This window comes from Schistocerca piceifrons, chromosome 1 (assembly GCF_021461385.2).
Source record: "Schistocerca piceifrons isolate TAMUIC-IGC-003096 chromosome 1, iqSchPice1.1, whole genome shotgun sequence".
NCBI classification, from domain to species: Eukaryota; Metazoa; Arthropoda; class Insecta; order Orthoptera; family Acrididae; genus Schistocerca; species Schistocerca piceifrons.
The window spans coordinates 341,397,192-341,469,280 of NC_060138.1; the positions used below are offsets into that span (position 1 = coordinate 341,397,192).

The following is a 72,089-nucleotide window of genomic DNA, read 5'->3' on the forward strand; positions in this document are numbered from 1 at the left end:
TTCTGGTTTTGTTTTCCTACTCCCAATTTCAGTTCCTGTCTTGTCCTTGAGTATCTGAACACTAACTTTGATGCCACTAACAGCCACTACATACAGACAAATCTTTCAATAATATTCTGCTATAGGAGTCGTTAAAGGCTTAACACAGTGCTCTCTTGACAGCTAAACACGTTTATTCAACATTTCTCTCTCTCTCTCTTGCCCTATGCTGTTTTACAGCCATTATGCAGTAGTCTCTGTGTCTTCAGAAGTTTCTTCCATGATGTAACTCTCCCATCCTGAAGTGTTTTACTGGGCACATTTTTATCCTCGAGCTATATTTCCTCCACACCAGGGCTGGCCATGGTGTGCCAACTTCACGAGTGCAGCGTGTGTAAGCCGCGTTTGGACCAAGGCACGGCCTGCCATTCAGATTTGCGGATTTGCTCGGTCCTTCTTGGAAGTACACAGAAGAGCACTCATTTCATTTAGCACTGCAGTGCGGCATTTTTCGGTCAGCACAACACTCTCAGTTTGGCAAAATCACGGTGTCAGCACTGTTTATTCTTCACTATTTGTTTGCGGTATAAAGAACATTTTTCCCGATGGCATGCAGCTTTACTGAATGGTTAAATGATGATGGCGTCCTCTTGGGTAAAATATTCCGGAGGTAAAATAGTCCCCCATTCGGATCTCTGGGTGGGGACTACTCAGGAGGACGTAGTTATCAGGGGAAAGAAAACTGGCATTCTAGGGATCGGAGTGTGGAATGTCAAATCCCTTAATCGGGCAGGTAGGTTAGAAAATTTAAAAAGGGAAATGGATAGGTTTAAGTTAGATATAGTGGGAAATAGTGAAGTTCGGTGGCAGGAGGAACAAGACTTCTGGTCAGGTGAATACAGGGTTATAAATACAAAATCAAATTGGGGTAATGCAGGAGTAGGATTAATAATGAAAAGGAAAATAGGAATGTGGGTAAGCTACTACAAACAGCATAGTGAACGCATTACTGTGGCCAAGATTGATATGAAGCCCACGCCTAGCACAGTAGTACAAGTTTATATGCCAACTAGCCCTGCAGATGACGAAGAGATTGATGAAATGTATGATGAGATAAAAGAAATTATTCAGATAGTGAAGGCAGACGAAAATTTAATAATCACGGCTGACTGGAATTCAATAGTAGGAAAAGGGAGAGAAGGAAATAGTAGGTGAATATGGATTGGGGGGAAGAAATGAAGAGGAAGTCGCCTGGTAGAATTTTGCACAGAGCATAACTTAACCGTAGCTAACACTTGGTTCAAAAATAATGAAAGAAGGTTGTATACATGGAAGAAGCCTGGAGATACTAGAAGGTATCAGATAGATTATATAATGGTAAGACAGAGATTCAGGAACAAGGTTTTAAATTGTAAGACATTTCCAGGGGCAGATGTGGACTCTGACCACAATCTATTGGTTATGAACTGTACATTAAAACTGAAGAAACTGCAAAAAGGTGGGAATTTAAGGAGATGGGACCTGGATAAACTGACTAAACCAGAGATTGTACAGAGTTTCAGGGAATTCATAAGGGAAAAATTGACAGGAATGGGGGAAAGGAGTACAGTAGAAGAAGGATGGGTAGATCTGAGGGATGAAGTAGTGAAGGCAGCCGAGGATCAAGTAGGTAAAAAGACGAGGGCTAACAGAACTCCTTGGGTAACAGAAGAGATATTGAATTTAATTGATGAAAGGCGAAAATATAAAAATGCAGTAAATGAAGCAGCCAAAAAGGAATACAAACGTCTCAAAAATGAGATCGACAGGAAGTGCAAAATGGCTAAGCAGGGATGGCTAGAGGACAAATGTAAGGATGTAGAGGCCTATCTCACTAGGGGTAAGATAGATACTGCCTACAGAAAAATTAAAGAGACCTTCAGAGAAAAGAGAACCACTTGCATGAATATCAAAAGCTCATCTCGAAGTCTGAGGGTATTTTGCCTGTCTCGTACATCTTGCTCACCAGATGGTAGAGTTTTGTTAGGCCTGGCTATCCCAAGGCTGTCAATAGTTCTAATGCAATGGTGTCTTCTCCCGGGGCCTTGTTTCAACTTAGGTCTTTCAATGCTCTGTCAAACTCTTCACACAGTATCATATCTTCTATTTCATCTTCATCTACATTCTCTTCCATTTCTATAATATTGTCCTGTTGTATAGACCCTCTATATACTTCTTCCACCTTTCTGCTTTCCCTTCTGTGCTTAGAACTGGGTTTTGTCAGACATGTCTGATAAAACAGATGCCACTCATATATATAATTCTATGAGCACAGCATAGCTGAGGCACAGTCAATGTCTGAACTCATACAAGAATCACAAATCTGTGAGTAGGGGTTAATGGGTGGGAAGTTGGGTCTGACAGAAAGCTTGTCCGGATAGCTGAGACAGTTAAGGCAACCTTTCTAAAGAAGCAGAGCATCTGAGTTAAAGTCTCAGCCTGGCACAAATTTTCAAGTCGCGCCGTTGCATTGCTGCAATGTCCTGTGCAGCTGGAAGTCATTATTTCCTTCTTATCTCTACCTATACTGTTTCCTTTCCATTGCTTCCATCTCAGTTATTCATGTTTATCGAAAATACCACAGATGTGGCCAGCATTATCCCCCCCCCCCCTTCCCCCTCCTCCAAATGGCTATGAAAGTTGTTTGCTATATTTCAATAACCTGGTTCCTACTAGAAACTTCCTAGCATTTCATAGCCATCTATATGCTCGTTCCATAGGCAGGGGATGAATAATCTTCCACTAGCACTTAATGCATTCCTGAAATGAAAGGAACACCTGGAAAAAAAAGACTAGTAGTACTTTAAGGGTGCCTGCACCTCTGAGTACGGTAATGTTTCGAGTAAGATTATGATTTAGCAATATCATCCTTCACAATGAGCCGTATGGACATGCTGATAAGCTGCGAGTACAAATGAATTACAGAAGTAGTACTGGCCAGATGTTCATCTTCCCTTTCTCTTTTGGAAAAGTGCTGTTTTATTTTTGCACAAGTAATAGTATACATCTGGAAATACTACAAAAAAGAAAGAAGACTGAGGCCATTAGGAGAAGACCACAAGCATAGGTTGGGGATGGAAGCCAGCCACATTCTTTTCAAAGGAACCATCTCAGTATTTGCCCTAATTAATGTAAGGAATGGAAATCTAAATTTAGATGCCCAGACTCAGATTTGAATCACCATCCTAGCAAATGTGAATCCAGTGTCTTAACCACCATACCAGATCACGTGGTGAAAATACTGTAGGCTACTTGTTAGTACTTTACGATAGTTAAGTACTGATGTGGCAATGAGACAACAAGCATGTCAGAACTGAGTTTAATTGTGTGTAACGTTGCTTGTATCAATTTTGAAACTGGTAAAATAGTAAATATTAAGTAGTTGTGTAATCACTCCTTAAACAGTTTCTTTTACATAACTAACATCTAAGTAAGTCATACCATTACACTATAATCTTCATAAGAAAAATACATAGCACCAAACAGTCCCAATTTTCAGCATTTAAAGTTCTTTCTCACTTAGTCATTGTAGTCTGAAGTGTCACTAACAAAGTTATGCATTCTCCGTTACAATATTATACTTTAAAATATGTCTGTAAATGAATCCTTAAGGCATGATTGCCATAGCGAGACATTTATCCATATTTATGAGGTATTTCTGAAAAATTGCATCCCTTTTCAAATTTTCTTACTACTCAAAAAACAAGAGAAAGACTGCTGTTAAAGTAATCATCATCATTGGGTTGTCTGCCTTGTGGGAGGTTTTGACTGCATGGCCCTCCATGCTTCTCTGTCTTCTGTGTTTCTCTTCATTCTTTGTTACCCTCCTTGTGGCCTGCTGACATCATCCAGCATCTGGAACCTTCTTCTGCCCTTCCCTCTCTTTCCTGCAATGAAACCTTCAATTGCCTCTACTAGAAGGCAATCTCTTCTTAGATTGTGGCCTATCCAGTTTAGTTTCCTGTTCTTCACCGTCAGCAGCATCCTCCATTCTTCTCCAATTCTCCTCAGTACTACTTCATTCCTGACTTTATCAGTCCAGCTGATCATCTCCATTCTCTGCCATATCCACATTTCACAAGCTTCAATTCTCTTCTCATCCTGCTTTCTCAAAGTCCATGTTTCTGCTCCAGACATGGTCATGCTCCATATTAAGCACTTAACCAGTTGGCTTCCTTAATCCCTTATTTAAACAACTAGTTAGGAGTCTTGTCTGATTTTGAAATGCCTCTTTTGCCAGAGCCATTCTCACTTCGATATCTTTCTGGCAATCCATGTCTTCTTTAATCCAACTTCCCAAATACCTGAATGCTCTTACCTGTTCTATGATTTCTGATCCCAACTTAATTTTCACTTTTCTTTTCTTTTCTTTAGGCCTATCACCATGCTTTTGGTTTTCTTTTTATTAATTTTCATGCCATATGCTGCACAGGCTCCATTCAGGTCATTTAGCATTTAATTCGGAGCCTCTTGATTTTCTGCGAGGTTCACCATGTCATTTGCAAATTGTATACATTCAATTTTCTGCCCACCTATCCTGACGCCTCTTATCCCATCCAAATAGCTTTCCAGTACTTCCTCGAGAATCGGTGAGACACAACACCCCTGTCTAACACCTCTTCCAATCTTGCTGTCTTCAGAGATCCCATTACCTATTCGTACCCAAGCTTTCTGATTCAGGTACAGATTTGCGATCAATCTTCTCTCCTTCCACTTTACTCCCTTCTTTTTCATGATATCTAACAGCTTATCCCACTGCACTCTATCAAAGGCCTTTTTGAGGTCTATGAAGACAGCATACACTTCTTTGCCCTTTTCTATGTATCTTTCGCCAATGGTTCTTAGAAGTCCAATGGCATCTCATGTTCCCTTTCCCCTTATGAAACCATATTGTTCTTCACCAAGTGTTTCTTCCAGCACACCTTATAGCCTCCTATTCATAATTCCAAGAACTACTTTTGCTGCCTGTGATATTAGGCTGATTGTCCTGTGGTCTTCACACTTTTTGGGATTATTAGTCTTTGAAATTGGGACTATTATACTTACGAGAAAGTCTTCTGGCCATTCCCCTTTGTCATAGATGTAGTTGCAAAGAGAGGTCAACTCATTTTCGGTTGTTTCTTTTAAACTTCATTTCTGCCGGAATGTCATCTACACCATGCTTTGTTGTTTGTAAGTTCTCCCAATGCCTTATTTACCTATGAAACTAGGATAAAATCTCCTTTATTCATTTTCATTTACTGATCCTTCCTTTTCTATCTGCAGATCGAAAGGTCTTTGATCCACTTCACAGAGTGTTTCAATGTATTATTTACATCTATTCTGAACAGCATGTGGTCACTTTCCCTTCTATCTCCTTATTTGTTTTGTTGTTCCTTCCCTGAAATACTATTTCCTTGGTTACTCTATACATTTTTTCGTACTTGCCCTCTGTAATGCAGTTTCAATAAATAGCCAGAAACGGAATTTTTTAAAAAATAATACAAAAATGTTTACAGTTATATTTCTCACAAACAAATGGCACTGTAGCTGTTTCTAAGCGAAGGCTCTGCATAGAGAAATTATTGTCTGCTTGCTGCCAGTTGTCATTTTGAGCCCATCGTACTGCTGCTCATACACTGACTACCATATTATATTGAACAGTTTCTATTAAAAGAACTTTAGCAACAAAATATGTATACAAATTGTATCAAAAATATTTTTTGTGATGGGAATAAACCCTAGAGTTTTGTATTGCTTTCATTTACTACAAGTGACAGCAACAACTTTTGCAGTTCCTTTTACAGCAGCAAGCTCAGTTACAGTTCACTTCATGTAGAAAGGTGTTCCAATTTTCAGCCATTCTGCGCATCCCTCTCCATTGACTGCAAGCAACCAGTAATATTCATTCTCTCTCTGAACTGCTAGCCATGATTTACAACCAGACTGCGAAAATCACTCTCCTGCATGCTGCACTGTCGCCATACTTTGGGAAAATACAGTTTCATTCACAGACCAACCGAATTATCCATTCAGTTGTCAATGTTACTTTATTGTATCAGTATAGAAGTAAATGTGTATCTGTAAATGTTTTGGAATGATTGCCAAATAAATATGTCAAATGAATATGCATTAGATGTGAAGTGCTTCACCAGCAGGCGAATAGGTTTGTTTACCACATTTACAAATTTTTCAAACGTGGATGTGAAAGTGGGACTCCTATTTTTGACATTTTGAAGATACAAGTGTGAATTGCAGAAGAACATGTTAGCAAAGAACTATACAGAGAATAGTAAATGAAAGAGTCAGGGTTATAGAAACCTCAGGAAAATTTGGTTTTGTGTCACGTTTGAATTGTACATAACTAGTGAATACCTGACATCACAAAAACTTGTTACAATTATTAATGAGAAAATTCGCTTCAGAGATAGCACTTCGTCAATGCAAATAATTTTAAAAGACATTGATTTCAAATAAGTTAAGAAAAGACTTTTTGATTGAAAGGAGTGACATACACCATATGATCAAAAGTATCCTGACACCTGGCTGAAAATGACTTACAAGTTCGTGGCGTCCTCCATCGGTAGTGCTGTAATTCAATATGGTGTTAGGCCACCCTTAGCCTTGATGACAGCTTCCACTATTGCAGGCATATGATCAGTCAGGTGTTGGAAGGTGCTAGGGGAATGGCTGCCCATTTTTAAGCCAGTGTTCCAAAATATCCAAAAGGTGTTCTATAAGATTCAGGTCAGGACTCTGTGCAGGCCAGACTATTACAGAGATGTTATTGTTATGTAACCACCCCGTCACAGGCCGTGCATTATGAACAAGCGCTCGATCGTCTTTAAAGGTGCAATCGCCATCCCTGATTTGCTCTTCAACAATGGGAAGCAAGAAGTTGCTTGAAACAATAATGTAGGCCTTTGCTTGATAGTGCCCCCTCCATGAAAAACATGACCACACCGTAACACCACTGCCTCCGAATTTTACTGTTGGCGCTACACATGCTGGCAGATGACATTCACTGGGCATCCGCCATACCCACACCCTGCCATTGGAGAGCCACAATGTGTACCGTGGTTTGTCACTCCACACAATGTTTTTCCACTGTTCAGTCACCCAATGTTTATGCTCCTTACACCAAGCGAGGCGTCGTTTGGCATTTACTGACGTGATGTGTGGCTTATGAGCAGCCGCTCGATCATGAAATCCAAGTTTTCTAACCTCCCGCGTAACTGTCATAGTACTTGCGGTGGATCCTTATGCAGTTTGGAATTTCTGTGTGATGGTCTGGATACAGGTTTGCCTATTACACATTACGACCTCTTCAACTGTCGGCAGACTCTGTTAGTCAACAAACGAGGTCGGCCTGTGCACTTTTGTGCTGTACGTGTCCCTTCATGTTTCTACTTCACTATCACATTGAAAACAGTGGACCTAGGGATATTTAGGAGTGTGGCAAGCTCATTTACAGACATATGATACAAGTGACACACATATGACACAAGTGACACCCAATCACCTGACCATGTTCAAAGTCTGTGAGTTCTGCGGAACAGCCCATTCTGCTCTCTCACGATGTCTAATAACTACTGAGGTCACCGATATGGAGTACCTGGCAGTAGATGGCTGCACAATGCACCTAGTATGAAAAACGTATTTTTTGGGGGTGTCCAGATACTTTTTGTCACATAGTGTAGATGCAGCATGAAGCACATCTCTTATAAAGGTGCATGATACAAGACAAGGAAGTAGTTAAAAAATGTATCACCTGTATGAAACATTCTTGGATAATATTCTGTATGGTGGCTCTTCATTTTGTTTCGTTCCAGAGAGTAAACTTATATATAGGTATAAGAATAACAGCAGTGACTATCATTTGGAAATGAATACTGTCAGTTTCAAGAAGTGGTTCACCAAACAATTCTTGCCATACCTTGCTTCAAAGTTGGTCATAGTAATTAAAATGCCTGATATCAGTCAGCTGTTACAGAGAAAACACTAAGTACAAACACCATGAAAGCGGATATAGTTCTCTGGCTTAAATAAAAATATTCTGCACATTATAAGCTAGGCTCATGCCAAATTTCTGTGGCTTGTTAATTTATATAAGTCACACAAAAGAACATGTGAATTTGACTTCCATATATATGAATGTGGTCACTTCCATATACATGAATGTGGTCACACAGTCAGTATAATCCGACAGAATTAATTTGGGCTTAGGTTAAAGGATATGTGGAGGAAAAAACAAAACATTCAACATAACAGAACCTGAATCACATGTGCGTGAAGCAATAGACAACATCTCCTTCAGCGTAAGCACACTGTGTGCGGCACACTGAAAAGCTTCAGAAAGAAGACTTTGATAAGGAGTTGAAGATGGACAGAAGCAGTGAACCTATTCTGAATCTACAATTAGGTGGTTCAGACATGAACTCAGATAGCAGTGATGATTGTATTACAATGTAGACTCTGGAAAAGAAGACTTTGATAGGGAGTTGAAGATGGACAGAAGCAGAGAACCTATCCTGAATCTACAATTAGGTGGTTCAGACATGGACTCAGAGAGCAGTGATGATTGTATTACAATGTAGACTTTGGAACATAGTCCACTATTATTATTTCTTCATTTTAAAGACTGATGGCTTAAAAAAAATGTATATCAACATATCAATTGCATACATGGTATACAAGAACTTCCTAGGCTTTATTTATTAGGAATTAGTATGTCATAAAGTATGTAGACTATAATGTTCAACATATTGTTCAAGGAGAAGCTAAGCTCTGCCCAGCGTGCTGTATGCCTAATTACTCGCAAGAATGCGGTTCGACAAATTCGTCAAGAACCTTGATATTGCGACAAGTACATCCCTATCATTATCAAGGCACGGACTGGAAAATGCCTCAAAATGACGGGAAGTGTTACCTGTCGAGATATCGGTGGTTTTTGATGTTATTGGTCAGCATTCCCTCGAATTATTCATAGAAGATGGTCAACTATTTGTCTCTGCAGTGGATCATAAATGCGTTCTCTCACTGTAGAGTCGAATGAGTTAGTTTCCACACACAATGGCCTTTGACAGCAAGAACTACGATAACATACTGACAATTTTTATGATAGTCTTTTGCATTAGTCTTTCATATCAGTAATACAGTTTTACTCACAAGAATTTACATTTAACTACAGTCGGACACACCCATACACATTCACAAATTATACACATTTTTAAAAAAATGCATGGAGTAAAAACAGCTGTCAAGCATATATAATGATTTTGATTTGAGTTTTAAGTTAATTTTCTTGTGTATTACATTTTTACTTATAATACAGTCCAAATTTAAAAAAATGCATGGAGTAAAAACAGCTGTCAAGCGTATATAATGATTTTGATTTGAGTTTTAAGTTAATTTTCTTGTGTATTACATTTTTACTTATAATACAGTCCAAATCGCAATAAATGACAAGTGTCACAACCAGTTTCGTTTATCTTGTCATTAGACAATCATCATTTTGAGAAAAATTGTACCTGATGTCTCCACAAAGTTGCACCAGCTGTTCTTGTTTTCTGACATCATGCAGGCTAATGTTGTGGAGTAGCAGACGCAAAGTCAAGACGTGAAGTAAGATTTCTCTCATGTAGACGACTGATCAAAATCGGTTTTAAAATGTATTGTTCCCTCTCATAGATTTGAACAGATAATACGATGCACCATAGGCAAGTGAACCTGATTATTGATGGCAGCAACACAGTTCAGCAACACGGACTTTTGTTTATCCGCTCTCTGCAGCCACGCACACACAGACCTCATAGCCTCCACGCTTACCTATGCTCTGCCTCTATGCATGGTAGTACCATCCTACGTGACGCGGGCTATAGCTAGTGTTGTCTTAAGTAGCTTTAAACTGATCATTGTGATCAGCAGAAAAAATCAGCAATAGCAGCAGAAAAAAAAAAGTACCGATATTACATTGAAAAACATCATTTTTACAAGGGAACATCCAAGCAGCAGAACGAACAGCAGAATTCTGGAGTAGTTTTTGTTAAATAAATTTGTACATCTTTCATGCTTTTCTTACCTTCTTTTTTATCACTTTGCTTCCTGTGACAATGCAATAAAAACATGTAAACAAATCCCATAAAATTTTCCACCCTCCAGGCCTCGAAAGGTGTAGCCAACAACATTGTTCCATTACTTCAAAGGAAACTACTGTAAATACACAACACATCCAACATGCTACATACGTAACGGGAGTATCCAGTATGGTCAGATGTGACTTGATGGCAGCATGCAAAGAGGAAAAGAATGGCCAATCTTTCCGTATACAGAGCTTCATCTTGCTAAGCTGGTGTTATTTAAAAAGACTTGTTGTCTGGTAGAAATGGATAATTTAGTGCAAACTTCCTGTAAAATGCCCAGTGGAAAAGTGACTTTTGCTTTTAAATTGTATGTGTAAATGTAAGCAACTGTGGGTTGTTTTACAGCTCTCCATACTCTACGAACTCAAGTGAAGAACCATCTGTTGATGAAAAATTCAACTCTTCTGGCAATAACATTACATTATTATTTTCATAAAAATGGAATCCCATGTCTTTTCACATCTTTTTTAAAAAGGAAAAACACACAGCTGACAATAACATTCCAATTTCCGTTTCCTGATGTGTTCTGCTGTCACTTTTTAATTCAACCAGTAAAACAACTATGTCCCTCACATTTGTGCTTATTCAGTTACATAAATTTCACAATTGCTTATCTATTAGCCAAATATATGTGTGTGTTCTCCTGCTGCCACTTGGTGAGTAAATTTTTTATCTATCCAATTACATTATGTTTTCAAATATGTTTTCTGTTTTTTAGCTGTGGTAATGACCTGATATTGACTATTGTAGTCTCCAATTTTCATATTCTAGTCTCCAATGTTCATATTCTTGAGTACGGGATAGCTTCTGTAATTTTTCTGTTTACTGTTTCTCACAAAAGATATTTTATATCACACATTTGCCAAAGAAAGTTATGATTCTGTAACAGCAACTGTACCATTTACATATTTCCCAGATACAATATTTTGCTATGTTGTCATCCAGTACACAACACACTGATTTACTAGTCAATTCTCTTCCTCCTCTTTCCAATACCATTCACCTGATATCAGTTAAATAATCATAAAAATACTTATTGATAAAGTCACTACATAGTGAAAAATTACACATTTTTCTCTCTGCTTCACATAACAGCAATGTAAGACAGTAATTATCATTTTTATTTATATAAATTGTATACAACTCTTAATTGATGAAAATCTGAATATAACATCCATCATCATCTTAGTTAACAAAAACTCTGCATGAACTTGACACTTACCAGCTGCCCTTTTCAGGACTTCCATACATTCTGTATGTTCACATTTCTCAGCAATATCCAGGGCTGTTAGGCCACTGCTGTCTGTTGCCACCACATCTGCGCCATGTGCTAGGAGATGTTTAATATTATTGACATACCCATGCTCAGCACTGATATGCAGAGGGACCTATAAACACATATATACAGTCTTTCAAAGCAAGGTAAGAAACTTGAAATCATTGAGTTTAAATAAAGTTATAATATTTATTCTGACTGCTGCAATTGGTAATATGCCGTGCCGATTTCTGGAAAAAAGTGAAGTGGTACTGGAGTGACCAGCTTCCAATGTCTAACATTTGGAAATTATTTCAGTAAGAAATTACATCATGCTTTTAACGTGTACCTTAATGTAAGCAAATAATTCAGATTCATGTACATTATCTAGAATTAAGGTGAAAAGAAATGCCTTGCAGATGAATCTGATTGTTTAAATCAGATCCCAAATCAGCATCGAAATATCTCTAACATATTTCTCCTGTTTCTGCTCCTTCCTTTTGTGCCTCTTATCAGATATCTTCCATTCAGGAACCATGTCTCCACAAAGAGTCAGGTTGAACAGTTGTGAAGGAGTTCCTGCATCGCAGTATTGACTGTGCCTTCAGCTGTCATGCATTCTGTTTCAACGACATCTAGGGAAATATCAACTGGTTCCAACATATCCAGGGAGCATTGCTCAAATATCAATAATCATTTAAGACAATTGGCTGATTGTTGAATTTGCATCAAGTATCACAGAAATTTTGCTATACAATTCAATTATTTTTTGAAGACTCTGGATTTCATGTCTGCAGCAGCATGACTTAGTATGTTGACACAGGTGAACTTGGAATGAAGAGCACGACCCATGTGCACTTCATTTAAATTCTGAACATCAATTTCTTACTCAAAATCATCTAACGGGTGATTTGCTTTGGCAACTTTTTAGACAGTTCTGAAAACATTAACTGCTTCTTATCTGTCTCTCTCCAATGCTTTAACACAAGTTCTAAAGACTTTTCACTTGCTATAGATAATATTTACAAAGCAGCTTTATGGGCTGAACTTTATGTTTAAAGATATTCTTTCACAGGGACATCATCTGGTTTATTTTCCTTTCTCCACAGCATGACACAAACTGTTGAACACTGCTATGAAATATTAATTCCTCATATACTCCTCCTGGACCCAGTGTCCCAAATTTCTTACAACTTTTGCAAGGTAGTTTCTTGTTTTTTGCTATCTACGACTCATTCTCATTAAAGAAACATTTCCTGTTCTACTCTCAAACAGCCAGGAGGATCACAAACAACACTATTTACAGAAGCAGGCCTGTAAGTGAATGGCAAATTTTCAGTACATGCACTTTCATTTACATTCTTTTCCTCTGTCATTTTCATCACCACCCTCAGAGAACTTCATCTTTTTATTTGTGCTTAATCTTACGATTTATTTCGACTCAAATTGTAACAGGATTCCACACTTTGCCTTAACTTCATCGACACTGAGTATGGAAGTGAACAAACATCACTGTATAACAATGAAAGAAGTGCCTTCTCAAGATGTATTTTAATATCTGATCATATAAGACTATAATTTATGTCCATGATTCTTAACATTCACATGTGGATCGATTTCAGTAATATTCTAGCCATGTTTGAAAAGGCCATGAGATTGGCTGCTGTTACCTAAAAGGAATTTAACATGTCCCAGGTACAGATTAAATCTGATATCACTAACTGATTTCACTAATAATGCCACTAATGTATGATTTTTTTGCTTTTTAATACAAATAAAATGTAGCTTGTTCTCCCCTCACAGGAAGCAAAAGCAAAAAGGTAGTGGTAATACATGTAGGCATACAACACTATTAGGGAACAATTTAGAAAAATCAAAGCTTCAAAAACTGAAAACTATTAACTTCAATAACAAGTATCAAAATCTTAGAATGACACAAGATATTAACGATTGAGACTGCATTAGTTACAATGTTCCAGACTCTACATTTATTACACAAGAGAAAAATAAAAGATGAAAGTAAACTGAAAAAAGAAGGACAAAAGATTAGCAATTAACAGCCTTTCAATGATGAAATTTCTAGAGCTGGAGCACAAGCTCAAATTGGAGAAGGGGAGCACAAGCTCAAATTGGAGAAGGCAGGGGTAGGAAAGTGCACTTGTGCTTTTCAAATGCACCACTCCTCTAAAATTTTACTTAAGCCATTTAGGGAAACCGTGGAAAACCTAAATCTGCAATGCCAGATCTGAATCTGGGCCCCAGTCCTCCTGAATATGAGACCAGTGTCTTAGCAATGTGCCAGCTTGGTATGCAACAGACAAGTCGCAGACTTGGAAACTAAATGTCAAGACTGGAAATAATGAAATCAGACACATCCAAAAGAACAGACACCTTGCATTCATATAATTGGTTCACCTAGATGGGCAATGGATGCACGTTCTTCAGTGCAGATGCAAAAGTACGTCTGACCTCCTGCGGGAATCTCAGAGTAGCGAACATGGGAGAAATGGACAGGGACTGTGGATAGATGGTGCTCGGTGGGAATGTGGGTCGGCAGTGAGGCATGCCAAGATAGTCCACGCAGTTGCGATGAACATTGTGTCTAGGTGGCACACTGGTTAATGCACCTGTCTAGTAAGGAGGAGACCCCTGGTTCGAATCCCAGTCCAGCACACATTTTCACTTGTTGCTGCTGATTCCAATTTTCCAATGCGTGTGACATTAGTAATCCCTTCCATTTCCCGTGCTTTCTGCCCCCTCCCCCTTCAATTTACATATAAAGTACTATTTGGCAAAGCAAAATGATTACACGGTCAGGTTTGCAGCACCATTGTGTTTATGTCCAAGAAGTGTGGAAGGGAGGGAGTAATGATGTACACTCCAGTAATATTAAAAGTGCAGCACTGTGACACGCTACATATCTGTATGTGCCACTGAATGAAGTATCTGTTTACAACATGAGCAGAAACAGAACATACAGTTTATCTCACCTTGGCTGCTCACAATGCTTCGGTGGCATTATCCGTAAAATTACCTTCTCCACTGACACTGCTATCTTCATCAGCCATATCTGTTCAATTCATCATATGCTGCTTCAGTCATGGATGATAACGCCGACCCTTTGTTCAAAGCTATGCCACCTGATTTTATTACATTTTCAGTTTTTTCTCCTCTCAAAGTACCTCTGCCCCAGAAGTCAGCACACACTATTTTGGTATGATACACAGCCTTTCAATTCTTATAATGTCACAAAATTAATTAAATGTTAATGTCACAGAAGTGTGAGCAAACTGCTGTGTGATGTAATGATTAGTGTTTTTAGTTATTAATGCCAAAGTCCTAGCTCAAATCCCTGTAATGAACTCAAATTTTTCTCTGGTTGAAAGATCTGGAAGGAGACCCACTCAGCATTGTGAGGCCAACTGAAAAGCCGCTTTTATATAAAAAGCAGCACAACTGATGCCCAAGTCGTTGAAGTACCGTTACATGAAACAGTTTACATCAGGCTAGATGGCACATGACATTTATTACGTAGCAGTAAAAGCATCAGCTGTTAGTCTCCCATGTATTGATGACTTATTGACTAATCCATTGTTAAGTATGGGACTGTTGGAAGCCAGTGAAGGCACTCCAAGACAGGAAAGAGAGACAAGATGCAGAGGGCAGGTGGAAATTGTAGCGTTTAGATTTCAGGAGGTAAACAGTAATGGGAGAGACATCTGGACTTGCAGAGACTCCAGGCAGCTGTTCCAGGACAGTAATTTCAGTTCAGAGAATTAATTGGTTAAGTGTCACAGTAAATGGCAATCTCAAAATGGCACATTTTAGCATACGCAGCAAGCTTGTACTTACTCCTGAGAACAGCAGTGCCAGTGGATTCACACAAGTGAGGCAGGAAATGAATTAAACTGCTGGAACTGTAGTGCCTACCCCTGAGAAACAGTCTTCGCTCGTAGGTGGGCCAAAGCAATGTAAAACACTGTTGTTGCTAGCATTTTAGGAAGAGTAGTGAGGTTTAGTTTCTAGTTTAACACTGTTTCTACAAAACATAAGAGTTTGTTAGCGTAGAGGCCAGGAACATTCCTACCCATAGAGTAGGAGAAGGGAAAGCATCTGAGGGTGGTTGGCCACAGCATCAGGGAGGTGCAGAGCCACATGTCAGACTGGTTGATGTTTATAAAGCGCCAGTGAATTTGCGCACTGATGATTGATAGAGAGAACTGTCTGTCATAATTATCCTTTAAAAACTCTTGTTTTTATTCAAAAGAATGCTTAGTCAGACTGTCAGGACATCAACTCTGTGTTCCTCAACAAGTCCGTTTTCTCACTTGGAGTGCCCCCTCAAATGTTTGTACCTTATGATGATTGTAATGACTACTGTTTCTGTTAGATCTCAACCCACGGATTCAGATACTGACATCTGTTGTGCCAAAAGTCAAATTATTTGCTTTTTCTAATGCTTAGACATAGCCTTCAGTGCACTAGTTAGTACGAATGCAATAAGTACGTATATTTCAGACCTTTGACTTATTTAAACTTGTGTAAAGTATTCTTATAATTACTTGCCATCATGGGAAGCTTTTTACCTTCCTGCTTTTACTCTAACTGCTCAGTAACTGCAGACTGACCTGCAATCCCCTTTAAGTTCTCAAAGTCTTCCTCTATCCTATGCCACAACAAGACATACCAGGGCAAGACATATGTAAACAATTTATGGAGCAAGGTGAGGGGTAGTTTATGTGATTTTTGAGATCGATGGGTAGTTCACATATATTCAGACCGAGCCCAATGTCATGACTGGACTGATATAATTGAAACTCTATTAAAAGCATCACATGCACTCCAGTGAGAACAGATGCAGCAAGAAGAGTAGAAGGAAGAATCAGATGTCCGGACAATGGAAAATGCGGCCAGGGCAGACCATCTTCACGACTGCACGACGTCATGGAAGGCATGGGAATGGCTGAGCAACAATGTACTGGAACAGGGGCCTTAGTCCTGAGAGGCCGCCACGGCAACAGCTCAGCTGTGATGGCAGCAGAGGCAGCGCAGTCCTGAGGGCGCAAGGCATCTTTGTGAGTTCCAGCAATGTCCACGCAAACTACATGCAGTGACCAGCAACTCAGCAGGCAATGGCCCTGCACAGGAGAGCAAAGCAACGCTGTGGGAGTTGTGCAGTCACGTCCCTCATAGCACAGCATACCCGCAATGACACACACTCAGTGGCTATGAAATTTCTGCTTGTCTCTGTACAACTCTTCAGTAGACAAAGTAAGTCACAGCCTCATCTGACATTACAAATGCCAGGGATGGAGCAGCAGATAACATTAACATCAGTGATGCCCTTAAACTTATTCTCCAGGATTTCAATGGTACAAAATCTGCATTCAATGAATTTATAAACACTTTGGACATTGCTTTTGAACTAGTGCATGAAGTGGACCATCCAATACATTAAAATTTGTAAATACCCATATTGGGGTCCTACATGGAGTAAAGTACTCACGGATAGAAGTAAAAAATTGTTCAAAAATTATGCATGTACCTTGGACTTCTATGCCTTTAAAAAGGGTTCCAGTAAACAATCAAAGAGAGAATCAATTGCAGACTGAGAAAGTAAAGTAGATTTGCTTCAACATCAATTTTGTGAGGCTGCCCATGGTGCAATGCCAGAGTAAGAAACTGGCAAGATTTTTGGCATAAGTGGGAGTATTAAGCAGAGCAGTAGTCATTCAGAGAATCTTTGATGAGCACATAAAGTATAATCGGCTCATGCGAGTAGAGAATCAGAGACTTCAAAAACAGTCAGAGTCCCTCTAAGAAAGTGAAGCCAATTGTGTGTTTCAAGTGCCACAGGCTAGGGCACATGGCTAGTGAGTGTACCAACAACATGTGTTATTCTGTGAAAAACAAGAAGCAGGGTAATGACAGCAAAGCATAAGATTAGTTGCCTTATGCTGAACTGGGAAAAATATTTGAAGTTGACAGTGAAAATAAAAATGAGTTTGCAGTGCTGACAGCTGTTTTAGATCTAGGAATAGCTCAGGCACTACAAGTGAAACACAAGTTTCACTGGCAGGAGAGGAACTGGATATTCCCTTTGCCAGTTCAACTGATAGACTTCTTCACGAAGTATTGCATAGTAATTAATTACGGCAAAGTAAAACCTGTGGTTCAGGGCCAAGCCAGTTAAACTATGTACAGGGATAAAAATGCTGGGTGCAAGTACACAGGGGTGGAGGCTTAGAAAGCCACAAACATGTTTTTAAACTGTGAAGTGTGTATGCACTAGAGTTAATATTTCTCTGAATCACACAGAGGTGACAGTAAACAAAAGTAAGCCAAAGAAATGGCTAAGTAAACAAGGTACTCGTATATCGGTAGGCAGACGTGTCACCAACAAGAAATGAAAGCTGCAGAGCCTAAGGAAGATCATATGGCTAAAATAAAAAGTTAGGTCCTCATGACGAGAGGATTTTGAGGATAAAGGGTGCGGATGTTGCAGGAAGGCACGCACCAACCAGAAATACTGGCGAGAGTATGAGAAAGCTCTCGTTTGATTGCTGTGTTAATACATGAGAGGAGGTGGTTTCTATTAAGATGCCTCAAATTAAAGTGGCAGAAGTTCCGCAATTTAACACAAGTCTAAAGCAGACTGTATGTAAGGTAAATTAACTCTGGAGTGAGAAAAAAGTCGAGTGACGCCAAGCAAGAGCACATGTTCCAAGTGCTAAAAGAGAAGTTTTTCAACCTCCCTGTATTACTGTACCCCGATTTTTGTAAAAAGTTTATAATCCTGACTGACACAAGCAATTGGCACTGTTCTTAGACAAGGGGAGGTAGGTAAAGACCTCGTTGCATACACATCCAGAACTCTGAACAATGCTGAATAAACTTATAGCACAACTGAAAAAGAGTTATCAGCCATAGTTTGGGCAGTCCAACATTTCAGCTTGTATGTGTTTGGCCATAAGTTTACCATGTGTACAGATCGTAAACCACTGCAGTGGCTCACAAATATTAGCAATCTGTCCTTACATTTAAAGTGGCTCACAAATATTAGCAATCTGTCCTTACATTTAAAGAAGTTCAGACTAAAATCAGAGGAGTGTGATTGCAAAATTGTACACAAAAAGAGCAAAAATGTGCAGGTAGCTGATGCACTGGTTAGAATAAGGGAGATACAGTCAGCTGATGCCAAAACTGGGGAAAATGAAAGGCAGGAAAAGTCAACAGTCAAGGAAAATGAATGGCAGGAGATTACTGCTGAAGAAAAAGTGGAAATTTTGCGGCAATTCCATGATGCACCCATAGATGGTCATCACGGAATCACAAGAACATAAATTTAAAAAAAAAATTTAAAAAAGATGACATAAATACCGTTGGTTGCACCACCAACATCAAGGGGTATTTAGTAAATGTGATATTGATATTGTCGGTCCATTGATGGTAAAACATAGAAATAATAAGTACATAGTAACACTAAAGGATGCTGCAACAAAGTCCATAGTAGCAGAACTGATATAAAAGCAGGGTTCAGGTACAGTGGCTCATATCCTTGAGGAAATAATCATTTTGAGATGTGGGAAACTGTCGGTAATACTGAGTGACACTACAGAAAGCGAGCAGATTGTAAAAGACTGGTAGGCTACACACTACTTCTTACAATCTCCAGTCAAATGGAGCATTGGAAAGAGTACATACAAATACAGTGGAATTTCTGAGTCATTGCATCAACAGGGTGCAATCAGATTGCAACCAACGGTTCCAATTTGTGGTATTTGTGTATAATACCACTCCCCAGAGCATAAAAAATTAAACATCACAAGTTGTTTTTCAGCACACAATGTAACATACTGTGTGCATTGCAAAGAGGTGCCACAGGTGTCAGTTATAATTACAACATTACGTACTTGAATTTAAAGAGATCAGACAGATGCGCCAATGTGCCATGGATTATCACAAACAGTGTAAAGAGAACAATTAGGAGTACTATGATAGAGATCAGAATTCAAAAGATTTTAAAACAGGTGATCAAGTTCTATTATACAATGAAAGAGTTAGAAGGGGCAGAAAGCATAAGCTAGATACACAGCGACACTGTGGTAAGGCCAAAAAAGCTGAAATGTGGTCATTAGTTGAAAGAGAAACAAATTTTTAATGGTGCATGCCAATAGATTAAAGGAGTTCTACTAAAATAGAAGTTTTATTTGAATGTCAGATGAAGAAACTGACGAGTGTGTTGCATCTGATGAACTGTATTGCAGCGGTGTAGACCATTGGACAATATCAGGGTTTTGGCAAAGATAAGTTTCCTTTGTCACCAGGCTTATGTTACAATAGTTACAGCAAAGTACAAATTTATAGTGTGAAATGGAAAATCTGTAGCTATGCTCACTTCAGGGAGCTTCATGGAAAATCTAATAAGGCAGAGAGACTGACACATTTATCTGTAGGTTATTTTTAAAAAAGTTAACAAGTCTGGGAATAAGTGAGCAAGAAAGTACAACCATAGAACAAACCTTAGAATGGCATGTGATAAATATCAAGACTTTGCAAGATCTAACTGGACTATTAACAAAACGTGAAACACAGAGGAAATGAGGTGTCTTAAATTTCATGGGGGAAATTAGTAAAATGTTGTCTGGGATATTAGGTACACAGGATGCCTTACATTTCAATTCAAATATTGATTTAATTGAAAATGAAAAGAGGTAACTGCTTAAGTTGACCAAAGAGCAAGTAACAGTCAAAGCAACTTTAAAAAGTTTGAGTCACACAGTAGCTAACCTTCATGGTAACAAGGAAATCACTGTCAAGACTGTGGAAAGGCTTCATGGATACTTGAATGAATTTGCTAATAGCACTGATCAGATGATACAGTTTTTAAGCTGTGATCACTACTTTCAATGAACAGTTAATACAATTGGTATCAATACATAATGAGTCAGAGCAAATGCACAGAAAGAAACACTGGGACCTCACTTAATAATTCAGTACAAATAGTTAAATACTTGCATTTTATTTGGAATGACATTACAGACAAGGAGTCCCAAATTGCTCTAACAGAACAGGGTGGACACCAGTTGTTATGCATAAGTGAGGTTGATAGGTGTTTATGTCTGGTCATATATTAAGCTGTGTACTGAATGTCCCATTAGTGGAAAATTAAGGGTTTCATTTGTACAGAGAACTACCCATACCTTCCAAAACTGAAGGAAGTCAAAATATATTCATGTACACACAACCACAGAGAGATTATATGTTAACAGACAAGCCAAAGCAGTATCATGAAAAACTGAGCAACAACTAACTGATGTGTAAAGAGATAGATCACAGTCACAAAATTTGCAAGCAAAAGTTTATTTTAATGTCCACTTATGATCATTAACCATGTGAAGCTACAATGGTTCAACTAGTATGAGAAATTCCCAAGGACTGCATTAAGAAGTTTGCAAAATTATATGATAGTATTTGGACTCCCCTGAGTCAGGAACAATGGTTATTCATTGCCCCGAAAGGGGTAGGCTTGACAATTCTGTGTAATAACGACAAGCCAAAAGATGTACAGGCTAAAGATATATGGAAACTTACATTTTATGGCAAATGTAAAGAATATGGAACACAAGTGTTCATATAGTCTAAACAAATAAAAATAATTAATGTGATCAATGAGGATATAGTTCTTGTTGTGGCAAGAGCGCCAATCCATTATGAGAGGAAGCCGAAAGGCACGCGTTTAAGCTCACGCAGGCTGGCGTGAGGTCTGGAAAATGACAAGGAATTGAGACTAGCAAAAAAAAGGTACGTAGCTTCTGGAATACTTAACTTTAATCCATAATTGGTGAACATCGGTCTGACGGTACATGCATCACAAGATAAATAGCAAATGATAATGGCGCCTTGCTAGGTCGTAGCAAATGACGTAGCTGAAGGCTATGCTAACTATCGTCTCGGCAAATGAGAGCATAATTTGTCAGTGAACCATCGCTAGCAAAGTCGGCTGTACAACTGGGGCGAGTGCTAGGACGTCTCTCTAGACCTGCCGTGTGGCGGCGCTCGGTCTGCCATCACTGATAGTGGTGACACGCGGGTCCGACATATACTAACGGACCGCGGCCGATTTAAAGGTTACCACCTAGCAAGTGTGGTGTCTGGCGGTGACACCACAGTTCTGGCTCTAAACATGTAGACTGACTGCTGCTGTATAATAAACAAGGAATGGAGGAACATTTCTGAGTTGAAGTTGGACACGCCAATTAAGCATGTAATATAACAATACAGCTTAACATTTTGGTCCAAGCTGCCAGTGTTGGTAGTAGTGTGTGCAAGATATGCCTGCTTGTGTGAATGAATGTTGTGTTTTTCTGTTTCTGATGAAGGCTGTGGCTGAAGGCTTATATGTGTCTTAATTGTGTCTGTCTGCAACATAAAGGGTCATCTTTATGGTAAGTAGCAATCTATCTTCCCTATATTGTTAATATGACCTTAGTGTAGCAGCTCATAAAATAGCAGAAACAGAGGAGGAAACAGCTTTCCAAGAGCAGCATATTTACTCAGAAATGTCTTGGAATCACAATTTGTTTCTGTCTCACACACATGTTGTACTTCATTGAAAGACACTTTCAGTTGTGCCTGTCTCTAGCATAAGATGTCTTCCTTATGGTAAGTAGCAATCTATCTTTTTCTACATTGCAAATAAATATTGATGTGTAAATGCACAGGTGACATAAAATACTGCTGTGCACAGGTGACATAAAATACTGCTGTGCATATGTATTGTGAGAAACATTTTAACCAATGATTTATATTGAGGTTTCTGTGTGTTTCTAAGTGCAGTGAAAAATGAAATGAAGTTTTATGCTGATGTTTAAATGAGCAAGCAAAAGTGAAGTGAAATATTAACTGTGCTAAGTGCAAAATGTAAAGAGAACTAAACTGATTACAAGAATGCATATGTCACATTTAGGGCTGAGATGATCTAACCACAACAGAAGTCAGATTGCAAATTTATTGTCAATTGACTGTCAAAAAATTTTTCCTATGAGGACAAATGACATCTTTGCATCATTTTGTTAGTACAGTAAACTCCCGTTTATCCGAAATGATCGGGACGACAACCGGTTCGAATAACGAAAATTTCAGATAAACCGAAGTCCCCTTTTTCACACATTAAACACCCCAAATTGCATCAATACCATGAAATATGATTGTAAAATGTGCATAGGGTGTGTAGAAAGTTATTGATATGGTTGTGAATAAGCCTGCATGTTTTTAACTGAAAAAAATTGTGTTAACATGTTAAAAAGGTGCCAAAGTATGAATGAAAACTCTAAGCTTTTAAATGCTGAATAACGAAGCAAGTTTATTTTGTGTTCTTACAGAAAAAGTCCGACTTATTTGGCAGCAGGAAAAAACAGAAGTTTTAATTTTACAACCTACTGTTCTGAATAAAAAATAAACTATTGTACAAAATTAAGAAACAAATCTAGAGATTACTCAAAGGAATGAAAAGTTTGTCTAGAGGAACTTTAAAGTAAAAACAAATAACTTTTAACTTATGGGCAATTAAGTTCTAGGACGCTTCATTAGAATTTACTTTTCAGTAAAAAAGTCTATAATTGTTTTCTGTTTTTTGGCATGAGAAGCTTTTGTTGCAGCAATATATCTCCAACATTGGAAACAAACGAATTTGGGATAAGTCGCCTCCTCCTGTTGGCAGATGTACCCCAGGGTGGTTTGGATCGCTTTGTAGCCAACTGTGTGAGGAATCTTTTTCTCTGCTTCATCATTAGAGACATATTCTTCTGACGCTTTCTGATTGGTCGCAACTTGGACGATTTCTTCCTCAATCAAATCAAAAAATTTGTTTTCCATCCACTCTTCAACATCTTCGAAGATTTCGTCTTCACAACCCAGTAGCTTCTCCAGTAAATTCACCAAAATTACATCATTTTCATCTGTTTCTGGCACGTCAGCTTGAGTTAGTGTTGCCTTCTTCTTCCCACCACTGATGAGTTGCCTTATGACCTAAGAGTTTTCCCCATGCCCTAAAGAGAGAACTCGGAGGAATTAGATTCCAAGCTTCAGCAATCCAATGGATCGATTTTTTTAAGAGCTTGTACAAAATCTTTTTCAGCATCAATCGCACCGATTAAGAATTCCAGCAGCTTGCATCTGTAATGTTTTTTCATTGCCTCAAGAACATCTTTATCCATCGTAGAGATGTGACATTTGGTGAGAGAAACACAGCTTTCACAACCCCATTTGTAATCACCTGGGTGAGAAGGAGTGTTGACCACAACAAGTAGTGCTTTCCGAGGAAGTCTATTTTCCTCCATGTATTTTTCTACAGCTGGAACAAACTCTCCCTGGAACCACTCTTTGAAGATAGCACCGTTCAGCTATACCTTAGACTGACTCGTGTACCACAATGGCAAAGGTTTATCAGCTGGCTGCCATCTTAATGCTCTTGGCTTTTTGGATCTGCCAATTAAATTAGGGTGCAATTAATGATTGCCAGTGGCATTACTGCATGTGAGGACAGTAGCTCTTTCTTTGCTTTTTCTATATCCAGATGCCGTTTTTCTAGTTTAGAGACAATGGTTTCTGTTCACAACATTTTATAATTCAACCCGGTTTCATCACCGTTAATAAGTTGATCACCAGTATAACCACCTGTGTCAATGATTGTGTGCAGTTTCTTCTTAAAATCAGCAATAGTGGCTTCATCCCCGGATAATGATTTGTGCTGATGGCAATTTCATGAATGGCATGCCGCCTCTTGAACCAATCCAGCCAGCCATCACTTCTGAGGAATTCTTGCTCCTTTCCTTCAATCAGCTCATAAAAACTCTTCACTTTTTGACAAAGTACAGGACCTGAAACTGGCACACCTTTGTCTCTTATTTGTTTGTACCACAAAAACAAGGCCTCTTCTAACTGAGGATGTGCACCTTTTCTCATTGTTTTTTGAGATTTCACTGTGCTGCCTGACACTTGGACGGAAAAAATTTTTTCAAGTTATGATCGACTTGTCTTCCAATCAGTAATCGTATTCCTACCGATGTTCAAATCCACACAACCTTCGCAGGTCGCTCACCAGCATCAATTCTCTGGAAAGTGCAAAGCTTTTGTTCCAACCAGATCACATTCTTTTTTGTTTCACACTCGTAGTCATGTTCAGTGTTTTTTTTTGCTGACACTCGACTGATTCTCTTTTGGTTTTTGGCCATTTTTAAATCTGGACATTTTAAACCATGTAGCGTAAACGCGAAACATTAAATAGAAAACACACATATAAGACTTGACAACAGTCGAGGAGCACTAGACAAAGGTTTTGAATTTTGAAACCACACTGTGGCAGCCACCGCATGAAAACATTTGATACATCTATCCCCTCTCCCCTGTCCTATTCAAGACCATGCAGCAACACAACAGAGCATTGTACATTCACTATTAAATTGTTAAATGCTTGGCTTTGTCTGATGTACCAATACCAGGCAAAAAGTGTTTGCCACTGCACTCTCATTGTCGGTTTCAACAGGGCTGTTGTGCTGCATAGAGCAATACTGTATGTACTGTACATCCAGGGAGTTCCAGTAGATGGCAATGGCATGAAACCACACAATATGAAAAAGAAACACGCTAAAACTTCAACCAACACTCACACAAATTGACAACACTCAGACTTTTGACAAGTGCCAATGCACTGATTAGCAGTAGACTGCCGGAAAACACCAGCGAATGCATGGTTCCAGGCGCAAACAAGTTGTAACTTGTCAAGTGTCAGTCTAGGTAGCCAAAAGCGTAGCTGCACGATGCGTCAGACAGCACCAATGAGAGCAGCAAAAATTGGAAAAATTTGTTCGGATAAAGCAGATTTCGGATAAACGCAATTTGGATAAATGGGAGTTTACTGTATGTTCTCTCATCTGCAAATAATGACTTTCATGGTGGGAAATCTTAAAATAGGATGGATGGAACAGTTATTCTCATAGCTTTTTGCTTACATGGAAGTCCAGTTTGGTGCAGCAAAAGGTGTGAAGTTTTTGCAAAAATAGTATTTCCTTGTACTGTTCATAATAAATAAAATGCTGTTTAATAACACACTTGTCTGTATCATCAATGAAATATTTATTGTGTGCATTTTACTTATTCTCCTTTGGGGCAGATACTTGAATACTGTTCAATGCGCTCTCATTCCCTCCTTCCGTAATTTGCACACCGCTGACTTACTTATATCTGCTTGTAATCATTTGATTGCTCATTCCATTGCCTTCTCTGTCAGCACTAAAATACTTCTCTCATTCTCACTGTCAGTAAGATTAATGACATTAACAGCAGTTTGTCACAGTTTATTGTGAAGGTATTTTCCACTATCACTTTTAGCACCACACTGCAAGGTAATAACACACCCTAATTTGATCTGTAATATGACTGTAAATAGACCAACATAGCTCCTGCTATACTCAGGGAACCAGTTCATGTTGCAGAGTAATACCTGCAAAAGTAGGTCAAATGTACAGTGAAATTTAAGAAACGTTTTAGGGAAAATAAAAGATAGGCTCTCTGCTGACAGAGGAGGAGAGAAAAATCTAGAGAAGAAGACATATGATATGCTAAAAAAGAGAGAAAAAGGCAAAAACTGACTAGCACAGTATCAAAACAGTTAAAAAAAACAATTATAAAAAAAGGACAAAAAATAAAAAGGATACAAAATGGGCAATAAAAGGAATAGTATTTGCATATTAACAGATATACAGCACACTGTAATCAGGATGTACTCGTAAGATCAAGTATTTGCTTAATATTGTCACATAGAAGCACCAGAGTTTTCACTTCACAAACCTGAAGAAGTTGTGGCTCAAGTTTTTCTAGCATTGCACAGGATTGATAAATTTCCCCTTCTCCAAAAAAAAAAAATCACCAGGTTCTACAGGCTCTGAATTCCAAAAGAAAATTTCCATCACTTTCCTTGTGGATACAGCTTTAAAATTTTTTTTCTTAGGCTGTGCTGTCAATTGCCATTATTTTTTTATTTAAGTTTGAAGAAATCAGCCTACGTCATCACAGTTTTTTCTTTCAGTTTTGAAATGATGCAACAAATTGCTGGCTACTGTTTTCCTTGTAACTTTATTACTGCTAGTTGTCATCTGCGGTCCCTATCATGCTCAAAACCTTTGGAAACTCTTTATCAATAATGGTAACTACACTATGTTCAATGATGGAAAGCTCCAACATTTTTTAGCTGTTCTCCAACAGTCAATGCAAATGATATCTCATTATGGAGACTGTTTTTGGTGAAGTCACTAGAGAGCTTGGGCATTCACTGCACTTCTGATTAGCTGACATTCATACTGTTGCTTCCATTTAATGAAAAAACCCAGTGTCTGACTCTGCTGATATCCATTGTAGTAGCTCCCAACTTCACTCATTCATTTAAATCTGGGTTCTACCTGCAGAACAGAGTAATTTCATCAGAAACCAATGTGTGATTCACATACCAGCAGTGTCCATTTTCTCAAACCCTTCTTCGCTGCATTCTGTTGCAGGGAGATGCTTGTGCAAGGTTATTGTAAATGACTGAAGCAATTTCATAAAATCACTACATATGCATTAACTGATAATATTGTGAGAAAACTCGACACTCATATAGAAAGCTCAAGAAATTTTGCACAGTAGCAGCTGCACTTCAGATTTCTGCCATGAGAGTGCAGGAGTGAGCAGTTTGGCAAGATGGTGGCAGGCATCAAGAAAATTTATGTTGTCCTTGAAATGCATTAACATCAGTATGCCGCAATGGTGCAATGAAACTTCAGAATAAAGTTCAACAAATATGCACTAATTGCCAATTCCATTTGGCAATGATATGTACACTTTAAATTTTCAGTATACATCTGCAAGGGCAAATCAATGGGCTGACATACAGCAAGCGAAGAAATTGTTGACAGCATGCAGGAGAGTTTCGCATGAAGCCCACAGAAATTTATGAACAGAGCAAGCAGAGAGCTGAACATATCACTGCTGACCATCTGGAAAATCTTAAGGAAATTGAAATTGAAGCCTCCCGCTTGCAATTGCTACAAGCCCTGAATCCTGAAGACAAAATCAGATACTCTGGATTTTCAACACAGTTGTAGAAGTTTATGGAAGAGGATGAGTTTTGTGAGAAATTCATTTTCAATGATGAAGCAACATCTTTGTGACAGGCACAATGTGTGAATCTGGGGGACAGAGAATCCCAACACTATCATGCAGAACACTCAGGTTTCAACAAAAGTTAATGTGTTCTGTGCAGTCTCACAGCTTAAAGTTAGGGTCTATTTTTCTTCTGCTAAAAGATTGTTACAGGACATTTGTATCTGGACATGGTGGAAAACTGGCTCATGCCACAACTTGAGCCTGACATGTGGACCTCATCTACCAACAGGATGGTGCTCCACTCCACTTCGATCATGATGTTTGCGAATTCCTAAACAGGAAACTGAGAAATCGATTGATCGGTCAAGGTGGGTTGATGATCAGCAATTCATGTCAAGGCCTCTCGATCTACATCATCATCATCATCATCATCATCATCATCATCATTTAAGACTGATTATGCCTTTCAGCATTCAGTCTGGAGCATAGCCCCCTTATAAAATTCCTCCAAGATCCCCTATTCGGTGCTAACATTGGTGCCTCTTCTGATGTTAAACCTATTACTTTAAAATCATTCTTAACCGAATCCAGGTACCTTCTCCTTGGTCTGCCCCGACTCCTCCAACCCTCTACTGCTGAACCCATGAGTCTCTTGGGTAACCTTGCTTCTCCCATGCGTGTAACATGACCCCACCATCTAAGCCTGTTCGCCCAGATTGCTACATCTATAGAGTTCATTCCCAGTTTTTCTTTGATTTCCTCATTGTGGACACCCTCCTGCCATTGTTCCCATCTACTAGTACCTGCAATCATCCTAGCTACTTTCATATCTGTAACCTCAACCTTGTTGATAAGGTAACCTGAATCCACCCAGCTTTCGCTCCAATACAACAAAGTTGGTCGAAAGATTGAACGGTGCACAGATAACTTAGCCTTGGTACTGACTTCCTTCTTGCAGAAGAGAGTAGATCATAGCCGAGTGCTCACTGCATTAGCTTTGCTACACCTCGCTTCCAGTTCTTTCACTATGTCGCCATCCTGTGAGAATATGCATCCTAAGTACATGAAACCGTCCACCTGTTCTAACTTTGTTCCTCCTATTAGCACTCAATCCGTTTATATTTCTTTCCCACTGACATTACTTTCGTTTTGGAGATGCTAATCTTCATACCATAGTCCTTACATTTCTGATCTAGCTCTGAAATATTACATCGCAAACTTTCAATCGAATCTGCCATCACAACTAAGTCATCCGCATATGCAAGACTGCTTATTTTGTGTTCACATATCTTAATCTCACCCAGCCAGTCTATTGTTTTCAACATATGATCCATAAATAATATGAACAACAGTGGAGACAGGTTGCAGCCTTGTCTTACTCCTGAAACTACTCTGAACCATGAACTCAATTTACCGTCAACTCTAACTGCTGCCTGACTATCCATGTAAAGACCTTTAATTGCTTGCAAAAGTTTGCCTCCTATTCCATAATCTCGTAGAACAGACAATAACTTCTTCCTAGGAACCCGGTCATATGCCTTTTCTAGATCTATAAAGCATAGATACAATTCCCTGTTCCACTCACAACACTTCTCCATTATTTGCCGTAAGCTAAATATCTGGTCTTGACAACCTCTAAGAGGCCTAAACCCACACTGATTTTCATCCAATTGGTCCTCAACTAATACTCGCACTTTCCTTTCAACAATACCTGAGAAGATTTTACCCACAATACTGATTAAAGAGATACCTCTGTAGTTGTTACAATCTTTTCTGTTTCCATGTTTCAAGATTGGTGCGATTACTGCTTTTGTCCAGTCTGATGGCACCTGTCCCGACTCCCAGGCCATTTCAATTATCCTGTGTAGCCATTTAAGACCTGATATTCCACTGTATTTGATGAGTTTCAACTTAATTTCATCCACCCCAGCTGCTTTATTGCACTGCAATCTATTGACCATTTTCTCCACTTCCTCAAATGTGATCCTACTTCCATCATCATTCCTATCCCATTCTACCTCCAAATCTGAAACATTACTGATCGTATTTTCACCTACATTGAGCAACTCTTCAAAATATTCCCTCCATCTGCCCAAGGCATCCACAGGATTCACCAGCAGTTTTCCTGACCTGTCCAAAATACTTGTCATTTCCTTCTTACCTCCCTTTTGAAGACTGCTAATTACACTCCAGAATGGTTTTCCAGCAGCTTGACCCATTGTCTCCAACCTGTTTCCAAAGTCTTCCCAAGATTTCTTCTTTGATGCTGCAATTATCTGTTTGGCTTTGTTTCTTTCTTCAACATAACTTTCTCTGTCTACCTGAGTTCTAGTATGTAGCCATTTTTGATATGCCTCCTTTTTCCTTTTACTGGCTGCCTTGACTGTGTCATTCCACCAAGCTGTTTGCTTCATCCTACTTTTACACACTACTGTTCCAAGACATTCTTTAGCCACTTCTAGTTCTGTGTCCTTGTACCTTGTCCATTCCTTTTCCAATGACTGTAATTGACTACATTCAACTAACTGGTACCTTTCTGAGATCGCTTTTATGTACTTGTGCCTGATTCCCTTATCCTGAAGTTTCTCCACTCTTCTCCTCCTACATATGGACCTGACCTCCTGCACTTTCGGCTTCACAATCCCAATTTCACTGCAGATTAAATAATGATCAGTGTCATCAAAGAATCCCCTGAATACATGTGTGTCCCTCACAGCCTTCCTCAATTCCTGATCTGTTATTATATAGTCGATGACAGATCTGGTTCCCCTGCCTTCCCAAGTATACCGGTGAATGTTCTTATGTTTAAAAAAGGAGTTTGTGATTACTAAGCCCATACTGGCACAGAAATCCAAGAGTTGTTTCCCGTTCCTGTTGGCCTCCATATCCTCTCCAAATTTACCCATAACCTTTTCATACCCTTCTGTTCGATTTCCAATCCTGGCATTAAAATCACCCATGAGCAGAACACTGTCCTTGTCCTTTACTCTAACAACTACATCACTGAGTGCCTCATAAAAACTATCCATCTTATCTTGATCTGTCCCTTCACAATGCAATGCTAGACACTGTCAAATCTATCCACATCAGTCGTTCGTTTACATACCTTATTGCAACTACGCTGGGTTCCATTTCTTTCTTGATGTAAAGCCCTACACCCCATTGTGCTATTCCTGCTTTGACTCCTGACAGGTAGACCTTGTATTCTCCCACTTCCTCTTCTTTCTCACCCCTTACCCAAATGTCACTAACAGCTAAAACGTCCAGCCCCATCTTACTTGCAGCCTCTGCCAGCTCTACCTTCTTCCCAGAGTAGCCCCCATTGATATTAATAGCTCCCCATCTCATTACCATTTGTTTGCCAAGTCGTATCTTAGGAGTCCCTGGTTTGTCAGTTAAAGGTGGGACTCCGTCACCTCCAAAGGTCCGAGGCATTTTGCTCTGATTGTTGCCAGCATCATATTTAAAGTACCAGGGAAGCAGGTTGCTAGCCTTACTTGCCCCGAGTCCCATTGGGTTTTACCCCTAATGGTTGAGGGACTAACCGGTGGATTTGGTAGTCTTTGCCGTATGAGCACAAAGGTGACCATGACTCAGAATATGTCTGAGATGCCCAGCCTTATTCCAAAGTATCTGGTATCCCGACTGTCGGGACCACTTACTTGGCCACTCATACATTACCCATGGTTCATGAACTAGGACATGACTACAGGAACCCACACCATGAACCACCTACACCCACGCAATTTTTTTGAGTGAAGTTATGTGAAAGATTAGGTATTTACACCTCCTCTAAAATCAAACTTACCATACTGTGAGCTCATATCAACAGGGTTTTTAACAGATTGACAGGGACACACTAAGCCAGACTTGGGGAGAACTTGCAGTGGTGTGGGGTACCTTCCGCCTTGCATCAAACAGTAGCTTGCAGAGTATTTATGTATATGTAGATGTTATAAACTTGATATCTGCAGTGTCAGTAGGGGCGGGATTGCACCAATAAAAAAAGCTAATTAGAGTAATGAAATTTTGGGAATACATTTGTCTATGTAACTTTTTTTATGTGATTAAAATTTCAAGATCATAGATTAATGTAAGTCACTGCAAATGAGACATGCTGGTACATTAATAACCAGTGTAATTACCAGACTGTCGAATTCAAGCATGCAAACATGCACGCATTGTGTTGTAAAGGCACCATCTGTCAGTTTGGACGAAGGAATTCCATGCCTGTTGCACTTGGTTAGTCAAGACAGCGATGGGTACTGCTGGTTGTGGATGACGCTGGAGTTGTCACCCGATTATGTCCCATATGTGCTCAATTGGAGATCTTGTGATCGTGCAGGCCAAGGCAATATGTCGATGGTCCATAGAGCATGTTGGGTTACAATAGCAGTTGGTGGGTGAGCATTATCTTGTTGGAAAACACTCCCTGGAATCTGTTCATGAATGGCAGAACAACAGGTTGTATCACCAGACTGACATGCAAATTTGCAGTAAAAATATATCGGATAACCATGAGAGTGATCCTGCTGTCATCTGAAATTGCACCTCAGACCACCACTCCAGGTGCAGGTCCAGTATGTCTAGCATGCATATAGGTCGTGAGCCAGTCCTCAACTGGCCTCCTCCTAACCAACACACAGTGAGCACTAGCACCAAGGCAAAACCAGCTTTCATCAGAAAACACAACAGACATCCACTCTGCCCTCCAATGGGTTCATGCTTCATACCACTGAAGTTGCAAATGGTGGTGGTCTGGAGCCAGTGGAATTCAGTCTACGGAGCACTTGGATTGGACCTGTCCTTGATGTAACTGATTTGTAACAGTTCATTGTGTCACTGTGCTGCCAACCGCTGCTCAAATTGCTGCTGCAGATGCAGTACAATGTGCCACAGCCAATACACCGAACACGATGGTCTTCCCTCTCCGTAGTGCCATGTGGCTGACCAGAGCCTGGCCTTCTTGCAACTGTACATCCTTGTGGGAACCACTACCAGCAACCATGTACAGTGGCTACATTCCTGCCAAGTTTTTTCTGTAATACTGCAGAAGGAACATCCAACTTCTCACAGCCCTATTACATGACCCTGTTCGACCACAGAAAGGTGTTGATGGCATCTTTTTTGCCTTCACAGTATTTTTGCACTGTAATATAGCTACAATAAACCTGTGAAATTGCTTCAATCATTTATAATAACCTAGTATTTCAAATGAGGGTAGAAGGATATTACAGTACTGGCATACACATACAATCTCTCACATATCAGCTTCTCTACAAGTCTGTGACACCAATTATGAGTAGCTATTTAAGTAATAACCTTACAATAACTTCCTGATGGAGCTATACACTACAGGTTCATTACGTGGTACATACGCAACACACTTTCAAAGCATTCACTTACTGGTGTAGTTCGATAACACAAGCTTGTTAACAACACACAAGTAAACGCCTTGCAGTGCATTCAAGAGTTAAAAAATACAAATGACTTATGACCCTAAAACCTTATTACCTTATTTTCACCTCTTATTCCACAGGCAATATTCGGATCAGCTGAAAAAAAAAAAAATCAATAAAATTTGTGTTACTGATGCTATATTTTGAAATTTATTACAGCAACACAAAAAGCAGAGAAACAAAAGAAAAAAATAAAGAAACATACCACCAGCATTTAACAAAACACTCAAGCAGCGGGAATTATCTGTAGTTGCTGCTGCGTGAAGAGGAGTTCGACCCCAAGAATCTTGACTGTTGATGTGTGCAACCTGTTCTCCACGCAATAAATCTTCCAACAATTCGGCATTGTCCCATAATGCTGCCTGCAGAAAGAATAACTTACAATTACTGACTAACAATAGGGATATTTCACAAAATATATGGATTACAAAATACCACTCATGTTTCACAGGTCGATATATGTATTTAATGAAATTTTCTAATGTATATAAATCATACAAAAGAAGAAAACAAAGTCAATACCAAAACACACAAATAAGAATACTGCATATACAATACACAGTTAGCTCAGGCCACGAGTATTTGGCATAATACTAAATTCACATTGTGTCAGTTTCACTAAATTCTCTGGCTAAAACTAAACTGACTTGCCATTAAACTACGCCAATATGTCACTTCACTGCAGTAAAAGTATTCATGAAAGAAGCATGAAATTATCCTCTATGAAACCTACAGACAGAAGACACAACATAAATATTAACTATTTAGTACATGGTACTTTTAATGTTCTTACGCAGAAAAAAGATAGAACAAATCACATACTTTCTGTACCCGGAAAGCTTAATGAAATGGAAGGAAAGCTGTACAAAGGAATTAAGGAGGAGACTATCTGTGGCAAAGAAAGCATCTGAAAAGGTGAAGCACTTGCTAAAAGCTAGAAGATTTCCAATAGAGCCAAGGAAAATATCTGCTAAAAGTTACACCTGAAGTGGAACATTATACAGCAGTGAACAGTGGACAGTAAAATATTTCAAAAGGTTTGAAATGTAGCTATGGAGAATATTGGTTAAGGTGAAGTGGACTGATAGACTTAAGAATGAAGAACTAATGAAGAAAATATGGGAAGGAAAGAGATTGTTAAAATTGATCACAATGAGGAAAAACTCTTGGCTGGGACATTTACTGCATAGGAATTATCTACAACAAAGAATTATAGAGGAAAATGTGGAAGAAATGAGAGGAAGAGGTAGAAAGAGATTTGGAAGAAATGGACAAATATGATGATGCATGATACTCAGGAAAGGACATAACAGAGAACCTCCAATTGAAATATGGGATAACAGACACATTAAAGAAGAAGAAGTCAACTGTACTAACACCTGGCAAACTAAGCAACAGCTGACAAAGCACGTAAAATGTAGAACAGATTAAATCTTTCAGTGGTGACATCATTTTAAGTTGTACATCAAAAACTTGCATTTATGGTTTTAAAAACATGGAAGTACAATCTATTTAGGCTCCACATCTTCCTTTAATGCCTGGGTAGCAATGTACATTGATACAATAAAAAATCATGGTAACACTTACATTTTTCAGTGTTTGCGTGCAGAGACGAGGGTGATTCAAACTGGCATTACCATGTGTTAAAAAATTACTCTGATTTGTCACTTAGTTTGGATGGTTTTCACCCAGATGGAGGAAGTGTAGTGTCATTCAGTGATACACTTTTTGCTTTTGGATGGGAAAATGCATGTGATACAAGCAAAAACTCAATCCTAATTTAGGTGGCCGTTCACCACATATGACAACAGTTGGATACAAGATTATGAAAAGGATAGTTGCTACTTATCATATACAGGAGATTCTGAGTCACAGATAGGCTGAAAGCTTTGTTTGACAGTCTTTCTGTTGTGTCTGTCTGTGACTCAGCATCTTCACTATATGATGAGTAGCAACTATCCTTTTCATAATATTGTCATTATTCCATCCTGGACTTTCATTTTTTTTATTTTAACAGTTAGAAACAGTGCAACAAATTTAAATATGGTCCAACATCTGTTTTTGATGAGGATCACCAGGATGCCCAGAAAATGAGGTTACCGTGGAAAGTGCATTGCAAATGGTATTTCCCATTTATTTCACTTATGGAGCACTGAAGGAATGACTGCTTAAATACCTGTAGTTAGTATAAATTTATCTTCACTGTCCTTATGGGAGCAATACATATTGGGCTGTAGTATATTCCTATATTTATTGCTTAACATTCATTCTTGAAACTTTGTAAATAGGATTTTGCAGGATAGCTGGCACTTATCCAAGCATCTGCCAGTTCAGATTTTTCATATCTACAAGATGTTCTCTAGTGGATCAAATGAATGTGTGACCATCCACACTGCATTTTTCTGTATACCGGGTGATCAAAAAGTCAGTATACATTTGAAAACTTAATAAACCATGGAATAATGTAGGTAGAGAGGTAAAAATTGACATACATGCTTGGAATGACATGGGGTTTTATTAGACCCCCTCAAAAAAACAAAGTTCACAAAATGTCCGACAGATGGAGCTGGACAGCAAAATGTCAGTGACTGCACATGACAATCGTGTATAAAAGGAGCTATAATGAGAGAGAGAATCAGATGCGCCAGCAGTCGCAGCATGTTGACGTGGCGCTTTTAGTGAAGCTGTATTATCAGAATGGGGAACGTGCTAGTTCAGCGTTACGATCCTATCGCCATAGGAAGGGGATTCGAACGGGTAAAGGTTCGTTGACAAATGTAGCTGTGGCGAGAATGATTTCGAAGTTCGAAGCCACGGGTCGTTTAGACGATAGACCCCGCAGTGGCCAACCGAACACAAGGTGTAATGCTGCTGAGACAGTTCAGGAAGAAATGGAGACTGTAGTTGCCTATGCACGGAGAAGTCAGCGCTCATGCAGTCGCACGTCGCACCGGCATTCCATACACTACTGTTTGGTTGGCACTTAGGCGTACCCTCCGATGCTATCTGTACAAAATCCATCGGCATCATGAACTGTTACCTAGCGATTTAGTGAAGCGGAGGGTATTTGTGGTGTGGGCATTTCAAAAGATGGCGGAAGATGACAATTGGTTGAGTAACGTGTTGTGGACCGGCGAAGCTCATTTCACACTCGAAGGTCTGTCAACGCCCACAACTGCAGAATTTGGGCTACAGAAAATCCTAGAACTGTCGTGGAAACTCCATTGCATGACGAGAAAGTTATGGTATGGGCTGGATTTACCACATCTACCGTTATCGGACCTTTTTTCTTCGAGGAAATGCATGACTCTGGTTTTGTAACTGCTACCGTGACGGGTGAGAGGTACGCCGATATGTTACAGAATCGCATCATCCCCAGCCTGGCTGATAAACACCTGCTGGAACGTACGATGTTTATGCAGGATGGCGCTCCACCCCATATTGCTAGACGCATGAAAGATCTCTTGCGCGGGTCGTTTGGTGATGATAGTGTGCTCAGCCGCCACTTTTGTCATGCATGGCCTCCCAGGTCCCCAGACCTCAGTCCGTGCAATTATTGGCTTTGGGGTTACCTGAAGTCGCAAGTGTATCGTGATTGACTGACATCTCTAGGGAAGCTGAAAGACAACATACGACACCAATGCCTCACCATAACTCCGGACATGCTTTACAGTGCTGTTCACAACATTATTCCTCAACTACAGCTATTGTTGAGGAATGATGGTGGACATATTGAGCATTTCCTGTAAAGAACATCATATTTGCTTTGTCTTACTTTGTTATGCTAATTATTGCTATTCTGATCAGATGAAGCGCCATCTGTCGGACATTTTTTCAACTTTTGTGTTTTTTTGGTTCTAATAAAACCCCATGTTATTCCAAGCATATGTGTCCATTTTTACCCCTCTATCTACATTACTCCGTGATTTATTCAGTTTTCAAATTTATACTGACTTTTTGATCACCCGGTACATCAATAACCCCTTACTGCCCTATTTGGTATGGGTCCCACACATCTGAGCAATGCTTTACAGTGTCTGACAAAAAGTGAAGGGCCCAAAAGACATTGTCAGATGTCAATGTAGCTTTCGATATGTACACACCATCAGCTTGTATGTAAAATGATCAGAGCTGCAATTCTCTGTAAGAGGTAGAAAGCCATCAGAGAGTGTTAGCGTTGTTCATGCCCAGTGTTGTTACCAGACCTACTAGGGTATATAGGGGTGTGATGGTGTTGTGTGAACACTGTGGTGGACATGGAGACACAGTGTACTAGTGTGAGACAGCATTAGCAGCACTTAACAGAGTTTGACAGTTTGAAAGGGGTCTCACAGTGAGTTTCCAGTTGTTCAGCTCTTCAAATTGGGCAATAGGGACACTCGCGTGTGATAGTGGCCCAAAGTTGGACTGCATAGGAACCAGAGGGCAGGTATGCTCGTCATCAAGATTCCAGTCACTCACATCTGAGCACCTCAAGAGAGGACTGCCACATTGTGTACCAAGCACATTGCATCCCCTTAACATCTGTGCCTGTTATCTGAGAACACATAAAGGACTCTCTGCAACATTCTGTGACACCCTGCACCTCTGGTTGAAGACTAGTAGCAGCCAGACTACAGAATTATCATGTCATGCATATGCTGCCATTAATCTACATCTACATCTACAAGGATACTCCTCAAATCACATTTAAGTGCCTGGCAGAGGGTTCAATGAACCACCTTCACAATTCTCTATTATTCCAATCTCGTATAGCGCGCAGGAAGAATGAACACCTATATCTTTCTGTAAGAGCTCTGATTTCCCTTATTTTATCTTTCTGATTGTTCCTCCCTAAGTAAGTCAGCGCCAACAAAATATTTTCGCATTTGGAGGAGAAAGTTGGTGATTGGAATTTCGTGAGAAGATTCCGTTGCAACAAAAAACGCCTTTCTTTTAATGATATCCACCCCAAATCCTGTATCATTTCTGTGACACTCTCTCCCATATTTTGCGATAATACAAAATGTGCTGCCTTTCTTTGAACTTTTTCGATGTACTCAGTCAGTCCTATCTGGTAAGGATCCCACACCGCGCAACAGTACTCTAAAAGAGGATGGACAAGTGTAGTGCAGGCAGTCTCCTTAGTAGGTCTGTTACATTTTCTAAGTGTCCTGCCAATGAAACGCAGTCTTTGGTTAGCCTTCCCCACAACATTTTCTATGTGTTCCTTCCAATTTAAATTGTTCGTAATTGTAATTCCTAGGTATTTAGTTGAATTTACAGCTTTTAGATTGGACTGATTTATCGTGTAGCCGAAGTTTAACACGTTCTCTTTAGCACTTTTTACCACAACACAAACAATTTTGTCTTGACTGGAGCCATGACCAGGAAGCATGGACTCACTGGCGAGTAGGGGTAGTGAGGTGTCCCATTTTTTCTAATGTTTTGGAGAGGCTCATCAATGTTACTCCTGGTGTCATAGTGTATGAAGCCACAGGGTATGACATACGAGGTGTGGCAATAAAGAAACCAGACTCATGCGCTAACACTCTACTGAGAAAATATACACAACTTAAATGTTGTCCCCTTCAGGTGTAGTCCCCACCCCGATCGCTGCACTGCTCCATGTAAATTTTCCACTGTTGGAAGCAGTGCTGTAAGTCTTTTTCTTTTATGCTGTTGAGGAGGCTCATTACTTTTTCCTTCATTGCATCCATGGACTCGTACCCGGTTCCTTTGAGTGCAGACTTCAGTTTTGGGAATAGAAAGAAGTTGCATGGGGCTAGGTCATGAGGATACAGTGGATGTTCCATTATTGGAATGTTGCTTTTCACCAAAAACATCTTCACAGGCATCACATTATGGGCCGACGCACTGTCTTGACAAAGAACCCAAGTGCGATTCATCCACAGATCTAGTCTCTTTCATCACACACATTCATGGAGGGCCTTCAGAAGAGTTACATAATAAGCCTGACTTTCGGGCACCCAATCAATGTAAATAACCCCTCAGAAATCAAGGAAAACAATCATCATTGCTTTGAATTTTGATTTGCTCATGTGTGCTTCCTTCCTCCTAGGGGATTGAGGACTCTTCCAATGCTTGGATTGTCGCTTAGTCTCTGGATTGTATTAGAATATTCATGTTTCCCACACACAGTTACTTTGTTGGATAATCAGGGTCATTTTCAATGTTTTCAAGAGTGTCAGCACAGCTGTCCATTCAATGTTACTTTTGCTCGTTTATAAGGATGCTTGGCATCAGTGTAACACAAATCTTTGTCATGCCCAGATAATCTTGCAAAATCTAATGGTTTCCTTATTGATGCAGGCAAGGTCTGAAACTACTCAAACAATTCCACTGACCTTCTCCGCAATCTCTTTAGTTTTTGAAGTGGAAGGACAGTCTGATTTTTTATCATCTTCGGTGTCTTCCGTAGCATCCTTGAAACTCTTAACACAATCAAAACCTTGTGTGTCCAACACTGATCACCATAAACTTGTTTCAAAAAACTGTAAGTTTCTGTGGTGAATTTTCCAAGTTTTGTGAGGAATTCAATGTTAACACGTTGTTCCACTTTAGCGCATAGCACAGCTCTGATAGGGCTCAGACACATGACCCATTTCTAGGAAGACTCACAGCTAGACTAACCACCACAGTGGCATGTAATTTTCTATGCGTGTCAGCAAGGGTCCACGGTTATTCCCCAAATCTTCTCTTTTTCATCAATGAATCCAGAAATGCACACAACAACCAGTCCAGTTTCTTTATTGGCACACATGGCAAGTTGTGGACACCCTCTCATGTGAGAGTGTCAGATTGCCATTTTTTAAAAGGACAATACATGTGCACACTTGGCATGTGTCTCTATATACTGTCTGCGTGGTGTTGAGGTACTCCTGTGGCCAACAAGATACCCAGATATGTCCCCAGGACATGTGAGGGACCATCTCAGATGTCAACTCCCTACCAGTGCCAGTATCCAGGATACTCAGGACTAGTTACAACAGTTGTGGGCCAACTTTATGACAGCCTTTCCAATGGAATTTGTGCACGTGTCCAGGCCAGAGGGGGTGCAATATCATACTGATAAGTTGGCTCATACTGTCAAGTTCTTTCTAAATTTGACTCAACTATTGTAATCACTAAAATAAGATCACATTCCCGCTCAATCCCATGAAGTTTTATTTCATTTGTGTTTTGAGTGCTTCAGTGTTTTTGTCAGACAGTGTAGGATGCAGTGTATGAATATTTTGCAAGAAATCTCCTTTGTAGACAGATTGCATTAACCCAGTATCGTACCAACCAAATGAAGTGTGCTACCTGCATTACCCACAACTGAGCTTATGTTCCATACCATATCCCCACGGACATTAACACAGTGGCATTTGAATGAGTTGACCAATTCCAATGGACATTCAGTGATATTTGCAGTCACAGTAAATCAAAATGCTTCTCTCGACATGCAACCTGACACTTCACAATAATGTGACCAAGGATGACATTCTCAGGCAGTACAACATGACACCTACTGTTGAGAAGATGGGGGACCTATGTTGGTATGGGCACATGCTTTGAGCAGGTCAAGAAATAATAATAAAAACCTGAGTTTTTGTTGAAAATTGTTAGTCAGTGATCTATTGGGAGTCTGAGGCAACACTGGCTTGATACCCTCCATGTAGACCTCTTGATAGCAAGTCTCCATCCTGACGAAGCACAATATCGTGACAAGTGGAGATGAAGAGGCAAACGAGCGAATCCCATTGAATTGTGGGACAAATTTTGAGAAAGAAGATGCTTTTTGGAAGTGTACAATTTAATAGTTCTGAACATTAAATGCAAGACACCTGTCTTTGCAACACTGTGAAATTGCATCAAGACCTGGTTGAATATTAGTCCTTTTTTCTTTCAGACTGTACATCATTATCAATGAGTGTCATCACCTTAAAAAGTCTGAGGTATATTATTAATATACAGCATGAGTTAAAACATACTTCCCTGGGGCACACCTGAAGCTACTCCTACATCTGTTAATAAATTGTCTTGTTAGGCGCATTCTGCATCCTCTGACCAAGACACTCTCAATTCCATCACAAATTTTGTTTGACAACCCATATGCCAGAGTACACTCTTTCAAATTATGAAAGTAGCTGGAGTAAAAAACAGGAAGTGAATGTTTATATACAACTTGTACAGAAACCAGACAGCAGTTACAAGAGTCAAGGGGTATGAAATGGAATCAGTGGTTGAAAAGGTTGTGGCCTATCCCCAATGTTATTCAATCAGTACATCGAGCAAGCAGTAAAGAAAACCAAAGAAAAATTTAGAGAAGGAATTAAAGTTCAGGGAGAAGAAATAAAAAAACTTTGAGGTATGGAGATTACACTATAATTCTGCCAGAGACAGCAAAAAACTCTGAAGAGCAATTGAGCAGAATGGACAGTGTCTTGAAAGTAAAATATACAATGAACATTGACAAAAGCAAAAGAAGGATAATGAAGTGCAGTCAAATCAGGTGATGCTGAAGGAATTAGATTAGGAAATGAGAGACTAAAAGTAGTAGATGGGTTTTGCTGTTTGGGCAGCAAAATAACTGATGATGGCTGAAGTAGAGAGAATATAAAATGTAGACTAGAAACGACAAGATTAGTGTGTCTGAAGAAGAGAAATTTGTTAACATCAAATATAAATTTAAGTGTTTGGAAATCTTTTTTGAAGGTAGCCTTGTATGGAAGTGAAACATCGGACAATAAACAGTTCACACATGAAGAGTATAAAAGCTTTTGAAATGTGGTGCTCCACAAGATGCTGAAGGTTAGATGGGTAGTTCATGTAACCACTGAGGCAGTACTGAAAAAAAATTGAGGAGCAAAGAAATTTGTGGCATAACCTGACTAAAAAAGCGACCAGTTGGTAGGACACATTCTGAGACATCAAGGGCTTATCAATACAGTATCGGGGGAAATATGGGGAGTAAAAACCGTAGAGGGAGACTGAGAAATGACGATAGTACGCAGGTCCAAATGCTGTAGAGTGCTGTAGTTATTCGGAAATGAAGAGGCTTTCTCAGGACAAACAGGATGCAAAGCAGCTGTAAATCAGTCTTAGGACTGGAGACCACAACACAAAAAACCCATATGATCATATATTCATTAATAAGTATTGGTGTTGTGCTGAGACAAATGTTTTTCGAAAGTCAGGAAATAGCGCATCCACTGGGCTGCCTTGCATTATGGCTTTCAGAACATGAGTAGACAAAAGTGCAGGATGGGATTCACAATGTGAATGTTTCTGGAATCCATGTTGGTTGGCATGGAGATACTTCATTACATTAAAGCTCGGAAAACATTCAATGTTTCTGCAAGAGATGGGTGTGAAAGGCATCTACCGGTCACAGATTTTTGTTTCCAGCACCTACAGTATATCACAGTTAAATACAGACTAACTCAGGAGTCCTTTTTAGTTTTAACCACTCCAACTATTTTTTAATGCTGCTGAGACTAGTATCTGGAGCTGCACTTCTGCATTTCCCCCCTTGTAAAGCAAAATTTGGAAATGGAGTTCAGCATTTCTACTTTTGCTTTGCTTCCTGAATTTCAGTTCTTGTGTCATTAGTGGATGTCTGGGCACTAAAGCACAAGTTAACAGCCTTTACAGACAACAGAATTTCTTAGGGTTTCTTGAGATCTTTAACAGTCTTTGTAGCTTTCCCTTCTGACAGACAAACATGTTTCCATTAACACCTGCCACAGATTGAGAGCCCTATGCTTTATTTTACATTCAAGTGCAGTCATTCCGGTTTCTTTTGTAGTTTCTTTATAGAGACTGTATAACATGGATGGTACCTCCCATTGCAAACCTTTCTACTACATGCATGCATGTATTTATGTAGTTCTTGGTCAATTATTCTTCTAAACTTGAACTACAGTTCCTCTATAAGGTCCTGCCCCTGCTTGTTTAAGTTTCCAGTTCTCTTTTGCCACAACTATCTCACAGTCATTGATACCAATTTCAACATGATTTCCTCAAAGAGGTCAGGTCTATTTGTTGCCATTAGATCTAATATATTACTGTTATGATTGAGCTTCCAACCTATCTGCTCTATGTAGTTTTTAAGAGGATGCATTTTGTTTTGTGTCACAGAAAGATTTTGTCAAACCCACTGCTTACAGAACTATAACTATCCCACTTGGTTGTTGGACAATTAAAGTCTCCTTCAATGACAACAGTATGATTGAGGAACATATGCACAGGTGGACTCAGGGTTTTCTCTAAAGTTCTGGTTATATTTGGGGGTTGTGGGGAGAGGGGGGGGGGCTTGGTAGTCTATAAAAGGAATCAATTTTTTCATTTTTATTTATTTATTTGTCCTTTGATCATTCAGCACAATAATACAGCACATGTCAGGTACATGACAGAAATAATATATACATGTATAAACACGCACAGATTATGATAAGATTAGGTGAAGATAGGGCACGAAGTTGGTCATGGTCTTATCAAAGGAACTAGTCCAGCACTCATCTTAGCAACTTGACAAAACCATGGAGAACCTAAGTCGGGATGGCCGGACAGGGTAGAAACCCCACTTCTCCCAATTACGATCCAGTTGGTACCTTTTTCACCAATTTATCACACTACCTGAGCACTTCACTTAATGGTACACTTGGTTTTGTGTTTCTTGTCACTATGTACTGTACATACTTCTCTGCCATGATTACAGGTAAACCCTTTCCATGGCTTGTGGATAAGATGAATATTTCACCCTTCACCTTCTTATGACAATGCCTGATATGATTTCTGTAGTTTATAATTGTTTTTCCTCTGCAAGTTTGTGCATTCATGAATGTTAAGCCTAGATTGTAATGTGAATGAAATCTGTCTATGCTTGTTTCGGTCAATTAAGCATTCTTTTATGACACTGCAGTACTTTTCACACATTTTCACTGTCTTCAGACAGAGCTTTGTACCTGTTTTGTAATGGAACACTGTATTTCAGATCATGCAATACAGAACAAAAGTATCATTTACTCCTACTGCCTGAAGATTTTTGTCCACAAAATACCACTTTTGGTAGATCACCCAGACATTGCATCACATTCTCCAATGTACATTTACACATCTGTTTCAGGCAACAACTCCTCCAGTTGAAACCAGACGTCCATACAACTTGAACTTTCCAGACAATACTGGGTTTTCCTTTAATGTACTTCTCATAGTAGCAGTCCAGTTTTTGTTCAAATTTTAGATACCTTTTTACCCCGTGTATCTTATATGTCAAGAATTTAAAAGAATGTATTCCAATCAACATTGCCAAAATTTCTCTAAATACACAAATGCTGTAAATGTAGGTTAGCCGTTTATCAGTCTATCTTCTACGGTAAGCCACAGTGTCAGCACGGACCTCCGCCGGGACCGGCAACACAGTCCATGACTGCAGCGACTTAGACCGCTCGGCTAATCCCATGCGGCCCACGACTTATTAAACTGATGATTCAGAGCTTCTCACATCTATCAACACCTACCTTTTTTGGAATTGAGATTATTAAAGTCTTCTTGAAGTCTGAGGGTATTTCTATACCTTACATATCAGGAGAGTATTTCTGTCACAGTTGATTCTTGCAACAAATGTCACCTATTAAGGAGGCCTTGTTTTGACGCAGATCTTTCTGCCTATTTCATCCACTGCTGCCTTCACTATTTCGTCTTTCAAAGCTGCCCATTTGTCTTATGAGGAGTTCCTTTTCCTGGCAACAGTTGTTTAAGAAATCCTAATATATGATATGGAGGGGGGGGGGTATCTTCTGCCATGCACAACAGTGGTTTTTAGAGTGCAGATGTATGGTACAGGCAAATGTAAATCTGTATGAATTGACTGATTCCAACTGTATCTATTTGATATTGTGCATAGGATATTATGTTCTTGCATTTCATGAAGCACACAATTTCACATTTCTGAACATTTAACCAAGCTACCAATCTTTGAACCACTTTCAATCATTATATATAAAAAAAACTAGCTAGTATTTCATTATCGATTACTGCAGCATTTGCAAAAAAAGGGGGCAAGCCTGGGTTTACCAATGTTTTACAGAAGAGAAAAAAGCCCCTAACAAATTACTGATTAATTTCCTTGTACCACCTACGCTAGTAGCTGCAAAGACTAATCATCTGAAGACACATAGAGAAAGATTGATGCACATCTGATTCCAGAATATTTATGCTATTGACCAACCCTTACCTGAAGGGAACTGACATTTCATGGATAGCAACAATCATGCTATCATTGTCCACAGCAAGATATTTGAGAATGCAGATGTTGTCAACAACCCTAGACATTGTCTCTGCTTGTCATAAAACAAACACACTCAACCCACACACAGAAAATCTACGCAAGTTGACTTTACCTGAGAAATCAGGAGGCAATGAGGAACTTCTAATTCTCCTGGGGCGAAACAGCAGTACAAAACAGAAATATCCGAGTGTCACATTGGACTGCAGCATTGTTTGGATGCCACATAATAAGTATATGTCACAAGTAGTGCTGTATGCAAACTGGAAGAAATATAAGAGTGACCGCTTCTGTGTTTGCTTTGTGCTACATTACATCAGTATGTCCATGTAATTAACGGCGTGGATTGATGACTACTATCAATGAGACAGGCTGCATCATTACAGGTTGTCTACTATATTGTCCTATGATGATCAATGAGAAACACATTTAAGATTCGTACTTCTCTTGTGAAACTTAAGTCTCCTATTCTGTGTAGAAACTTCAAACAGTGATTGTTAATATAACATTGCAAACCGCGGCCTGTTTCTCAAAAAGCTGTCTTAATCATCTAACATTTTTCGTCCAACAAACAAAAAAGAATATTTCACACTTAATACATGTAACATAAAATATTACACATCAAATTCAGACGCTTAATTTTACATGCATTTTAAATTTTGAGATTACCTGGTGTAAAAGCCTGCCAGGAAAATCTTCGTCTTCAGGAGTCAAATTATCCATGGTTCAGTAGACACCCACTTACTTCTTCCATATACAGCCGGAAAGGTGGTTAAATATAGCCACAACAGAGGATACTATCTTTCCAGAAGAAATACTAATACGTAAAATTTGCAACATGATTGAGATAATGATTTTACTTTCTTTCGTACAGACGAAACTGTCAATGATTTCTAAATAAACATTCTGTTCAAAGATCTTGACGAAGACATGTCTGACTGATGAGATACAAACCCGTTTGACATTAGTAAACTGAAATAATTATTGCAGTAATGCATCGTTAATTCTACAGAGACAGCAAAATGACCTGAATGGACATAAATAACTAAAGTTCATTGCATTATTTCCATTTATTCCATTCCTCTCTAGTTTTTGACGCACTTTCTCTCTCAAAGGGTCCCGATGTTGCAGACGACGCTACCGATGACAGTGAAAGTTCTTGTAGTTTTTGTAGCTTCTCAAAGCGTGAAGAGGAAGTCGCGCAAAAGAGAAGGTTATTGTAGCGGACCACCCACGCAAGAGTCCGCTGTTCGTCTGATAGTCTATACCAGTTTCATACAGTAAAACCGCGTTTGTTAACTTTTGGTGTCATGAATACTGTACTTCTGTTAAGCTTAGTGTCATTGTTGGCTCGTATTTGTATATTTTTTAGGACCTGATATTTCAGCTCAGTGAGAAAACGGGTTTTATGCCATTGGTGTTGATAACGTAAATCGAGGGCCAAAATTAAGTGGACTAATAAAGCAAAAACATTGGGACCAGTAAATATATGAATAATACCCAAAAAATGGTCCAATGACGGAGCATATCGTAGAAAGCATAGACTCATAAATAAGAGCCGACAATGACTTATAATTGTAAACACACCATGTCGTATGTAAAGCAGTAGATTAGCGTTACCCAAAAGATTCCAAAACACTGTAATATTAAGGCAGGAGGTTCAATATTGTTGTATTAACAATCGTCATTGCAATTATTTAAGAAAAAATGTTACTTTTGGATTTCCAAATGGTTCAAATGGCTCTGAGCACTATGGGACTCAACTGCTGTGGTCATAAGTCCCCTAGAACTTAGAACTACTTAAACCTAACTAACCTAAGGACAGCACACAACACCCAGCCATCACGAGGCAGAGAAAATCCCTGACCCCGCCGGGAATCGAACCCGGGAACCCGGGCGTGGGAAGCGAGAACGCTACCGCACGACCACGAGATGCGGGCTTGGATTTCCAAAGTAGCGCTGGTGTTCATACAAAGAGGAAAGGTTTCATTAGGCCCTGCACGACGATGAGGATTATTATTATTATTATTATTATTACACTAAATTGCAAGTAAGCTTAACTGCTTCAGTGGCTATGAACTGTTAGTAAATACATGTATTTTATATATTAATACCCACAGACCAACTTAGTTTTGTCATAACGATAACGGTGTCTCAGGCAACGGGTTTCAAAGTCTTTTGCTAACCCCCTTCCTTCCCATTTACTGAGAATGCTGCTTCCTTAATATTGACCATACTCGTAAAGACAGCCAAAGCATTGCTCCTTCAAGAGCATGAGACTTTAATCCACATTTTGTATATATGGCCACTCCTCCTTGACTCCAGTCACAGTAATGCGACCATCGCCTATGTTCATTGTCAATGAGCAATAACAACTCACGGATATTAGCACTAGCAGTGGAGAGTATATAAAGCATTTTGGGGAGAGACAGAAAACAGTGAAGTTGTCGCAACGTGAAAACGGAGCAATCTATCTGATGTCCAAAAGGGTATGACCATTGTCTTTTGGGGCAAGGGTGGAAGCATTTCTGAAATAGCTAAATTTGTAAACTGTTCACATGCTGGCATGGTTAAAGTATACTGTGCATGGCAAAATAGCATTATACAAAACTGGTGCCAAGGTAACTGTGGTGCACCATGGGCCACAGATGATGGGTGACCACAGATGATGGGTGAATGACAGTTGCAGAGTTGTGGAGGCAAATAGATGTGCAACTGTAGAGCAAATGTCCACCCAGATAAACCAAGGGGTTGTCAGCAACGGCTCCTCAATGAATATTGCTGTGTATAGACCTCTGCAACACCTGTTTAGTTCATGCACCCATGCTGACTGCTGTTCATTGGTGACCACACACACACACACACACACACACACACACACACACACACACACACACACAAAGCTGCAGTCTCAGGAAGTGTGTCTTACAGTCCACAGTGCAGTGTGTGGTTCAAAAAGCACCAGGATGACTTTATTTTAATCACCTGGCCATCAATCTTCCCGGATTTAAACCCAATGGAGAATCTGTGGGACCACCTCGAAGGGGTTGTTTGCACATGGATCCTCAACCGAGAAACTTAGCACAGCTTGACACTCACTGGAGTTGGCATGGCTCCACGTTTCTGTTGGTACCTTCCAGAACCTCATTGACTCTCTTCTTGCATGTCTCTCAGTAGTCTGCACTGCAAAAGATAGCTATTGAGGCTTCCGTCAGATGGTCACAGTGTGACTGAATATTGTATTCCTCCTACAGTAATGTGATGTTAACTTGCACCCATGTAAATGTGTGTGTTCAATTTCTGTTATTTCCCAAAACATTCTGTTATGCATAACACATCTGCAGAAATACCTTCAGATTATTCAATGCTTTGTATTGGTATCAGAAGCTCATCTTTCTTATTTAAGAAGCTTCTTATGTTTTGATAAAGAAAGTCTAAATATACAATGATTTGTTATGCTTTCTGCTGTCCAAGACTGCCTTTTTCTGAGTCTCCCCTAATTGTTACATCTAAGGCCACCACTGTGTAGCACCTTTGTCTTTAGGAAAAATTCAGCCTAAATCAAATATTGGAAATCAAAAAATTGTTCAAATGGCTCTGAGCACTATGAGACTTAACATCTGAGGTCATCAGTCCCCTAGAACTTAGAACTACTTAAACCTCACTGACCAAAGGACATCACACACATCCATGCCTGAGGCAGGATTTGAACAGGCGACCGTAGCGGTCGTGCGGCTCCAGACTGACGCGCCTAGAACCGCTCGGCCACCACGGCCGGCAAATATTGGAAATCACAGGGACTGGGCAGCATGTGTTCTGGTTACACCGAATAGTGAAAATAACCTCTTACCATTAGCAGAATTGTTCAGATGTAAACCATGTCACATATAATGCGACCATGTGTGACCACTTCGCTCTGTTAACACACTACTGAAGCTTTGCATTTAAACAATTAACAGCACATTTCACACAGAGCTTGTGCAGGGGCAACATGAATATAGTGCGGGACAATAAGTTGCGAATGTGGGTCTCACGGGAGGGGTGTCAGAGATAAGTCCCTGCAGTCGCACTATCCTGTGTGTCCTCAGTGGCTCAGATGGACTATATCAATGCCTGGATGCAGCTAGAGGTATTCATTTCATTAAAAATATTAGTTGTTGTTAATAATAATAATAATAATCTTTATTTGTCCACATTAACTTAACAGTCTTTGACATCGTCATTTTTTTGCGCATTTATAACAATATCACACCCTACATATAATTAATACATACATCATATAGCACATTATATAGTCTTCTATAACATTTACTACCACTAGTATACTGCAGTATACAAAAGTAGAACTACCTGTGTTGCAGCTCAGAATTCTTTGAGGGAGTTTAAACATCTTTCAATTAACAACTATTTCAAGTTGTCCTTAAAGAGATTACCATGAAGTTGCTTTATATTATTTGGCAGCTTATTACAGAATTTTCTTTCCGTTTCAAAGAGACTGTGACCTGCAGCTCTTATTAGACAGTATCCTAAGATAGTCACACCTGGTTTGTGTATTGTAATTATGGATGTGTGTGTTCATTACACTTATTTCATCATTCTCTTTTGCAAACATTATAATCTCAAGGACATACAATGAATACACAGTCAGTAAACTATAATTTTTGAAGTAGTCTCTACAGGACTGGTGTTTGCTTATATTAGTAATTATCCTAACTGCTCTCTTTTGAAGTCTGAAAATTCTATCCCTGTAGACTTTGGTGGCCCACCCTATATCTCAATCCCATATTGCAAGTGTGAGAGGATTAAATGGTAGAACACTTGTTTAAGAATGGGGGGGGGGGGGGGGGCGGTATAATACTTCACAAAGAAAATATTATTGATAATCTTTTTACAGATGGAACTCATATGCTCTTCCTATGCGAGATGTTCATCAGTTAAAATGCCTAACAAATTACCTGACATTCATTACTAAGGTTTTTTTTACTACACTAGCGTTTGTGAAAATTGCAACACCAAGAAAGAAACACATGAATTCAATTTATTTAATACCACAGGTTAGGTAAATGACAAGTAACAAATGATCACCTTTTCAAATCTGTACATGTCCTTTTGTGACGACGTTCGCTGCTTTATTTCTTCGTATGTTGTTCTCGGTGTCGACATACTGGGTGAAAAAATTGGGGTGGAAGTGCAGTACTGTCTACTGTAAATGATGTAGCCAACAGGTGCACATTTGGGTTTCACAGTTGTTTACTTTCACTTTTCACAACCCCCCCCCCCCCCCCCCATATACACATTTACGAGGTGCTTTCAAGTTCCAAGGCCTCCGATTTTTTTTTCTAATTAACTACTCACCCGAAATCAATGAAACTGGCATTACTTCTCGACATAATCGCCCTGCAGACGTACACATTTTTCACAACGCTGACGCCATGATTCCATGGCAGCGGCGAAGGCTTCTTTAGGAGTCTGTTTTGACCACTGGAAAATCGTTGAGGCAATAGCAGCACGGCTGGTGAATGTGCGGCCACGGAGAGTGTCTTTCATTATTGGAAAAAGCCAAAAGTCACTAGGAGCCAGGTCAGGTGAGTAGGGAGCATGAGGAATCACTTCAAAGTTGTTATCACAAAGAAACTGTTGCATAACGTTAGCTCGATGTGCGGGTGCGTTGTCTTGGTGAAACAGCACACGCGCAGCCCTTCCCGGACGTTTTTGTTGCAGTGCAGGAAGGAATTTGTTCTTCAAAACATTTTCGTAGGATGCACCTGTTACCGTAGTGGCCTTTGGAATGCAATGGGTAAGGATTACGCCCTCGCTGTCCCAGAACATGGACACCATCATTTTTTCAGCACTGGTGTTTACCCGAAATTTTTTTGGTGGCGGTGAATCTGTGGGCTTCCATTGAGCTGACTGGCGCTTTGTTTCTGGATTGAAAAATGGCATCCACGTCTCATCCATTGTCACAACCAACGAAAAGAAAGTCCCATTCATGCTGTCGTTGCGCATCAACACTGCTTGGCAACATGCCACACGGGCAGCCATGTGGTCGTCCGTCAGCATTCGTGGCACCCACCTGGATGACACTTTTTGCATTTTCAGGTCGTCATGCAGGAATTGTGTGCACAGAACCCACAGAAATGCCAGCTCTGGAGGCGATCTGTTCAACAGTCATTCGGCGATCCCCCAAAACAATTCTCTCCACTTTCTCGATCATGTCATCAGACCGGCTTGTGCGAGCCCAAGGTTGTTTCGGTTTGTTGTCACACGATGTTCTGCCTTCATTAAACTGTCGCACCCACGAACGCACTTTCGACACATCCATAACTCCATCACCACATGTCTCCTTCAACTGTCGATGAATTTCAATTGGTTTCACACCACGCAAATTCAGAAAACGAATGATTGCACGCTGTTCAAGTAAGGAAAACGTCGCCATTTTAAGTATTTAAAACAGTTGTCATTCTCGCCGCTGGCAGTAAAATTCCATCTGCTGTACGGTGCTGCCATCTCTGGGACGTATTGACAATGAACGCGGTCTCATTTTAAAACAATGCGCATGTTTCTATCTCTTTCCAGTCCGGGGAAAAAAAATCGGAGGCCTTAGAACTTGAATGCACCTCGTAATATGGCCAGTGCACTACTGTTTAACTTTCAATAAGCCTCATGAATCGTTTTCAGGTGAACATCCACATACAGCAACATTGTTTACTATTGAACATCTATGAGCAGTAAAAACCTAACCACCAAGTTCACAGTTCTTGAAGAATAGAAAGGTACTTATGGAGCAGACACTGTCATTGTTTTTACACACGGCCTAATTGTGTAACACTTATTTCACAGTTAAGTTGAAGCATTGTTGTTGTTGTTCTAACCAACACAGGTTTCTCGTCAAACTTGGCCGTGGACTGCCTGTCTCAGGACCAAAAGTCGGGTCCTTATATCCTCACAATAATAGGTGCTGAGACTACAAACTGTTCAAAGTTAAATTTACAGAAATTACAATTAAAACTTAACTCATTAAATTAACTGAATACATCAAAAAATTGGTTCTTGTTAACAGTTTCTTCTACTACAAGTGTTAAGCCAAATTATTTGTTTAAATCATGAAATTAACAAATATAAATAAAAAAATCCTTTTGATAAAACTGTTAATTACTTTGGAATTAACTAAGGGCTGGCTTTGCTAACATGTTTTTGAATAGATCCAAACAGATCCTTTAAGAATACTAGCATTTCACCTTCCAGATGTTTACAATTACTACAGAATTTATATTTGTTTATATGTCAACAATAAAATTTAAGTTACGAAACAATTACTGATTTCACCCTATAATGAAAGTATTAAATAGGAATAGTCAAAATAAATTAGAAAATCAATTACATACATAAAATTAAGCACAAAATTAGATCTGGTGTTATATTCTTTACAACTGAGGGCCAACCTTTCTCTTTCATGAAAATGCAGATTACACTCACATAGGTTAATAGTAATTAGTTAAAAGTGAAAAAACGAATTTACGGAGGCAGATGGCAAAACAAGAGAAGTAAAAATATTCCCTTTTGCTTCATCACACTTTGAGCCCTACTATTGAGTTTGTTGTGTGGCCACCATGCGCTGCAATTATAGCTGCTATATGCTGTGGCATTGAATTGATAAGGTTCTGAATACATTCCTGAGGGATTTCCCTCCACGCAGTTTGTATCCAAGCCTAGAAATCCATGACACCAGTTACTGGAGAACTGTGACGCACCAGGTGCTGACCAACCATATCCCAGACATGTTTGATGGGCAACATGTCTGGCGAATGTGCAGGCCAGGGAAGCAATGGTACCCATCACTCTTCGAAGAAGGCCTGTGCATTACTCACAATATGTGGCCAGGCACTGTCCTGTTTAAATGTGGCCTGTGGAGATGCTTGAAGCAGGGGGAGTACCTCAGGTTCCACAATCTTCATTATGTACCAGTTGCTGTTCAAAGTGCCTGCAATACGTACGAGATAACAGCGGTTGTTGTAACCAAAGGCACCCCAGACCATCACACCTGGTGTCTCTCCGCTAAGCCGCTCCATAATGCAGCCCTCTAGCTTACGATTACCACAGTACTGCCGGACATGTATGAGGCCATCACTGTAGGACACATTAAAGTGAGACTTGTCCGAAAAAAGTACATGTTGCCACTCAGCACCCCAGTGACAGTGTTCACATGCCCATTGTAGTCGGAGGAGCTTGTGGTTTCTGGACAATGGAAGCCGATGTAATGGCATGTGCAACCAGTCCAGCCTGCACCAGATGGCAATGAACCGTCGATGCAGAATAGTTCACACCTGTTGCAGTGCTCCAGCGACGAGCCGACACTGTGTATGATGGAGTATGGTCTGTAATGGCCATGCGGACAAAATGATGGTCATCCCTTGCTGTGATCATGTTCCGTGGTCCAGTTCCCACTCGTTGCTGCATACAACCTTTCTCTATCCATTGCTTCCACACATGCATAACTGTCGTAGCAGCATGCCCTGTGCGAGGCGAAATGTCATGGTATGACAACCCCGTTTCCCAGAGGCCAATCATTCTGCCCCGTTCGAACTCACTTTACATGTCGATATGGCTCCCTTTGACATTGACGAGGCATACTGGCACTCACTCTATTGTTTCCTTCTTGTGTGACAGCTATGCACCGACTACACTAGGCACAACACCAACCCTGTTGGACCGACATGAGAAGGGTCTGCTCGGCCTACATGTAGCCCACCTTGCTGCAAAATGCATCACATATTGCTTGCACACCCTTCACCACTTCCACCAAGTGTTTGGGTAATTCCTTCTTGGTGCTGCACTTTTCACAAAAGGCAGTGTAGTTCAAACATTCTCTTCACATGGCTACTCTTCAACAGAAGGACCTCCTTTGTCTTTTTAATCTTATGAGTACTAATGAATTTGCACATTTTTCCATCTTACTTGAATGTTCTTGAATGCGTTCAGTTGTCTGCAGACTTTTGTCAATAGTCTCCGGAGCTGCAGAGCTGTTGGAGACATCTAGATTAAAGCTAGCAGACTTGAAAGATCTGTTTAAGCTGTCGCTTGATCTGACATGTTTCACCATAATCCAGTCATCCACCCTATTTCCAACCTTACGACAGCTATCAGCTGTTCTAATTCTGCTTGTGCTACTAACAGATCAGCTTTGAGTTTTACAATCAGCTGCTATTTCTTCATTATTGTGGAGAAACAGGCACAACTACAGTGTGAAAGGCTAGCCATGTCTCCACCTAAGTTGATTGCTTCATAGTGACGAACATGATTTTCTGATTCTAGATAACTTATTTAGTGATAGCTGTTCAACAAGAAACTACAATTATACAATCGACATAAAAGTTTTCTGGGTATGGTACCGCGTCATAACATATAAAACTACTACTGCTGCTGATGCGGTACCATACCCAGAAAACTTTTATGTCAACTGACTGGCCACAGAAGCCTATGCACTTATATAACTATACAACTTTTTGCAGTTTTATTTATGTGCAAATGACTGACATAGGATCTATACTTTATAAAAGAAAAACATGTATGTGACATACAAATGTCAATGAATTACCTAAATTTTATGTTACTGAATATTGTCACCATATAACACTTGATTATTGTAAATATGCATATATTAGCTTTTCTACAGCTGCAGGTGTACTAAAATTTAATTTTTAATTAGCGGTTACTTCTACAGCAACTTTTTAATCAGTAAAATTTCAAATTTAAGGGAATTTTAAAATCTCAAAACCTCTTTCCCAAGCTACTCATTTAGAAGCAGCCAACCTCTCAAGTAAGTTACTTCCTTTCCCCCCCCCCCCCCCCCCCCCCCCCCCTTTCCCATATCGTGTTGCTAGATGCAGTAAAATGATTTAACATTTCATTTCTAAAGATGTCAGAAAGGAAGGTTTGTTTTTAGTACTAGGCAAAATACCATTTTCAGGCAAATGTGGAATCAATAAGGTTCATTATATTTAATATTATTTAGTATTTAATTGAGTTTTGCACATGTGATTCTGTATAAAAATTCCACAAAACCAGTTACAAATTTCTGTCCAAGATGAATAATGTACATAGTTTACAAATTTCTGTGTTCAAGGTAAAAATCATGCTTGAGTGGGTTTCAACTGTATGACGCAAACGGGTTTACAAAGTATTTATAAAACTAACAAAGTGTTTAATTTTAATTCATATTTTATCTACAAAATATTAAATTATTAAGTATAGTATATAATACAAATTTTACAACTTAATAGTAATACACGTCATTCTATTCACTTTCAGAAAATTCAAAATCTTCAACAATGTCCTCCACCTCTTCTCCTTCTTCAGGCTTTATCTTCATCTCTGATTTTATCTTTGTCTCAGTTTTGGGATTCTGCTGTTTCTTACTTCCTCTTTTACCTCTCTTCTTCTTGGACTGAGCTTCAGCACTGTAGAACCAAATAATATGAATCAGCAGTGATCTAAGAAACCGTACAATCTCAGATTATTACTTAAGACTGTAATATGAAATAACTACAACTAAATCAGTAAAGCTCTTGTTAGAAAGACAGATTGAATTATGTTTAGCATCTTATCAACGAGATAATTAGACACAGAGCATACGCTTGGACAGAATGAGAATGGGGAAGGAAATCAACCATGTCCATTCCCAGGAACCATCTTAGCACTCATCTTAATCAATGCACAGAAAAAAACCTTTATTTAGATGGTTCACAGGGCTTCAAATCTCACTTCTCCCAGGGTCTTAACGATGACACCATCTCAATTGGGTAATTTTGATGAGCTGTGCTGCACTTTGTCTGTTCTGTCCTAAAAAAAGGAACCCACAATGGCCGCGTGCGCGCGCGTGTGTGTGTGTGTGTGTGTGTGTGTGTGTGTGTTTTGCACATGCGTGCTTGTGCACATGTGCTCAAGTTACCCTTTTGCACATGTGCTCAAGTTACCCTTTACTCTACAGCACTGGCCTGATTTCAACATACACCTGGCCTGAACTTATTCTAATATAAATCCCTCCCCCTACTTGATTATACTTACCCTTACCGTATCTGTTTGATCTCTCTCTCTCTCTCTCTCTCTCTCTCTCTCTCACCCATACCACTGATTAGTATGCAGCCTCTTGATCACTTTGAACATGCCACATATTTAAATTTTGACCACTGCTGGCTTTTCACTGTTAATTCTTCTAGCGTTCTGTAGCATCTGCTTTGGCTGACCATCCTGAGTGACTTCCATACCCAAGTTTTCTTTCTTCCAATCATTTACTGTTACTATATGATGGAATCCCATTTCAAAAGCTACTTTAACTATTGTCTGTATCTATCGACATACCTCTTGCTATCTTATATTTACTCTGTTTCAGTTTCATTTTTCATTATAGTATTTACATGACTACTAGCTATTACCGAAAAACTTATGTGCGGTGTAGAAACAACTGTCACAGATACATTACATTATTATGGTTTTAAACAGATTTCTATGATCTTTTGAGAAACTTTTTAGTTGTCTACGAAAATTATAAACAGAAGAGACACTGAACAAGAGACAGGCACCTATATTAAATGATAAATGTTGAAAATATGAGCTAATATTGCAGCAAGATTTGTTATGTTGTTCACATTAAAATATTCCCTTTAAGCACGAGTGCCGTCCTCACTTTTATTTTGAAGAGTAACACTTCTTTCAAATTTTTGATTGCAAATAACAGATGACTGACTGTCTAACAAATGTTATTAGAGTGAAATTCTACATGTATTATACCAATGGAAACTGCAGGATGAAAACAACACTAAAAAAAAAGCAAGCAAGCCCCCCCCCCCCCCCCCCACACACACACACACAAATCTGACGATACTGTTTTTTGGTAGTAGTATGTCCAGATATAGTTGGGGTAGAGGTGGAGGTTAGAGACACATTCTAAGGCAACTGGAAGGAAGATGTATAGGGCAAGGATGGGGCAGATAAGTATAGGGTGGCATGGGGAATTGGGGAGGAGGCTAGATGTGGGGGATCAATGATTAAATCAAGGACCAGAAGAAATTGATTGAAAAATAACAGAAGAGCAAAAAGCAAGAGCAAGTGAGTGGGAAGAGATCAGCTGAAGTTGTGGATTAGTGACATTGAAGCCATGAGGATTGTAGGAGTGAACAAGTGTTGGAGGTGCTGAAGTCTGGTAGAGTTTGTGGTCACCCACGGCCTGGTAGTGGACAACAAAGGTTGTTGTTGTGGTCCAATGAGTGACGAACAATAACAGCAGCCCAACAGTTATATTGTCAGTTGATGGTTGTTAGAGGCAGAATGCCATGCTGTTTGCTTAACCGAAGGAGAACTGTGGTGCTAGATTCTTTCAGCAAAGAGAATCTTCTCACAAAGGTATTTAAGGATATCAAAGGTATTTAAGGATATCAAAGGACAACATGACCCAGTAATACTTCCTTTTGCCATAACCTCATAATTAAAAGTAAAGAAGGTTGCTGTGATTGACCTATCAAGGCACATCTGCAACAGCTTTACAGCAAGTGGCTTCTTCAAGGAGACCATGTCCTCAATCCAGAGGATAAGTTACATGCTGGAACAGAATCTCAAGTGAATTCATCTCTGAAAGAAACAAAAAATGATGCAGTTCCAGTGTTATTGCTAGCTCACAAGTTAGCTTATGGGAGGAGTTCCAGGAGATTTACAAATCGAAATATCTGCAATAATGCAGTATTTGATGGATTAAAAAAAGAAAGTAATACCCCAAACTACTGGCTTAGAAAGTTGAGCAAATCTTTATTTTATTTCTTCTTCTATTACCAAAATGTGGACAGTCAACTAATAGCACAGGTTTACAATAGACAGCATCAACTTCTCAGGGTGAGCTTACGACACTTTATACCAATCAAAATCGAACAACAGGCACTCCAGGTAGGAATACCAACAATGTAGATAAAGACACATTGCTACTTGCTATAATGAAGACACATCAAGTTCAGACAGGCACAATAAAAATATACTTACATAAAGTCTTCAGCCACAGCCATCATCAGTAAAAAAAGAGAGATACACATCATTCACACACACAAGCAAGCACGACTCCTGCACACATGACCGCCAACTTCAGCAAATCGGGCCAGAATGAAACTATCATGTGGGATGCAAGCAGCAATCTGGATGGGGTGAGGAAGGGAAAGGGATAGTAGTGTACAGGTGTGTGTGTGTGTGTGTGTGTGTGTGTGTGTGTGTGTGTGTGTGTGTGTGTGTGTGTGTGTGTGGAGGGGGGGGGGGGAGGGAGAGGGAGAGGGGGAGAGAGAGAGAGAGAGAGAGAGAGAGAGAGAGAGAGAGAGAGAGAGAGAGACATATGCTGTCTGATGGAGTGTGTAGGGACTAGACTGGCAACAGGTGCAGAGTCAAGAGGTTGTGGGGCAGGGAGGTGAGGAAAATAGACGCAAAAAAGGAGAGGAGTGGGGAAAGAAGGGTGGATGGTTTGGCAGGGGGCTGCAAATAAACAGGGGGAGAAATGTGAATGGGGAGGAGATGATAGGACAGATAGGGTGGAAACTGTTGCATGGAGGGTGTGGGGACAGTACCATAGCTTGATGCCGGGATAATTATGGGAGTGGAGAATGTGTTGTAACGATAACTCCCATCTGTGCAATTCAGAAAAGCTCATGGTGGAGGGAATGATCCAGATGGCTTGGGTAGCACAGCAGCCATTGAAATCAAGCGTGTTATGTTTAGCTGCATGTTGTGCCACAAGGTCTACTTTGCTCCTGGCCTAGTTTGGCAGTGTCCGTTCATCCTGATGGACAGCTGGCTGGTAGTCATGCCAACATAAAAGCTGTGCAATGATTGCAGCAGAGCTGGTAAATGACATGGCTGCTTTCACAGGTGGGCTGGCCCCTGATGGAGTAGGATAAACCCGTGAGAGAACTGTAATAGAAAATGCTGGGTAGGTGGACTGGGCAGGTTTTGCACCTGGGTCTCCCACATGGGTATGATCCTTGTTGCAAGGGTTAGGGATTGGGAGTGGCATGGGGATGGACTATGATGTTGTGGAGATTGGGTGGGTGACTTAACACCACCTTAAGAGGGGTAGAAAGTATCTCGGGTACGATGTCCCTCATTTCAGGGCATGATGATAGGTAATCAAAGCCCTGGCGAAGGATGTGGTTCAGTTGTTCCAGTCCAGTGTCATATTGGGTGATGAAGGGGACACTCCTTTGTGACTGATTCTTGGGGGTGGTGTGGGGTGTGAGGGGAAATGGCACAAGAGATCTATTTGTGGACCAGGTCTGTGGGATAGTGCTGTTCTGTGAAGGTCTTGGTGTGCCCCTCAGCACACTGAGCAAGGGAGCTTTTGTCACTACACACACGCCATCCTCGGGTGGCTAGGCTGTATAGGAGGGATTTTTTCATGCCAAAGGGATGACAGCTATCAAAATGCATAAACTGTTGGTAGTTGGTGGGTTTAAGGTGGACAGAGGAGTGGATGGAGCCATCAGAGTGGAGGACATCAACATCTGGTAGGGTGGTACACTAGGTTGAGGAGAACCACGTGAAACAGATAGGAGAGGAGAGGAGATGTTGAGGTTGTGAAGTAACGAAGATAAAGTGTCTTGGCCCTGAGTATAGATCGAGATATCTTCAATGAACCTTAACCAGACTAGGGGTTTGGTGTTTTGGGAAGCTAGGAATATCTCCTCTAGATGATCCACAAAAAGGTTGGCATAGAAGGGTTCCATGTGGGTACCCATGGTTGTGCCATGGATTTTTTAGCACATGTTCCCTTCAAATGAGAAGTGGGTAGCATACAGTTAGTAAGGTGTATGAGGAATAAGGTAGTGAGTTTGGAGTCTGAAGAACATGGCGGAAGGTAGTGTTCAATAACAGTAAGACCACAAGCGTGAGGGGTGTTGGTGTATGGGGAGGGTGTGTCAACAGTGACAAGTACGGATCCAGGAGGTAAAGGGGTGGGGATGGTGTAGTCGGTGAAGGAAGTTGTTGGTGTCTTTGATGTGTGAGCTAGATTACAGGCAATTGGTTGGAGGTGTTGGTCAATGAGGGCTGAAATTCTTTCAGTGGGGGCACAATAACAGCCACAATGGGATGTCCATGATTGTTGGATTTGTGGATTTTGGGAATATGTAGAAGGTTGGTTTGCAGTGTGTCATAGTGGCAAGGAGGGAAATGGATTGAGGGGAGACATTTTGGGAAGGGCCTAGGGCTTTAAGTGGGTATTGCAGTTTGTGTTGGACTTCTGGGATGGGATAACTCTGGCAGTGTTGATACGTGGAGGAGTCAAATAATTGGTGGAGGCCTTCTGCCAGGTAGTCACTGCAAGGTTGTGTATGGTTGTTCTTTTTTCTACTGAAAGGTGGATGTTCTGAGGAAGGGACCTGGGAAAGGATGGTGAGGGTAAATTAGTCCTGGAAAGTGACCAGCAGGTGCTAGGTGTGAGTGGGGAGGATCATGGTTGGGATGATGGTATGAACTGGAAGAGGCAGGGTTCAATTGTGGAATTAGGATGGTTTTGGTCGGAGGGATTGACGACATAGAAGTGCTTCCATTGCAGGGATCGGGAGATGGTGAGTATGTCTTTGACAAGTACAACTTGGTTAAATTTGGGTGTATGGCTAACGATGAGGCCTTTGGACAGCACTGAAACTTCTGTGGAGCTGAGGGTTTTGGTGGAAAGGTTAACAACAGTGTTATGGAAATGTTTTGGCTGTGGACTTGCTGGAGAGTTGGTAGGGAATAGTGGGGAATGTTGCAAGTTGAAAAAGGTCAGCTATGCATGGTTTTGGTGCTTTGAGGGGTGGACGAGGAGAGATACTGTGAGTAAAATAGGTGTTGGACAATGAGGTGGCAGTAGGATTTTAGCATGTTGGATAATGTATGGAAGTGGTGCTGGTGCTGGTGAGCAAACGATTCAATTTCAAAGAAGAGATATATGAAGTATGGACTGCAGAGCAGTGTATCTTTCACAGGGAACAGAGTTGGTTCTGGGAAGCCTGTGCCATGGAGATGTGTTTTTGCAGTGCCACATTTGCAAGGGCCTGGGATTGACAGAATCTGAAAAGCTGAAGGTCATTGTGAAAGGAGGGGTGGGGGTCCAGAGAAAGGAATCTTAGCAGTTAGGCCGTTTGAAGGGATTCCATGGTCTACGCAGCATTTGAGAAACAAGATGTGGGAAAGGAATACTTTTCTGAACTGGTGTAGAAAGGTGGAGCCATGGTCCATTGTGGTAGGAATGGTGTAAACGAAATGGGAATGATGCAGAAATGGGCAAAGAGGTGTTGATGGTTGTGAGAAGAGCTGCACTCTTGAAAAGATATGTAAAGATACACAGAAGCAAGCACAGATATGCAAAAATACACACACATCCACAAAAATACACACAAATACGTACAAATATCATTTACCAGCTCTGCTGCAGTCATTGCACAGCTTTTTATATTGGTATGACTACCAACCAGCTGTCCACCAGCATGAACAGCCACTGCCAAATTGTGGCCAAGAGCGAAGTAGACCACCCTGTAGCACAACATGCAGCTGAACATAACACACTTGATTTCAATGGCTGTTTCACTACCCGAACCATCTGGATCCACCCCTCCACCACCACCTTGTCTGAACTGTGCAGATGCGAGTTATCCTTACAACTTATTCTCTGCTCTCATAATTATCCCGGCCTCAATCTATAGTAACATACTATACCCACACCCTCCACCCAACAGTTTCCATCCCATCTGTCCGATTATCTCCTTCTCACTCTTATTTCCCACCCTGTTTATTTGCAGCCCTCTGCCAATGCATCCGCCCGTCTTTCCCTGCTCTTCTCCTTTTTGCACCTTGTTTCCCCACCTCCCACCTCCCTGCCCCACAGCCTCCTGAAGCTGTGCCTGTTGGTGGTCTAGTCCTTACACACTCCACGAGACAGCGTTTGTCTCTCTCCCCTCCCCTCCCCTCCCCTCCCCCCTTCCCCACTCATACACTACTATCCCTTCCCCTTCCCCACCCCTCCAGATTGCTGCTTGCATTCGACATGATAGTTGCATTCCAGCATGAGATACTGGAGTTGGCGGTCATGTGTGTCTGAGCTTGTGTGTGTGTGTGTGTGTGTGTGTGTGTGTGTGTATGTGTGTGTGTGTGTTTCATTTACTGGTGATGGCTGTAGTCAAAAGATTTATGTAATTATATTATAACTGTGCTTGTCTGCTACTTTACAGGTAAGTAGCAATCTGTCTTTTTCTGCATTGTTGATAATCCTGCCTGGAGTTTCCATTGTTTGATTTTTGCCGGGCGTCTTCTTCCATCCTACAACCCTGTGATATTTTCCTTTGTTACTCTTCTCTACAGCATTACTCTTCTCATTTTCCATTCTCTCTATTCTTTCCTGTTTATTCACCACCTTCCCAACTGCATCTACTTCTGAGCCACAGTGTACCAACGATTGCGTGCACAACACAGACTCTGTGACCATATGGATTGTTGATGATGCCCCAGATTCTTTGCTCTAATAGTTATATAATTATATTTATCCCACTTCATCCCTCATCCTGACGTGCTTTAGGATTTTGTTTTCCACACCTGCCCTTGCCACACGAACTTTTGATCCTCGACCTAACCAACTCCCTCCCTCTCTCTTCGCTTATGTATCTGTGTGTATTTTTACATATCTGTGCGTATTTTCTCAGGGTGTAATACATGGACAAGGAAAGAAATTCCCTGATTTTTCCCAGATTTACCGGTTAAAAGTACACTTTCTCCCAGATGAAGATACACTTTTTCCGTGTTAAGTGACAGTATACTCTCATTTGGCACTGTAAGACTCATCAATCCTTTGAATGTTTATGGCTTCAAATACCAGAGTAGAATTCCCAGCACTTTAGAAAACGAAACTCTGGGGGGAAAAACATGTTTTGAAAGACCTTTGATGTGCAGCACATGTATGCTGCATATTTTCGTATTACGAAGGTTTAAATTCGATTTCACCAAACACTGCATGTCACTTTCCGAAGCACTGAAATTGAGATTGCGATGCGCTTTTGTAAGCCAGTCATAGCTCATGTCACGTGATCTCGCCAGCTGATGACAGCATAGGACACGTGATGTAGTCAGCAAATAGCAAGATCACTCTTAAGTAGCGCGAACACACAAATAAGAAAAGTTAATGGTTTAAATTAATATACATAGCTTTCACATATAATATTGGTCTCGAAGATTAATAAGCTGGAAGAGAAGCTAAGCTTCTACATATAATGTTGATCTTTTTTGTGCTTGTTACACTTTAAGATACATCACACAAACATGCCAGTAAAATTTTTAATAACAATGTAAATGTCTGATCTTCTGGACTCAAAATTCTTCTAAATGATCGTCCTCAAAGAGTTGATTTTTAAATGAGAGTCAAACGCTTTGTAATTTAAGAAATCCATCGTACATTCTCGCATATAGCTCATCTTAAGTAAAAGGAAATCTGCTTTGAATGTAACGCTTTTCAAACCACCATTCGTAATATTTTCCCGCGACCTGTTAAAAATAGGTTCGTTTCTGCAGTTGCAAGAGACCGCCAGATAACAAGCGTCACAGCGCTTGCGCACCTACGATGAAGCAGGAAGCCCATTGTTCGTACGTGTAAAACATTAAAAGATTGTACATTATGTCATAAAAGAAACAAGACACCAGAGGATACTTCAAGAGCATCGGAATTTCGTGACCCATACTAAAACGCATAATTCAGCTTAAAATGCACATTAGTATGTAAATTTTCTTGGAGTACCAGTACTGTATTATCTCATGTTCTGTATTATCTCATGTTCTGTATTATCTCATGTTCTGTATTATCTCATGTTCTTTATTATGGCATAATGCCATATGTGCACTTGAAATGCAGTGAACAGTTGAAACTAACCAATAGTCTGAAATTAAACACTTAGTTTCAAATAAATTGACTGCCTCAACAGAAAAGATTAATAAAAGCCAAATCTCTCTATCAAACCGGCAAAAAAAACTTCATTGTTCTGTAAGGCGATTAATGTTTGACTGTCAGAAAGGTGGAAATAAAATCTAAAACTAATAACATATTTTCACCTTCCGTAATAACGCGAACGTATTTTAATTCATTTGATAGCTCCCGGCCACAGAAATCCGTTTTGTTATCATTTAACGTGAGAGCAACAAACGAAGAGAAAACAACAAAATCACTAAACGTAAACATAGGTCACGTGGAGACGACCCACCTCCCCTCCACAAGTCAGACTGCTCTGTGCATCAACTCCAGATTTAATAATTTCTGAGCCGGGGCAATATAAAGTAGTGGCCACACTTCTGTAACCAGAAGCGGGAGAAGGTACTACCCATACACGACTCAAAATTGCGCGTGCGCAAGTCTGCCCGCAACTGCTCAAACGAATCTAATTCAAACAGTTGTCACGCCACGCTCATCGGAGGCAATTTGTTGTTACAAAGCATTGCATAGTCTTCCTAAAGCCTTTGACAAACTTCGCTGTTGGCAGACGCTTGTACGAGCACCGATTTGTTGTTGTATATGGTGCATTTCCTTTGAAACTTAAGTTTTATTTTCGTTTTTTTTTTTGGTGCAGTATTATTCTGCAGTACTGGGATACAGTAATATCCTTTGTTAGAGTATTGCTTCTTACCAGTCAAAGTCACAAAAATGTAACTGAAAAGTAAAACAATGAAAACTTACAGGAATTCCAAACAATTCCCGGGTTTTTCCCGGTTTTCTCCTGGATGAAAAAATTCCAGGGTTTTTCCCGGATCTCCTGATTGTCCCGGGTCGTATACATCCTGTTTCTGCATGTCTTTACGTATTTTTCATGCGCCTTTAATGTCTTTTGGCTTATACAGCTCCTCTCACAACCATTAACACCTATTATGCCCATTTCTGCATCAATACCCTTGTCTTTAAACCATTCTTACCACAATGGAACCTGGCTCCATTTCTCTGCACCAATTCAGAAAAGTATCCCTTTCCTAGAACCCAGTCCCACATCCGGTTTCTCAAATGCTGCCTAAAGCCAGGAATCCCTCCAGACGGATTAACTTTACAGATTCCTTTGTCTGGATCCTACCTCCCCTTTCACAATGACCTACAGCTTTTCAGATTCTGCCAATCTCTGGCCCTCACAAACCCAGTACTGCAAAAACACTTCGGCATGGCACAGGTATCCCAGAAACACCTCTGTTCCCTCCGCAGGATACTACCATTCTGCAATACCTACTCTGCAACTGAATCCCTATCACCAGCACCTGGTGGAGCATTCCAGGTACGACCTCCATAAGTTATCCAATCTGCTGACATCCCATTCCTGCCTCGGGGCACCACTATACAATGCCTATCGAACCTACAGTGTTCCTCCTCATCCACCCGATACCAGCTAAACCCTGCCAAGCTGACCTTTCCAATTTGCCACATCCCCAAAACTCCCTGCCAACTCTCCACTACAATCAGAGCTGAAACATTTCCATAATACTGTTGTTAACGTTTACACCAAAACCCCCAGCTCCATAGAAGTTCCAGTGCCATCCAAAGGCCTCACATTTAGCCCACAACCAAATTTAACCATGCTGGACTTGTCCAAGACCTACTCTCCTTGTGCCAATACCTGCAGTGGAAGCATTTCCCTTCCAACAATCCCTCCACCCACAACCACCCTGATTCCAACATTGAATCCTGCCTCTTCCAGTCCATACCATCATCCCAACCATGATCCTCCCCACTCCCACCTAGCACCTGTTGGCCACTTTCCAGGACTAATTTACCCTCAGCATCCTTTCCCAGGTCCCTTCCTCAGAACACCCACCTTTCAGTAGAAAAAAGAACAACCATACACAACCTTGCAGTAACTACATGGCAGAAGGCCTCCACCAATTATCTGACTCCTCCACCTATCAACTCTGCCAGAGTTATCCCATCCCAGAAGTCCAACACAAAGTGTAATACCCACTTAAAGCCCTAGGCCCTTCCCAGAACATCTCCCCTCAATCCATTTCCCTCCTTGCCACTATGACACACTGCAAACCAATCTTATACATATTCCCAAAATCCACAAATCCAACAATCATGGACATCCCATTGTGGCTGTTATTGTGCTCCCACTGAAAGAATTTCAGCCCTCATTGACCAATACCTCCATCCAACTGCCTGTAATCCAGCTCACGCATCAAAGACACCCAACAACTTCCTTCACCAACTACACCATCCCCACCCCTTTACCTCCTGGATCTGTACTCATCACTATTGACGCTCCCTCCCCATCCACCAACATCCCTCACACCCGTTGTCTTAATGCTATTGAACCCTACCTTTCCCAATGTTCTTCAGAGTCCCAACTCACTATCTCATTCCTCACGAACCTTATTAACTTTATCCTAACCCACAACTACTTTCATTTGAAGGGAAGATATATAAATAGATCCACGGCACAGCCATGGGCAGCCACATGGCACCCTCCTATGCCAACCTTTTTATGGGCCATCTAGAGGAGATTTTCGAAGCCTCCCAGAGCACCAAACCCCTAGTCTGGTTAAGTGATGATATCTTCATGATCTGGACTTTGAGCCAAGACACACTATCATTGTTCCTTCAAAACATCAACACCTTCTCTCCCATCCATTTCACATGTTCCTCTTCAACACAGTGTACCACTGAACTAGATGTTTATGTCCCTCACTCTGATGGCTCCATCCGCACCTCTGTCCACATTAAACCCACCAACTACCAACAGTTTCTGCATTTTCACAGTTGTCATATCTTTCCACCAAAAAATCCCTCCTACACAGACTCACAGACTGTTCACCTGGGGAAGGCATATATGCAAAAACTCCCTTGCTCAGTATGCTCAGGGTATCACCAATGTCTTCACAGACAGCCACTATCCCACAGCCCTAGTCTACAAACAAATCTCCTGTACCATTTCCCCTCCCACCCCTTATCCTCCCACCACCCCCAAGAACCAGTCAATACAACCCCACACTGGAACAACCAAACCACATCCTACGCCAGGGCTTTGATTAGCTATCATCATGCCCTGAAATGAGGCACACCCTAACCGAGATACTTTGCACCCCCCCCCCCCCCCCCCCCTAAAGTGGTGTTCCTACACAACATCCTACTCCATCCCTATGCCACTTCCAGTTCCAACCCCTTGCCACAAGGATCATATCCGTGTGGGAGAGACAGCTGCAAAACCTGCCCAATCCATCCACCAAACATTTCCTATTCCTGTCACAGGTTTATCCTACTCCATCATGGGCCAGCCCATCTGTGAAATCAGCCATGTCATTTACCAGTTCTGCTGCAATCATTGCACAGCTTTTACATTGGTATGACTATCAACCAGCTGTCCATCGAGATGAACGGCCACTGCCAAACTAGGCCAGGAGCAAAGTAGAGCATTCTGTGGCACAACATGCAGCTGAACATATCTCACTCGATTACAATGGTTGCTTCACTACTCAAGCCATTTGGATCCTTCCCTCCACCACCAGGTTCTCTGAACTGTGCAGATGGGAGTTATCCTTACCGTATCTTCTCTGGTCCCGTAATTATCCTGGCCTCTACCTACAGTAACTTACTGTCCCCACATCCTCCACCCAACAGTTTCCACCCCATTTGTCCTATCATCTACTCCCCATTCTCATCTCTCCTCCTGTTTATTTGCAGCCCTCTGCCAACGCATCCACCCGTCTTTCCCCGCTCCTCTCCTTTTTTGCTCCTTTTTTCCTCACCTTTCTGCTCCACAACCTCTTGACTCTGCGCCTGTTGCCAGTCTAGTCCCTATACGCTCCACCAGACAGCATATGTATCTCTCCCTCCCAACCTGTGGCATAATTCGTATCACTTCAGGCAGTGGGGTTACCTTATTGAATTTAGCATATGTTAAAATTCAGGAGTAGGTACGAAACATGTTCTTTTGTTTGCTCAAAAAAAATTCCTGCCCTGAGATACAGGCTTCCAAAGATGACACGGCAAACACCATTTTGAAGATGCAAATTTCAGAAAAATATTTAAAATGCTGTATCTCTGTAACGGTTCTAGATATTTTGTTAGTTTTTTTATTTAAAAGATAATTGCTTTATGATTACAATGGTATCCTCCATTTGGACATATCTGTTAAAGTTCTTTTACTGTTGCCTTTTGAATTTTTTAAATAATTTACAGAAAAAACTTTTCAAAAATGTCAATCCAGTAAAGTTAGTTTTTTTTCTGTTGATCAGTACCACGTAGTACTATATTCTCTGTAAAGGATAGCTTCCACTTTTTAAGTTGGGCAGGTTTTATTTTTAAAAATCATTTTTTTAACTTTCAAGGGTAATATATGTTTTCACTGAAGTTGTTTCTTACTAATTTCTTTGTTACAATGTTTATGTCTACTGTCTTTGTAACAGTTATTTCTTATCACTTTCTTTGTTGCAGATATTGCTTACAGTTTTAGTCGTTTCTTGTCAGTTTTTTTGTCGTGGTTGTTCATTGCAGGTTTCTGTATTGTAGCTGTTCAGTGCTAATTTGTTTACTGAAGAGACTTCTAAGAAATATGAGACAATCCAATGAGTTCTGTGTTTTTGTGAGGAATTTGGCAGTTGACACGGTTGCAGTGTGTTCTTTGAAAAGGGCTGTTTGAAATGTCTTCTGACTGGGGTCACAGGAGAGTGAAGTGTGCTGATTATTTGCATACCCATAAAAGAGTGATATGTAAGACAAACAAAAAAAACAGACTTTGTTCAAGTTGGGGAATAAGTGTTCTCATTTGAAGACTCTTGTTTCAAAGTGAAGATATTTCCAGTGATAACTCTGTGTGTTCTAAATGTTTTGACAGAATAACAACAATGATAATATCTCAACAAGGTACAAACAGGTAGAAGACATTAAAACAAGGAAGCATGGGAATAAAAAGGAGAAGCCAGCCACTCTGCAATGCATTAAAACCCTCACCCTGAAAGCACTAGGGCAGAGGACACACAGGGACAAAGGAATGTGCTAAAATTTAAATCAAATGATAAAAATCACCCTCATGAATAATACATAAAACTAAATCAGCCAATGAGGCATTATCAGGTAAAATTAGCAGCAATGATTCCAGTGACTGAAGACTTCGCCGCAGGGCAGTCAAAGTAGGACAGTGCACCAGGACACGAGCCCCTCTCAACCGGGTGCCACATCGACACTGAGGCGGATTTTCATGGTGAAGCAGGTAGCCATGGGTCACCCAAGCGTGACCAATGCGGAGCTGGCAGAGAACCACAGAATCCAAGCGAGAGGCCCACATTGAGGACTTCCACACATTCATAGTCTCCTTAATGGCTCGCAATTTGATGTGTGTAGTGAGATAATTACACCATTCCGTCTCCCAAAGGTGAAAAACCTTGTGGCGTAAAAATGATCACAGGTAAGTTACAGGAATGCCGATCTCCAGAAGTGGGTTCCGTGTAGCCTGTTTCATCAGCCTGTAGGCACGTTCATTGCCTGGGATTCCGACGTGGCCTGGGGTCCACACAAACACCACAGAATGACTGAACCATTCCACGGCATACAGGGACTCTTGAATACAGGGACTCTTGAATGCTCGCTACCAAAGAATGGCGAGGGTAGCACTGCTCGATAGCTTGTAGGCTGCTCAAGGAATCAGTACACAGGAGAAATGATTCACCAGGGCATGAGCAGATGTGCTCAAGAGCACGAGATATAGCAGCCAGCTCTGCAGCGAAAACACTGCAGCCATCTGGCAAGGAGTGCTGTTCAATATGTCCACCATGAACATATGCAAAACCCATGTGACCCATCAGCCATGGAGCCGTCGGTGTAAACTACTTTATGGCACCAGTACATGTTGAGAATCAATAGGAAGTGGCAGCGGAGAGCCGCAGGGTTAACGGAGTCCTCAGGGTCATGCGAAAGGTCCAGAAGACTCTGCGGCCCAGGTGTACACCATGGAGGTGTACGTGAAAGGACCTTGAGGAGAGGTGATAAAGGGAAGGACTCCAGTTCAGACAGAAGGGACAGCACGCGAACCAAAATTGTGAGCTCTGACCTGGGCCGCTAATATGGCAGATGTTCCGCCATGGTTGGGAAAAGGAGACAGTAATTAGGATGCTCAAGAGAGCTATGAATATATGCAATGTAACTGGCAAGAAGTTGTGCACGTCTGGTCTTCAATGGAGGCACTCCAGCCTCCACCAGTAAGCTGGTAATTGGACTCATCCTAAAAGCTCCTGTCACTAGTCTAACTCTGCAGTGGTGTACAGGGTCGAGTAAATGCAACGCTCAGGGTGCAGCCGAACCATAAATGACACTCCTATAGTCAAGGCGGCTTTGTACAGGGGCTCTGTAGAGCTGCAGCAGCGTAAAGCGATCTGCACCCCAGCTTATGTTGCTCAGGCAGTGGACAGCACTGAGTTGCTGCCAGCACTTCCGCTTAAGCTGACGAAGGTGAGGAAGCCAAGTCAATCGGGTGTCAAAAACCAGCCCTAAGAATTGATATCTATCTGCTACAGTGAGTGGATTGTCAATAAGGTAAAATTCTGGTTCCGGATGAATGGTACGATGCTGGCAGAAGTGCACAACACACGGCTTTGTGGCTGAAAACTGGAAGCAGTGGGCTAGAGCCCATGACTGTACCTTGTGGATGGCTCCCTGAGGCACCACTAAGCAACACCAGTACTAGAGGAGCAGTACAAAATGCAGAAGTTGTCTGCATACAGAGAAGGTGAGATGGACAGCCTTACAGCTGCTGCCCGGCCATTAATGGCCACTAAGAATAGAGACACACTCAATACAGAGCCCTGCAGGACTCCATTCACCTGGATATGGGGGGAACTATGGGAGACACCAACCTGGACACGGAAAGTATGAAGCGACAGGAAATTTTGGATAAAAATCGGGAGCATAATCATATAATGTGGCAAGGATATGATGTCGCCAGGTCGTGTCGTAAGATTTTCATAAGTCAAAAAAGATGGCAACACGCTGTTGGCATCTGGAAAAGGCTATTCGGATGGCAGACTCAAGGGACACAAGATGATCAGTGGTTGAGTGACCCTGGCGGAAACTGCCTTGACATGGAGCCAGTAGGCCACGTGACTCGTGGACACAACCCATCCGCCACCACACCATACGTTCTAGTAGCTTAAAAAGAATGCTGGTGAGGCTGATGGGCCAACAGCTATCCACATCAATCGGGTTTCTGCTGGGGTTGAGCAATGGTATGATGGTGCCCTCCCGTTATTGTGATGGAAAGACGCCAACACACCAAATTCGGTTGAAGATGACGAGGAGATATCACTTGTAGTCAGACAAGAAATGTTTAAGCATCTGACTGTGGATCCGATCTGGCCCAGGAGCTGTGTTGGGGCAATGTGCAAGGGCACTGAGGCGCTGCAACTTTGTAAATGTGGTGTTATAGGGTTCACTGTGGTGTTTAGTCAACGAGAGGACTTTCCCTTCCATCCGCAGTTTAAGAGTGCGAAAGCCTGGGAGGTAATTCTCCGATGTAGGCACATGAGCGAAGTGCTCAGCAATCACGTTTGCATTGATAGATAATACACCATCGATGGTAATGCCACGGACACCTGTTGGGGTCTGGTACCCAAAACCACATCTGATCTTCATCCAGACTTGGGAAAGTGATGTATGGCACCCAATGGTCAAGACATACCTCTCCCAACACTCCTGTTTCCGTCGTTTTATAAGCTGGCAAACATGGGCACGGAGCTGCTTAAAGGCTATTAGGTGCTCTAGGGATGGGTGCCTCTTACGTCTTATGTCTGACTCGGCAACTTCCAGCGAC

At 40.6% G+C, this 72,089-nt stretch overlaps 2 protein-coding genes across 2 annotated transcripts in view; both read right to left on the reverse strand.

Annotated features, from left to right (window-relative positions):
* Positions 1-10,144: 10,144 nt before the first annotated feature.
* Positions 10,145-46,333, reverse strand: LOC124801786 (serine/threonine-protein phosphatase 6 regulatory ankyrin repeat subunit A-like). Its single transcript, XM_047263100.1, has 4 exons — positions 45,940-46,333; positions 33,202-33,358; positions 33,052-33,092; positions 10,145-11,527 (listed from the first exon to the last, which is right to left on the reverse strand). Exons 1-4 carry the CDS (start codon positions 45,991-45,993, stop codon positions 11,264-11,266), a joined length of 516 nt encoding a protein of 171 aa, XP_047119056.1. The 5' UTR covers positions 45,994-46,333; the 3' UTR covers positions 10,145-11,263.
* Positions 46,334-55,317: 8,984 nt separating this feature from the next.
* Positions 55,318-72,089, reverse strand: part of LOC124788150 (nucleolar complex protein 2 homolog) — a 143,188-nt gene continuing 126,416 nt past the window's right edge. The window contains exon 13 of the mRNA XM_047255300.1: positions 55,318-55,727. Within this exon, the coding sequence (XP_047111256.1) occupies positions 55,565-55,727 (163 nt within the window). The 3' untranslated portion in view covers positions 55,318-55,564. The remainder of the gene's footprint in view (positions 55,728-72,089) is intronic.

Coding starts and splice junctions, on each gene's coding strand:
- LOC124801786 (XM_047263100.1), bottom strand. CDS start 45,993: ATGGATAATTTGACTCCTGAAGACGAAGATTTTCCTGGCAGGCTTTTA. Junction 33,093..33,201: donor TGTTTTGTTAAATGCTGGTG/GTATGTTTCTTT, acceptor TTTTTTTTTCAG/CTGATCCGAATATTGCCTGT. Junction 11,528..33,051: donor GAATAAGAGGTGAAAATAAG/GTAATAAGGTTT, acceptor ATGTGTTTATAG/GTCCCTCTGCATATCAGTGC.